At 43.1% G+C, this 72,089-nt stretch overlaps 2 protein-coding genes across 2 annotated transcripts in view; both read left to right on the plus strand.

Moving 5' to 3' along the window:
- Positions 1 to 10,179, plus strand: part of LOC134059914 (complement factor I-like) — a 13,112-nt gene extending 2,933 nt beyond the window's left edge. The window contains exons 4-12 of the mRNA XM_062516466.1: positions 656 to 797; positions 1,567 to 1,769; positions 4,994 to 5,110; positions 5,537 to 5,637; positions 6,018 to 6,366; positions 6,647 to 6,791; positions 7,577 to 7,779; positions 8,355 to 8,471; positions 9,937 to 10,179. Of these exons, the coding sequence (XP_062372450.1) occupies positions 656 to 797; positions 1,567 to 1,769; positions 4,994 to 5,110; positions 5,537 to 5,637; positions 6,018 to 6,366; positions 6,647 to 6,791; positions 7,577 to 7,779; positions 8,355 to 8,471; positions 9,937 to 10,079 (1,520 nt within the window). The 3' untranslated portion in view covers positions 10,080 to 10,179. The remainder of the gene's footprint in view (positions 1 to 655; positions 798 to 1,566; positions 1,770 to 4,993; positions 5,111 to 5,536; positions 5,638 to 6,017; positions 6,367 to 6,646; positions 6,792 to 7,576; positions 7,780 to 8,354; positions 8,472 to 9,936) is intronic.
- Positions 10,180 to 15,769: 5,590 nt separating this feature from the next.
- LOC134059911 (complement factor I-like) lies at positions 15,770 to 35,588 on the plus strand. Its single transcript, XM_062516461.1, has 17 exons — positions 15,770 to 15,985; positions 18,175 to 18,526; positions 18,656 to 18,797; positions 19,423 to 19,625; positions 19,948 to 20,064; positions 21,199 to 21,299; positions 24,138 to 24,528; positions 29,621 to 29,759; positions 30,204 to 30,403; positions 30,550 to 30,666; positions 30,780 to 30,923; positions 31,011 to 31,040; positions 32,055 to 32,191; positions 32,615 to 32,718; positions 33,207 to 33,487; positions 33,661 to 33,762; positions 34,927 to 35,588. Exons 1-17 carry the CDS (start codon positions 15,908 to 15,910, stop codon positions 35,139 to 35,141), a joined length of 2,853 nt encoding a protein of 950 aa, XP_062372445.1. The 5' UTR covers positions 15,770 to 15,907; the 3' UTR covers positions 35,142 to 35,588.
- The last annotated feature ends 36,501 nt before the right edge of the window (positions 35,589 to 72,089 follow it).

The following is a 72,089-nucleotide window of genomic DNA, read 5'->3' on the forward strand; positions in this document are numbered from 1 at the left end:
GACTCTGCATGTGTTTGCAAGTGTGTGTTGGGCAGGCTTGTGCAAAATTCAGAATTGAATTGAAAATGACTCCTAAACTCCAATTCAATTCTTGAATTTGAATTGAACTTGAAATTGAGGTCAAAAACAGGATGTAGAATTACAATTCATGAATCGAATGGAGGCCAATTCTAAAATTCGGAATTGTGCACAAGCCTGGTGTTGGGGGTGCAAGATGGTCTACTCGATAATTAAAACACTGGCAATGTGTCTTCAACATTTCGTGTCCATTCAGTCCAGATTGGATCTATCTTAATTTTATGACTACTGTATTAAAAACACTGTATATTGACTATATGGTGTAAAGCTATATTATGTATTGAAAGACATAATCAAAATGTAATCAAGTAGTTTTCGACTGCAATCTAATTACACTTTTTATGATTATAGTTACTTGTTTTTTGTAATCTGATTACATTATCCAAATTACTTCTATCAGTTACTATCACTGGCCATACTGTAAACTGGTACACATGGACACACACTCAGACACAGACATACAGACAGACAGACGCACACACAGATGTTCACACAGACACCCATAAATGGCAACACACTTTGAGCAGAGTACTTTGTATGTTTATGTGTGTGTGTTTTTGTGTGTGTATGTGTGCAGCTAACAATGCCTTTGGAGTATCCCTGACTGTAAAAGATGTGATTGAGGTGCAGCTGCCCAAAGATTCAACAAAAGCACTGGTGTGTCAGGAGGGTTGGAATATCGCTGCTGCCCATGTCACGTGTCGTGGAATGTTCCGCACGTACGTGTCTCGCCACCATCCAATCAAATGACACTATAGCCTGCCTCATGACATTCTTGCTTCCTGTATTGCTTACTGTCCTCCTGTATTGCTTACCATCCTAAACTACCACAATCCATTTGCAGATAGATAGATAGATAGATAGATACTTTATTGATCCCCAAGGGGAAATTTGCAGCTGGTGTCAAAGCTCGAAAGGTTTGATGTTTGTGGAGTGTGCCTACCACGAAGTTAAAAAGGGGCTATGTGTAGTTTTTAGAAACATTTAAAACAGAATGTAAAACATTACTGTTTTGATGTAATATAAATAATGCTTACACTCCAGACTGACTCAGAAACGCTGGCTGGGCTACTTCTAATAGACTAACCCAGAGTCTGACTCTGAGGAAGACGCAGTGCGTCGAAACGTCAGTCTTTTGTGCACCACAATAAAAAAAGTTATTTAGTAATCTGAGTGCTCCGGTCATCTCTGGGTTAGTCTATTAGAAGTAGCCCAGCCAGCGTTTCTGATCCTGTGGTCCTGGACTGTGAGCACCGACAAGGCTTGAGCGCAAGTGACACCCCTTCTACAAGATTAACTCCAGACTGACTGTCTTGTAACAGCACTTTGCACCTTATGTGGTGCTGTATCAAATATAATGCAAGTCAATGGAAGTGTTGTCATGATTTTGATTTATTGATGACAAATTATTGTCTATGTTACCAAAGCAGTAAGATTCACGAAACAGAATAGAGGATCCTCTCATTTCTCTTTCTCTCTCTCCCTCAGATTGGCAAAGACTGCAACCAATATGAAGTACTCTGATGTTCCAAGAAAGAACATCATTCTGCCAGATGTGTGTGTTCCTGTCTTCTGTAAAGGACATGAGTACTCTCTGGCTGAGTGTCAAATTGGCAGTCCAGTCAAACTTAGTGATAAAAGTCACATTGCAGTGGCCAACTGTTACAGTATCCGTGATAATCCACGTCCAGGTCAGAATACATTTGTATACTATACACACACAAGAGCGCACACATACACACACACACACACACACACACACACACACACACACACACACACACACACACATACAAATAAGCACAAAACAGCCTAACCATACAAATACACACTCTCTTTATGTCTCTCTGTTTTAATGGGGAATTCTGGCATTGTTCAACCTGAGCCCTATCAGTAGATGGCTTTAGGTACTTAACTTTATCTCATTAGGGACAAAAACAACAAAGCTCGCTAAGCAAATTAGCAGAATGATATCACAAACATGCTTACACCACACAAAAACACATAGGCCTAGGTCTCTTCTCATTTGTCTTTTTGTCTATCCTCCCTTACTTCCTTTCTTCCTGCGGTCCTAGCCCCTCACCCTACTTAAAGTTGTGAAGGAAATGAGGAAGGAACGATAGGAGGATGGAGGAATGAAGGAGAGACCAATATGAGAGATGATGGCCGTGTTCAATTGTCAAGGGCGCACGCTGGATAGCGCCGTTCTTTCCAGTAGCGTCTCAGTTAGCGGGCTCCTCAGTAGGCATCCCTACATTTTGACAGCACAAACTAGTTGGAGTCACGTGAGTCGGGGAGGGGTGTGTGTTGCTCCACGATTTGCATGATGTGAAATGCTTGACCTGCGCTGCACAATGGATTACGGGATATCTGAGGCCAAAAAAGATGCATCGATGCACGCTTGGAAATCACGCCAAACGAAGTACCCATCTAGTCTATTCTAACGTAACTTCCGGAAAATGTACGCTGCCCAGCATGTGTACTTATGATTCAGACACAGCCGTTATGTCCTGCTCACTCACGTGTTTTAAGAGACGTCAATTACTGATGATGCGGCGCATCACCTCTTAGGCTAGAATAGACACACTAATTGCAGAGAATATGAGCTAATACCAAAGCCTAAAAATGTCATATGAACATGGACTCTTTCCACTTATTGACACTGATAATGAGGTAATGTTATAGTGAATAACACAATGCGTGAACAAAACAAATATTTTTGTTGGTCTATAAACAATTTTTTGATGCAAATAAATCCCTACGAACTTGTTTGAAACCCAAAGTTTTTTTTTTTTTTTAAAGATATTTTTTTGGGCTTTTATGCCTTTAATCAGACAGGACAGTGTAGGGTGACAGGAAACGAGTGGGAGAGAGAGTAGGGTGGGATCCGGAAAGGACCACGGGGCGGGAATCGAACCCGGGTCACCGGCGTGCACGTGCAGGTGCCCCAGACAGTTGCGCCACGACTGGGGGCCTTGAAACCCAAAGTTGACGGACCTGGGAGGAAACTTTTTATCTTGGTGTCTTGGACCAATGATTGCACTACTCGAACTGAAAATGCCTCCACATAGGATACTCTTGTGTTTCCTTGCGTATCGGGCCTTCCACCTCCTTCCTCTCTCCTCGGTCTCGCCTCCTCTGGTTCAGAGAACGTCTAATAAGGGGAGAACGACCACTCGCTGAATACTTCCGCATGGTACTGCAACTAGAGGGCGGTCACGAGCAAGTGGAGAATGAATGGAGGTGAATGGAGTTTCTCCTAAAATCCACTTTTCACTGGATATAATTTTTTTTGTGTAGAAATCGGAATATTGCATGTGAAAGGGGGGTCGAGGAAAATACACATGGCTGAGTATTAGATTTTTTAAGTCCCTTAATTGCTCTAAAAAGCCTTTCAAACGTGTCAATGACGTCATTCATTAGCAGGGTGCTAGTGTGTTATGGGCAACAACGACCAAGCCTGTGAGAAACCAAAGGGCCATGAGTAATTGTTCTTTCAACTTTCGACCCATAACCCATATTGAGCTTGCAGAAACTAAAATCCAATCTTCGATTTTTTAATGATAATCAGGTGAAACAGACCAATTTAGCTGTCTAGCCCTATAGACCCCCATTGTTTGATCACTTGCTCGTGATCGCCCCTAGTGGAACTGCAACAGGAACTGCGGGTACAATGCAGGTACAATGGAGTTAATAGCGAGTGGACCGGCTCTCCATAAATGGGCTCTGTCTGGTTGCAATTAAATAAACCTCTTGAAGTTCGCCTACAAAAAAACTACCATCTTTGCCCATATAAGGAGATCCGGTATCTTGAGATTTTCACTATGGGAAAATAACACGCCTGTTAAACTCTCGCAGGGATGATGAAATCAGAAATGCAGGCTCTGCCTTCGAGTGGATACTGTGATCTCCGATATGTGAAGGTGGCACACTTTAATGTTTGCTACCTCAGAGTTAACTTGTGATAGCCTGGATGCCAGACTCTCTGACTTTGCAGAGAGTCTGGCCTAGATCCAATGACAAATGTTTATCTCCTGGTTGGTGGACGCTTGTCTGAAGTTTGAAATCATCGGAGTTCCTTTAAACCATCACTAACATTTGGCAATGACATATGTTTACCAGGGGGGACACAACGATAACGATAGGCTTGCAACTTAAACATAAACGCTCTCAGGAATGCCCTCTGTTCGCTGGTTGGTTGGCTTTCTGGAAGCCAAAGTAAATGAGGGCGGATCAAACTATTCCAGATGGAGTACTGTAGGGAAAAGAAATTGAACGGAAGTACGTAGACAGGCAGAGCCAGGCTAAACTTGCGATGCAACTTGCCATTAAGTTAGTTAGCAAGTTAGCTCTGGGGTAGCAAAAGTCAAAGTGTGCCAGAGGCAGACATTCCTGGTTCCAGAGAGTAAAAGTCTTGCCATATATTCTTTCTACCTGTGCACTTAACACAGGTGATATCACTAATTATCTGATCTACCTGGCAGCTAATTAGGATGAGCTGGTTCACTAAATGGTTGGATCAAATACTCAAAGGACTTTTACTCTCTGAACCCGGGATGTCCACCTCCTTCACTTACTGGAGATCACAATATCCACTGGAAGGCAGAGGACAAGCGTGTGTTCAGGAATCGCTCTGAGGCATGTCTGCATTTCACACTTTTTTGTCTGAGTTGAACAGGTGCGATAATTCAAAATCTGCATGTTATTTTCCAATAGGACAAAATAGCCAGATACCGGATCTCAAAGATGGCAGCTTTTTCGTAGGCGAGCTTTGAACGATCTCCAGAACACGAGTTGGAGGAGGGAGAAGAGAGGCCGTATGCAAATAGAGCTTTGAGAAGAGGCCATACTCTCCCTTTGTCTCTCTCTCTCTCTTTTCAGTCTCATTCATATCTGCACACTGTTTATGTTCCAGATAATAAATGTGACAAAAGTAAGTTCCAGTGTGCAAATGGAAAGTGTGTGCTACCTAGCAAAACATGTGATGGAATCAACGACTGTGGAGACGGCAGTGATGAGATGTGCTGCAAAGGTATGTGTGTGTGTGTGTGTGTGTGTGTGTGTGTGTGTGTGTGTGTGTGTGTGTGTATGCACGTAAATGTGTGTGTATATTTATATGTGTACACTGGATACACACCAATATATACATGCTTCCTTGTTGTTATTCGAAAAACAGTCAAAACAACAGTACTTTTTGAAAGGCACTGTCAATAAGAGTAATATTTCTTGCCTTTAAAAATGAACATACATGAACATGAACCTACAATTGATATGTACTGTAATATACTAGATACATCAATGTTAATTAACCAAATGAATAAACCGTTGACAATGTGTTTGTGTGTGTGTGTGTGTGTGCGTGTGTGCGTGTGTGTGTTTGTGTGTGTGGCTGTGTGCTTACGTGCGCGCGTGCGTGTGTGTGTGCATGTGCGTGTGAGTGTGTTTTTACTACCACTAGAATGTCGTAATGTTAACGCTTTCCACTGCAAGTCAAATGTGTGCATCGCTCAGCGCGCTCATAATGACGGAGTCCCCGACTGTCTGGATGGAGATGATGAGGTTATGACTTCTACATTACCACTAAACATTTCTATTTAACACTTAACTTGCCCCCCCCCCCCCCCCCGAGATAGAGAGAGAGAGAGAGAGAGAGAGAGAGAGAGAGACTGTTGACAAATTGTTTCTTTTGTCAGCATTAATATAACTATTATATATCCATTTAGTGGAGGAGATGCTGTCAGTATATCCATAATGTGCATTTATATCCAGAATGGCTCAAAACAACATTGTATTTGGATTTTGTCATGTTTATTTCATCATCTGTGAATCCAAAGTACTCTGTGTTTGAGAAATGTATGTGTGTGTGTGTGTGTGTGTGTGTGTGTGTGTGTGTAGGGATATATAGAGGAAAGAATTTGAAGTCTCCTCTGTCCAAACAGCTCCCCGCAGTCGACTCAGCAGGAGTGGTGAAGAGCAAGCCAACCGAACGACCCATATCTGGCTCACATTCTCAGACCCACACCGACAGCTACCTTGGCCCAGAGGATTGTCTCAAGCAGCAGTACACACAACTGTCGTGTGCAAAGGTCTCCTGTCCGCTGGGGCATCGCTGCTCAGAGGGTGATGCAATGTGCACATGTGACCCTAAGCCAGATGAGTGCTACTCTAAGGAGAAAGTGTGCACCCGTGATGGGAAGGAGTACAAGACCCGATGTCACGCCGTAGCAGAGACCTGCAAGGACATTAATACCACTCTGGTCTTCTCTCACCAAGGAACCAATTGCCGTTGTGAGACCTACACACACAGACACACACACACACACACACACACACACAAAGAAGAATTTTACAAAGTTTTCCGCCGACTGTAATGCTGCCACACACAAAACCATATACTGGTAGAGTCGACAGATACATGATCACACAAACTCAGACGCACACATATGGACGCACACACACAGATGTTCACGTAGATACACAGATGCAAACACACATGAACGCCAAAACACTCTGAGTAGAGTACCTTGTATGTTTATGTTTGTGTGTTTTTGTGTGTGTGTGTGTGTAGCTAACAATATCTTTGGAGAATCCCTAAAGACTGAGAAAGATGTGATTGAGGTACAGCTGCCCAAAGATTCGACAAAAGCACTGGTGTGTCACGAGGGTTGGAATATCGCTGCTGCCCATGTCATGTGTCGTGGAATGTTCCACACGTACGTGTCTTGCCACCATCCAATCAAATGACAGTATACCTCATGAAATATTTGCTTCCTGGATCCTAAACTGCCACAACCAGTTACAGCTGGTGACAAAGCTTGAATGGTTTGATGGCAGCAGAGCCCATTTAGGGAGAGCCGGTTCACTCCCTATTAACTCCACTGTAACAGCATCTTACCTGCAATCTGTTGCAGTTCCGTTAGGGGCGATCGCGAGTAAGTGCAAAAACAATGGGGCTAGACAGCTAAATTGGTCTGTTTCACCTGATTGTCATTGAAAAATCAAAGATTGGAATTTAGTTTCTGCAAGCTCAATATGGGTTATAGGTCGAAAGTTGAATGAACAATTAATTATGGCCCTTTGGTTTCTTACAGGCTTGGTCGTTGTTGCCCATAACACACTAGCATCCTGCTAATGAATGACGTCATTGACACGTTTGAAAGGCTTTTTAGAGCAATTACGTGACTTTAAAAATATAATACTCAGCCGTGTGTATTTTCTTTGACCCCCCTTTCGCATGCAATATTCCGAATTTTACACAAAAAAATTATATCCAGAGAAAAGTGGATTTTAGGAGTACAACTCCATTCACCTCCATTAATTCGCCACTTATTTGCAATCGCCCTCTTGTTGCAGTACCATCCATTAGTCTTTTGAGAGTGGCGGTTCTCTCCTTATTAGACATTCTCGTATGTCAGGCAGTCAGTTGTCTCCTCCTCCTATATTTTTTAATAATTTCTCTCTCTCTCTCTCTCTCTCTCTCTCACTCTCTCTCCCTCAGATTGGCAAAGACTGCAGCCAATATGAAGTACTCTGATGTTCCAAGAAAGAACATCATTCTGCCAGATGTGTGTGTTCCTGTCTTCTGTAAAGGACATGAGTACTCTCTGGCTGAGTGTCAAATTGGCAGTCCAGTCAAACTTATTGATAAAAGTCACATTGCAGTGGCCAACTGTTACAGTCTCAGTGGTAATCCACGTCCAGGTCAGAATACAAATGTGCACGTACAGAAATACACACTCTCTTTATGTCTCCCTCTCTTAATGGAGCATTCTAGCAGTTTTGAACCTGAGCCCTATTGTAGATGTCTCTCATAATGGACAAAAACAATGAATATCCATTCAGAGTTGAGCTAACTTGCTTTTATCACACACATCACAAACACTCTCCCTGTCTCACTCTCTCTTTTAAGTCTTATTCATACATGGTGTTTTTAGAATAGAATAGAATAGAATATATACTTTTTTGATCCTGTGAGGGAAATTCGTTTCTCTGCATTTAACCGAATTAGTGAACACACACAGCACACAGTGAACACACAGTGAGGTGAATCACACATTAACCCGGAGCAGTGAGCTGCCTGCCCAACCAGCGGCGTTCGGGGAGCAGTGAGGGGTTAGGTGCCTTGCTCAAGGGCACTTCAGCCGTGGACTGGTCGGGGATCGAACCGGCAACCCTCCGGTTCCAAGTCCGAAGCCCTAACCAGTAGGCCACGGCTGCCCCGTTGTACAGACAAGCACACACACTCAAGGTAAATCTGCTCACTGTTTATGTTTCAGATAATATATGTGACATAAGTAAGTTCCAGTGTGCAAATGGAAAGTGTGTGCTACCTAGCAAAACATGTGATGGAATCAACGACTGTGGAGACGGCAGTGATGAGATGTGCTGCAAAGGTATGTGTGTGTGTGTGTGTGTGCGTGTGTGTGAGAGTGTGTCTGTATCTGTGTGTGTGTGTGTGTGTGTGTGTGTGTGTGTGTGTGTGTCTGTGTCTGTGTCTGTGTGTGTGGGTGTATGCATGTGAATGTTTGTGTGTATGTGTGTGTATAGCAGGTACATATTGGCGAAAGAATAAAGCAAAGCAACAATACTTCCTGAAGTGCACTCAGGAAGAGTAGTATTTTAGAACTATGCAAATACATGAATTTCTCACCATTCAAAATGAACATACAGTGGGGAGCATATTAAAAAGAGGATTATAAAATCATCTTTTGACAATAATGATCTTAATGCCTCAGTAAAAATTAAAAATAGCAAAAATTACTTTCTCTTTTCTCTTAATTTTCTTTGTGATTGAAGAATGTATCATAAATAAATCAATGTTCTTCCTGGGGCATAAGTATTTTGACCCCTATGTTAAATTTCCATAGGAAACCTTTCTTATATGTTTTTATTTTTAACAAGACCCTATGCAACATTTTCATAGTCATAACATCGCTTAGAAATGTTGTTTTGCTTGACTGACCAGTTTTATCGAAAACAGTAATATTTCTTCCCGCCCCCAGTGTCCCTATCCGCTATATTGCAGCCTTGCAGTTTGTCCGGGGAGCGATCGCTCCTTGTTTACATCTGCAAGTCTGAGACACGTGAGGAACGAGAAGAACCACACTTGCCATTTATAAATATATAACCTATATACAGTATACTATATATAAATATACACGCTAAAGCTGTAGGGAAAGCTCTGCAGAGAAATATGCAAGCATAAAACGAGCTAAAACGAAAAGTGAAAGCGAAACCGGAGATGAAATCGGCAATCCTGCATAGTTTCTCTTTAAAGGCCAGCTATTTCATGGATCCAGGATATTATGCATCCTGATAAAGTTCCCTTGGCCTTTGGAATTAAAATAGCCCCACATCATCACATACCCTTCACCATAGAGATTGGCATGGTGTTTTTTCCAGTTAGCCTATTAGCCTGTTTGATGCTCATTGAGCTCAATGCAAATCAACTGGAAAAAAACACCATGCCAATATCTAGCTATGGCGAAGGGTATGCGATGATGTGGGGCTATTTGAATGTTGTTTTGTTTTGTAAGGAAGAACATTTATTTATTTACATTCTTCAATCACAAAGCAAATTGGTGTCCTTAGCGGTCTGATTTTTACTCATTTTTTTAATTAAGGCATTAAGATCAATTGTCAAATCATGATTTTATATTCCTCTTTTTAGTCAACTTTAGCATGGGTTCAAATACATATGCTCCCCACTGTACATGAACATACGTAGCTGTACCTGACTGAATACTGGAATACACTTACAATTAATATGTACTGTAATATAACATGAGAAAATACATCAGTTTTAATTAATTAACCTTTTTCAATGTGTGTGTGTGTGTGTATTTTTCCCACCCCAAGAATGTCGTAATGATAAGGCTTTTCACTGCAAGTCCAATGTGTGCATTGCTCAGCGCGCTCGTAATGACGGAGTCCCGGACTGTGTGGATGGAGATGATGAGGTTATGACTTCCACACCATCACCACTAAGAATTTCTGTTTAACACCCCCCCCCCCCCCCCCAAAAAAAAACAAATGTTAATCGTTCAGTAGTAATGATCTAACAATATTATGTTACCATTTTCATTAAATGTTATTACAGCTCTCTTATATGCTATTAATATATTATATTATATATTAGATGCCATAGCAACATTGTATGCATGTTGAGACTGCTGTCAGACAATGTATAATAAAATATAGTAATCTTGCTTATCTGACAATTTGATTAGCAGAGAAATTCACACCCAATAACATTATTTCCTCTAAAAAGAAAACATGTAATGTATTGGAATCAAATCACCCTAACTCAACAGAAGCTTGAATGCTATTTGTGCCTTAGGCTAATCACCAAGCTTTGACAAAAGGACAATTGTGTTAATAAATATAGCCCACCCGTATGACATCTAGATCATGTCCAGATTCCTGTCTTTGTCTGAAAGGAGAGAGAGAGAGAGTGAGTGTGTGTGAGAGAGAGTATCAGTCAGCATTATAAGATAGCATAAATTGCATTATCTGCTCTGTGTGTGTGTGCGTGTGTGTATGTACAGCACGCACACATCCAGTCTGGTATGTACGTTTTTCTGTTTTGTGTATATGTGTGCCTGCTCTATATTCATTCATTGAATCTTTATGTATTCTCGAAGGTTCATTGAGGGTAGTCCTCATTTTCAATGAAGCCGAGATTACAGAAACACTTCGCTCACTTCGTGCCTAACAACACCCCTCTGCTGTGCTATATTCATGATATAGAACGGCCTCTCAGGGCAATTAGCAGTGTCTCTCTATCTCTCTCTCTCTCTCTCTCTCTCTCTCTCTCTCTCTCTCTCTCTCTCTGTGTGTGTGTGTGTGTGTGTGTGTGTGTGTGTGTGTGTGTGTGTGTGTTGACCTCACAGAACCTTCTAATTCAGCTAGCCAGCAAGCTAACTGATTCTTGAGAATTTGCCAAAAACAGGTTTTAATTTTGAAAAAAAAAAGTTAGAACATGAGGACATTACATTTAGGCTCTGCTTTACCTTGTGCTTACTTTTTCTGAATAAAAACCTGTTGTCCTCATATGTGGACACTTCATTTTACCCTCTAGTGTTATCAGACACACAATACAATGTTTTGGGAAAAAGCAATATGGCGTCGATATCCACCTCCACGCTTTACCGGCATACGCGTGAGAACTATCATCATGGTAACCTGCCAGTGAACGTTATGACATTTTTTTTTTTTGTATATGTTTGTGAACAGTTGTAGTATGATATGGCATCAAGTTACCCCCATTTCGATCATTGCAAACAGACCAGGACGTGTTTAACTTTCATGTCCTCATACGAGGACATCGGGACTGAAATGTACGCATAATTTCATTTTTAGGCTACATATTACATTGAAAATTGTCGTTCATTGGCCATATCAAACTACTGTAAAGCAATAATGGAAGTCAAAGTGTGGACATAGATATAATAGAGTAGCCTGAATAAATAAATCCATTGAAGGAATTACAAAAATAAATAAATAAACAAATAAGAAACAAATAGAGCAGAACTGTTTCGCTTCAATTGATTGTGGATAGACTTCTCTCCACATGGGTGTGACCCATACGCACAACTAACATTTACAAATAAACACTAAACTTAACCAAATTAATAACAGGACATTTCTGTTTAATAAAAACAAACTGTTTTCTTAATAGTTGAATCTTAGGCACTTGGAGTACACACATGAATATTCACACTCTTTCTGGATTGGCAATCTCATTGTATTTTATGGTAATAGAGACCCAATGTCCTCATACGAGGACATCGTTTTTCTCAAAAACTACTTGATGTACAGAGGTGAAATTTTTTTTGTATGTTTATGAATCCCTACTAAGCCAAAATAATTGAGTGAAATGAAAATTGCATTCAAATTTACATCCAGGGTCTCAGGAGGTTAAATTACAAAATCTGAAGGTATGTCATTATAGACCAAGGTCTTAGCTGTTCAGCAATGTACCGGTGCAACCTCCCCTTTTTGTATTTTTTTTTATAAAATGGGCATTTTTCCAGTACTTATACAACGTTTACTTTAAGCCTAAATAGAAAAAGTATACTTTTTTAATTCAACAAATTTTTTTGTATTAAAACAGGCTATAACTTTAATAACTACACCACTGAAGAAACATATTGTAAGCATGTTTATTTAAAACAAGTGTACTTCAGTGTTATGGTCATCGTGCAGCAGCAGTGGCACATGGATTCACAGTCTTGCACAGACACTGTTCTGGCCTCGCCAGCTGTCTTACTAGGGACTTTGGTTTTGATAAACGTATTGTTAATACAGCAGGGAAATAATCTGACGGTGGTGACACTAATCTGATGGTGTTGACAGTGGTTTCATTACAACATAAAATTCCAAAATGAATATCACTCAAGTCTGGCTTGACAACTTTATTTAACTATTTGGTCCAAAAAGCCTCCGTTGAGGACCATTTGGAGCCTTTTTTCACCGCCGTTAAGCAGAAAACCTGACGGTGGTGACAAAAATCCACTCTTTCACATGATATGCATGAATTGTTAACATTATCCACCCTGTTTCCATCCTATTGCTGGCTACTTCAAACTTCTTCTTAAAAAGTATACATTTATTTTATAATCTAATCTAATATTTTGTACACAAAAGAGACGGTGTTGACATGTTATGGTTGTGACAGTCGCAGTGTCCAAAAATATGAACAACTTTAAGAGAAAATAGCAAACTAATGGGAGTTTGAGTGATCTTAAAGCATGCAGTACGGCTGCCGGTTTGAAAATGGGGTCCTCAAGAATGTAGTTGACCTTGTAGTTGCCTGATTTTATTGCCTTTTGTAAATATCTGACGGTGGTGACGAATATGTGGGACACATTTAGATTTTTATTGCTTTTAGTGTTTTTAATCAAGTCAAAATGATTTTCTGCTATTCAAGGACAACTGATTTTGTAGGGTATGGGCCAGCATATAATCATTAAATTAATACAAAAATCTAATAAACCTTTAAAAGAACCTCAAATGTGTGCAAAGGACTCCCTGATATTAACCTTGATTCTTTTTGTTCATGGAAATGGTATTAATTTCCAACAGAATGGGCACTTTTCTTAGTGAGACATGTTTTAGGCAAATTCTCAAGAATCAGTGGCATCCACATAAGTCCCGGACACCAAGGGTGAAGTTGACCGTTTATGGGAAACTGAAATACAGATGCATACACCAGTAAGTACACAGTAATATGAATCTCATAAAAATAAATGAAACCAGTAACACATTCTTTACATACAGGGAATGCCTTCAAAGTGCTGAGATACAGTAGAAGAGGAACACACAAACAAATTTCCCTGCTGTATTAACAATACGTTTATCAAAACCAAAGTCCCTAGTAAGACAGCTGGCGAGGCCAGAACAGTGTCTGTGCAAGACTGTGAATCCATGTGCCACTGCTGCTGCACGATGACCATAACACTGAAGTACACTCCCTACATTAAAATGACTCCTCACTACTTTGTATGTTATTATCTATGTTGTTTTGTCCCTGTAAGGATGTGTGTATCAGAAATGCTTACCCTGGTTTCACCATCTGGTCTTGCTTTCACCATCAAGCAATAAAAACAAAAAGGGCACATATCTCACAACATGGGCCCCAGCCCCATGTTGTGAGATGTTGGGCTCTAGGGCACTGACATGAAAAGGGCCCAGCCAACCTCAGAAAAAGAAAATTATGATTTCCGGCTTTCTGGCAAGTTTTGTGGAAAGAATTGGACAGATTGAGAGTTACAGTACAAATATGACATAACATCAAATAGAAAGTGACAGTAGGAATAAGTGCATCAATGAGTGCAATTGTCCGGAGGGGGAATGCAACTGGGAAAGATGTCACTTTCTTATCTGTCTTCACAAAGGTGCTAAAGACATCAGCAACTACACACACATTTTAATACTTTTATTTGGATCTCAACACAAGGGAGGAATTACAGATCCAAACAGTAATGGAAATATGCTGTAGGTTTGTGCAAAATGTGATCAAACATGGTACGTACTACTATCTATGGGTAGATATGACATCTTCGTCTCCAAATGGACAAACTACCTAATATAGCAGAGATTGAACAGTACTTTAAAGAGACCCTATGCAACTTTTTCATAGTCATAAAATCGCTTAGAAATCGTGGTTTTGCTTGACTGACCAGTTTTATCGAAAACAGTAATATTTCATTCCGCCCCCAGTGTCCCTATCCGCTATTGCAACCTTGCAGTTTGTTCAGGAGGCGATCGCTCCTTGTTTACATCTGGAAGGCTGAGACGCGTAAGGAACAAGAAGAACCACGCTTGCAATTTAAATATTTTTATATAGCCTAAGTATGTATAAATATACACGCTAAAGCTGTCGGGGAAGCTCTGCAGAGAAATATGCAAGCATAAAACGAGCGAAAACGAAAACTGGAGATGAAATCGCCAATCCTGCATAGTTTCTCTTTAAAAGTCTCTTTGCACTTGGTTTGCATAACCCACCCAGTTGTAACCCCCGTTGAGCAAGTTTATGCACATGACCCAGGCTTCCAAATGCAAGCACAATAGAAAGTGACAGTAGGAATAAGTGCATCAATGAGTGCAATTGTCCGGAGGGGGAATGCAACTGGGAAAGATGTCAATCACTTTCTTATCTGTCTTCACAAAGGTGCTAAAGACATCAGCAACTACACACACACACACACACACACACACACACACACACACTGTTGTTCATGGATGCTTATGCCGAGTCCAGCTCTCATGTGTTGCTCCAGTCTAGAATACTGTACTCTGCACCAGAGATCATTCTCTTTGAAGACTGTGGGGTGGTCAAGCTAAAAGAAATCTCTCTCTGTGATATAGAATGCATATTTCCATAACAAGGTTTCACAGAGTCTGTAAATTACATGTTGTTCTAAAATTTGTTTGTTTCAAATATGTTTGTTTAACATAGAGTTCTTTATTATATTTTGCTAAAGAAATGTGATGAAGCCCTGATCTGTTTGGTGATCTCATTGTGTGTGTAAGCAGCTGACTCACTGTTTGTGTGTGTGTGTGTGTGTGTGTGTGTGTGTGTGTGTGTGTGTGTAGGCTACACACAACTGAGATAAGAGTTGCATAAAGAAAGAAATGCCAGGTCTGTATGTGTGTGCTCCCAAAGACTAACATGTAGACATGCAGAGCACTGAGACCAGATACAGTGGTGGCTTGTGTTTGTTCTGCTTTTCAAGATGGAACAGTCAACACACAGACACACATAGACACACACACACACACACACACACACACACACTTCCAGTAAGGGCATTGTCCCTCTGTTGACTTCTGACCTTGCTGAGGCCTGTACTACTCCATATCAGTTTGGCCACAGCAGACAATCCCAATCACAAACACACACATGCATGTGTAAACTTTGGTACTCTGTAAGACTGTGGCGTTTCAGAGTTTATGATGTTTATGATTTTTTTTATGAGTTTATGATGTTTATGATGTTAGTATGCCAATACAGACACATAAAGACATTGCAAAAACACCCTCCTTTTCCTCATTTGTGTTCATCCCCCTCCCCTTCCTACATTCTCTCTCACTCACTTGTGCAATAGTGTTTCCTCACAGGCAATGACAATCATTAATCAGACTGAGAGTTCGTTGTCTTTCCGAATCTCTATCACCAACAAATAGTAAGTACAGGGTGATGCACCTCTGTAGGGGAGTTTGTCTCAGTATCTTTGTTTAATACACCAAAGGTGTGTATGTCTGAGTGTTTATTCAGAGATTCAGTGCTTTTCCTTTAGTTCACATGTCTGTGTGTTAGTGGGTGATGAGCATAAGGACAAGAATGAAGCCTCAGATTGAAGCTATACCACTGCTGCTCCTACTCATCCAAAATGCACACTTGGTAAGTTATATGCACATATACACACACACAATTGTGTTGCTAGCCCTATTTGGTGGATATAGTAATGTTTGATGCAAAGGGGGCAGAGAGTATAACCATTGCATGGTTACACATTTTAAGACTCACACTCTCTCTTTCAAATGTTATGTCTTCATTTGACGAGATTCAAATTAATTACACTGTAACATGAAAAACAACCTCATATGTTTAAGGACAGGTTTGAGGTTATCATCTTCTAAAACCATAAATGTAATTTTGCTTGTACTGTAACCATTACGTAGACATGGAGAGAGAGTGAGAGTAGGGAGCGCAGGAGGTGTTGCAGCAGGGTATTTTGATACATTTTATTGTGGTCTCATTTTACTAGATTGGTCAGTTTAGTGCATGTGCATGCATTTCACTCAATTGTACACTCATTTTACAAAGATTAAAATGAGAGCACGATTTACTAAATTGAGAGCACAATTTAATAAAATGAGTGTACGTTTTCTAGATATTCACAAAAAATATCTTGCCATGACACCTCTAGGGTTTTATATTAGTGTCAGAGTATTAGTGTGTCAATTAACAGCAATATATATCCATTTGGAGGAGATGTTGTCATTATATCGATGATGTCCAAATGACTGCAGAATGAAATGCCTTAATGAAGTATTCACTGTTATTAAAGTGTGTGCGTATGTGTATGTGTGTTGTTCTATGTAAACCCTTCTCTTCAAATGGGACATGTATTGCTTTGTTGGAGGGTTAGTTCGGAATGTTGGACATTACATTTCCAAGTTAGCCAGTGTGATAATAATCGGTGGAGACGGTTTTCAGCACCCGAGGCAAATTAATTATAAAGTCAGACTAGCAATGTGCATGTCTGTGTTCATAGAATAATGCTAGAAATAAAACTAACCTTGCATCGCATTGCAGTAGTTATACTTTGTTCTCTGTAGTTGCTTGCAATGGCAGTGGCGGACTGATAGCCTATTAGTGTCCCAACTGGAGAATGCTTCTCTGTTTACTTTTCAGGCAGTACTACTGATAGGCCTTTTCCACCGTTCGCGAACCAACATTTGAACCGTCCGGAGCTTTTCCACCAAGCAAAAGCCGGTTTGGAACGTGGCACCTTGGTTCGGAAGTCGAACCAAAAAAATAGTTTTTCCTGCGAATCCGTGCGAACCGGAGTGGGAGTGTCATTGCACCTTCAGAGGAGAGAACGCTAAAAGTATGAGTTTTCCCATAAGAAAACGATTCAACTATATTACACTGCAGACGTTGACTAGCATTTTAAACAGCTAGTTTCTGCCGTTTTTATGAGACAACTGGTCATATAATTCTCCCGTTTATGCATCTCATTAACTTTTGTTTTTGCATGCAACACCCATTGTTGATGACGCATCTTTGGTTCGATTCAAAACTGGTGGAAATACGGGTTGGTACATAATTTGGATAGCACCATCGCTCAAATAATTCTGAATGGCACCAGTTCAACACCGGATTCGCTGTCGGTGGAAAACCGCCTAACCCCGCGTACACACTGTCTCCGTCCATCAACGGGTCACGGAGGTTGGATCTGCCGTATGTGTATTTGCATACACGTGATCTGATTGGCTGACGGATCCGTCGCTGCCTGAAAAGTTGAACATTTCTCAACTTTCTTGACGGAGGCAACGGAGCTGAAGCGACGGACGGACCCACAATGCATTTCGAGTCCGCCCCATGCAAAGTGAATGAGATCCGTTGACGGACGGAGACAGTGTGAATGCGGGGTTAACAGGAGCAAAGTAAAATCACACCGCTGCTGAGAAACAGGGCAAGTTTTAGTTCTAACATTATTCTATCAGCACAGATGTTTACATTGATATTCTGGCATTATAACTTATTTGCTTCGGGTATACTGTGAAGTGGGTAAGACTGTTTTTAGTTGCAGGCTAGCACATACCATTGACTTGCGCTAGCTTAGCACCAGTGAACTCTGCAACTGGAAGGACTGGATGAAAAGAGCTGAAAACGGTCTCCACTGATAAATATAACACTGGAACTTGGAAATGAGGTCCTATGTCCAAAATGTCGAACTACTCCTTTAACTAATAATAGTTTATTATTAACTGAGTGTGTGTGAGCATGTGGAGAGTATGTTTGTGTGCACAGAGAGAGAGGGAGGGGGAGGAAATAATCTGAAGTCTCATCTGTCCAAACAGCTCCCCTCAGACCATTCTGCAGCCGGGGCGGTGAGGAGTAAGCCAGAAGAAGCCACAATATCTGGCTCACATTCTCAGACCCACACCGACAGATACCTTGGCCCAGAGGATTGTCTCAAACAGCAGTACACACAACTGTCGTGTGCAAAGGTCTCCTGTCCGCTGGGGCATCGCTGCTCAGAGGGTGATGCAATGTGCACATGTGACCCTAAGCCAGATGAGTGCTACTCTAAGGAGAAAGTGTGCACCCGTAATGGGAAGGAGTACAATACCCGATGCCACGCCGTGGCAGAGACCTGCAAGGACATTAATAAAGCTCCGGTCTTCTCTCATCAAGGAACCAATTGCAGTTGTGAGACCTGCACACACACACACACATACACACACACACACACACACACACACACACACACACACACACACTTACTAATACAACACACTTTGAGTATGTTTGTGTGTTTTTGTGTGTGTATGTGTGTAGCTGACAATACCTTTGAAGACATCCTGACTGTAAAAGATGTGATTGAGGTGCAGCTGCCCAAAGATTCAACAAAAGCACTGGTGTGTCAGCAGGGATGGAATATTGCTGCTGCCCATGTTGCATGTCATGAAACGTCCCGCAGGTATGTCTCGCCACCATCCAATCAATGACACTATAGCCTGCCTCATGACATGTTTGCTTCCTGTCCTCCTGTATGGCTTACTGTCATAAGCTGACGCAATCCATTAGCAGATGGCGACAAAGCTTGAAAAGTTTCAGGCAGTCAATTGTGGAGTGTCTCTACCACCTGCTTTCATTTATCAGGTTTAAAAGGGGCTACGTGTATGTGTAGATTTTTAAGTTTGAAACATTTGAAATAGATTGTAAAAAAAAATAACTGTGATGTAATGTAAAGAATACCTACAGTGTACTGTGTGTTGCTCAGATATCCACTAAAGTCATCAGACTCCAGTCTCTCTTGTAACATGCTGTTGTATCAAATATAATGCAAGTAAATTGAGGTACTGGTAAATCATAATTGTACATTTATTTTGAAACCTATAGGATTCAACTAGGCTATCCTACAGTTCTGGCTAGATAACCAGGCTATATCCTCAATGAATTCTATAGATTCAAAATGCAGTAGCTCCTTTACATTTAAATGGCATTGGTATGACTTTATTGGCTTTATTGATATGACAAATGATGGTCTATATTACCAACGCAGTAAGGCTATCCTCTCATTTCTCTTTCTCTCTCTCCCTCAGATTGGCAAAGACTGCAACCAATATGAAATACTCTGATGTTCCAAGACAGAACATCAATCTGCCAGATGTGTGTGTTCCTATCTTCTGTAAAGGACATGAGTACTCTCTGGCTGAGTGTCAAATTGGCAGTCCAGTCAAACTTAATGATAAAAGTCACATTGCAGTGGCCGACTGTTACAGTGTCCGTGATAATCCAAGTCCAGGTCAGAATATGTGCATACAGTACAGTACACACACACACACACACACACACACACACACACACACATACACACACTTCAACCTGAGCCCTATAGATGTCTTCATTTCAACGTTCATTTGGCACAAAAACAAATATCCATTCAGAATTGTGCTAGCTAAATAAATTAGCAGTGTGATCTAAATAGCTTTTATCACACACTAATGCACAGACACAGACAGACAAACACTTTCAAAAACATAAATTCTCCCTTCATCTTTCTCTTTTAAATCTCATTTATACTGTACACACACTCAACTTAAATCTGCACACTGTTCATATTTCAGGTAAAAAATGTGACAAAGGTATGTTCCAGTGTGCAAATGGAAAGTGTGTGCAACATAAGAAAACATGTGATGGAATCAACAACTGTGGAGATGGCAGTGATGAGATGTGCTGCAAAGGTGTGTATGTATGTTTATGTGTGCACTGTACACACATACATAGGGATGCATACCAACATGCTACACATCATGTAAATATTGGTGTGCATCCTTTGTTATTACATTTGAAAAAAATAAGGCAAATAAGGTATTATGTATTTGGGTTCACTTCAGATACCGTACTTAAGTTAGAGACAACACAGAAATGTCTTGAGCTACTCTTTTACTAACATACTTCTTTTAACTCATTACATACTGTACATATCACAATGACAGTGGCGGCACAGCGCCAACTAGTGGACCAGATACTCATACCCAATGGCACATACATTGCATAAGGCCAGTAAAAACCAGCAATGTAGACCAGCAAAACCAACTACATTGAGGTGGTACGACAAGCAAAACCAGCTGAATTGCCATCGTAAACAGGGTAAACCAGCTGAAGGTATGTTTTCGCAAGCATTTTGATGGTCTACTACCTGGTCAGTAGGGATATCTACTATCTAATATCCCTACTGAAAAAAACAGCAAAACAGCAAAACAGCAAAAAAAACCCAGCTTATGCTGGTAGCTGGTTTTAGCTGGTTTTCTTTCAGCTATTGCCGGTCTTTGCTGGTGCAGCTGGTTAGGCTTGTAAACCTTGTCATCATCACCTCGGTCACCTTTACAAAGCCAATTTAATGGTAAACGAAGCAAATTTGTAATAGGCGAATCGTTCACCTAGCATAGCTACATCATGGATTAGCGAGTTGCTACCAAGAAAACCAGCAATGTAACTTCAAGAATGACGGCTGTCAAATCTCGCAAGAATAGTGACACATTGCCTTGTCAGTGTATAGCCCTTTGGAGATTTTTGCCGGTTGTTAATCCTTCACCTCCACAACAACAGAGTAAAATACAAATATATCGCGACTGGCAAAAATGCCTAAACCTGCATAGTGTACCTTTATTTAATTAACTAAATGAATTAACCTTTGTCAATGTCTGTTTGTGTGTGTGTATTTACTACCACTAGAATGTCGTGATGGTAACGCTTTCCACTGTGTCCACGTTAATATGTACTATATAACATGAGAAAATACATCAGTTTTAATTAATTAACCTTTTTCAATGTGTGTGTGTGTGTGTGTGTGTGTGTATTTTTTCCACCCCAAGAATGTCGTAATGATAAGGCATTCCACTGCAAGTCCAATGTGTGCATCGCTCAGCGTGCTCGTAATGACGGAGTCCCGGACTGTCTGGATGGAGATGATGAGGTTATGACTTCTACATTACCACTAGACATTTCTATTTAACACTCTCAACTTGACTGGCCAATTTATCTGACACAATTTGATTAGCCAGCATATAATATAATAATGACTTCTTGAGTGAACAATGATTTGATTTAACAATTTAGTATAGCCAATTAATAATAAAACACAGTAGGCCTAGTACACCTGCTAATCTGACATAATTTGATTAGCATAAAATATCACACCAAATAACATTATTTCCGCCAAAAAGAAAATATGTTACATATTGGAATCAAATCATCAAAACCCAAGACAAGCTTGAATGCTATTTGTGCCTTAATCACCAAGCTTTCAAAGGCCTTTTCATGTCCAGACTCAATGAGCACAACTTGGCAATATAATATGATAGGCAATAACAGACCTGGGGTGCGTTTCCCGAAAGCATCGTAAGCGTAAGATGATCGTAAAGTCCCTCTTACGAACGTCTTAAGGTTTTCTGACTGTTTCCCGAAACCATCGTAGCTTAAGAGCATCGTGAAAACACTCGTAGATCTATGAGTGCTCCAGGGTTCTCGTTACGCGTTTCTGTGTGCCCATGTGTGTGTTTGCATGTGTGTATGTGTGTATGTGCATGTTCTGTGTGTATTCTGTGTGTGTTCTCTTTCTTTCTCTGTGTCTGTGTGTGTTCTGTGTTATGTGTGTATTCTGTGTGTGTACTCTCTTTCTCTCTCTCTCTCTCTGGGTGTATCTGTGTGTGTGTGTGTGTGTGTGTGTGTGTGTGTGTGTGTGTGTGTGTGTGTGTGTGTGTGTGTGTGTGTGTGTGTGTGTGTGTGTGTGTGTGTGTGTGTGTGTGTGTGTGTGTGTGTGTGTGTGTGTGGGTGGGTGGGTGGTTGCGTTTCTGTGTGCCCATGTGTGTGTTTGTATGTGTGTATGTGTGTATGTGCATGTTCTGTGTGTATTCTGTGTGTGTTCTCTTTCTTTCTCAATTCAATTCAATTCAATATAGCTTTATTGGCATGAAAGTTTCAGAAACATTATTGCCAAAGCTCAATGTATATATAAGAGGAAAATAAGGACATTTACATATAATGTTTGGAATACACATGGCAAATATAAATGCATCCAAAATGAACAAACAAACATGTGTGTGTGTGTGTGTGTGTATGTGTGTGTACGTGTGTGTGCATGCGTGCATGCGTGTGCGTGCGTGCGTGTGTGTCTGTGTGTAGTTTTACAGATAGGTAAGTAAAAAGAAAAAAATATATTATTTAATCACTGTCCCTTGCATTATGGCATTCGTTGACATATTTGGCAGCACGACCTCTCTTTTTCTCTCTCTTTCTCTGTGTCTGTGTGTGTTCTGTGTTATCTGTGTGTATTCTGTGTGTGTTCTCTCTTTCTCTCTCTCTCTCTCTCTGTGGGTGTATCTGTGTGTGTGCCTGTGTGTGTGTTTGTGAATGTGCAGGACTGAGCGGCGATCATATTGTGTATCGCTTTGCGGTACATCTAGTTATTCAACTTACGTTACCATTCTTTATTGTATTCACTTGTGATGATCCAGATTTTAGCGTGCAAAATAGCATTCATTCAATGGACATACGAATATGATTAAAAGGTGACAAAAACAGCCTAACAAGTTATGAAACGAGACGTTGCCAGAAAAGTTTGTCATTATCTTTGTGCCTTTGTGTAGGCTATCTTTTATCAGGCCTATGAGATAAAAACAGAGCAAGGAACATTGTGGTTTTAGTCTGTGCTGCGTCAAAATCTAAGACTAGGCTATGTTACAGTAGCCTATTCAAGCCTACACATTTCCTCATTTTCTTACTCGACCTCTTTCTTCAAACGTCTGCGTGACACCTTGAAACGTTATTGCATAGGCAGCACACCGTGTTCTCACAAGTGGGTTAGCAAAGAACTGGCCTGATTTAGAGCTAGCCGAAGCCTAATAGGCTGTTACATATCTTCCAACAAACATAAAAATGGGGCAACAATCTAATGTTAAATAATAACAATGATGTATGCCTGTGTGTGGTATATAGCCTACTTGGGATGCTTACATGCAGATGTCAATGGTTTTCTATTTTCGTATTGATGTTAATTAATGTATAGATCCGAAGTTCAGACGGTAAGCCTAGCTGTGACGAACAGTCACCTGACATCACCATCAAATTAGGGGATATTTCAGAACTTTTAACGTGGACAGCTCATTTAAGAGCATCTTAAGAGCGGTGCACGTGCGTTCACGCTACGAGCATGTTCGGAAAACAGTCGGGAAAAGCAAACGATCAATCTTAAGATGAATCCTAGAATACCCTCGTAAGTGCGTCTGTCCATCGTTATCGGGAAACGCACCCCTGGGTACCTTGAGAGGCCAGGTTATGCCCTCACTGCAAGTGCAGTTAGAACAGAGCAGCTTAATCTCACTGTGAAGAGTAAAGTCATTTTACGGACCTCAGTTGTCAATTTAGGACAAAAGCCAGCAATATTTCTTCCGAGATAACCAGAGAAACCAATGGAAGGAGTTATATGAAGCAAAATGTGTTTCATTGTGTCCTAAAAGAAGAGATTCAACCTCTCAACCTTTTTTCAGCATTTTTTTTTTGTCTGTTTTTTCATCTGTTTGTCTGTCTTGGCTAATTTATTTAAATATTTATCAGTATTTTCTTTTTAATCATGTCATTATTTAATTATCATTAATTTATCATGTATTCCATTTAAGATTGTTTCTATTTTATCATTACCATTGCTATTTCTTTTTTCAAATGCTTTGACAGTGTTGTAAACTTATCAGACATTTCAAGAACGTTGAATAGAAATTCAATGCATGTTTAACTCTAATGTGTAATTCTCAAACAGGATTCTAAAGCCACTGTTGAGCCGAGACCTTCCCAAGCACCTGTACCTGAACCCACTACCCCCCCAGCTCCAGCTCCGACAACCCCCCAGGCCCCTACCAGCACCACCCCAGTCCCCACCACTAAGCCCATCCTCACGGATGACTACCTGGGCCCTGAGGGGTGCCTGAAGCACAAGTTCATTCAGCCGTCGTGTGTGAAGGCGTTCTGCCCGCCCTGGATGCGCTGCGTGGATGATGTGTGCGTGTGCAAGCTGCCCTACATGTGCCTGCGCCTCGGGCCGCCCGCCTGTGGCCATGACGGCAGGAGGTACCTCACCCACTGCCAGGCCATGGCCTCCAGCTGCCGCATGAACAGGAAGGTCTTCTCCCACTTTGGCAGCCAGTGCAGTGGTGAGTCTCTCTCTCTCTCTCTCTTTCTATCTCACTCTCTCAATCTCTCTATCTTTCTCCCACTCACACACACACACATGCAAAATACATACAGTTGCACACAAAGTACAAACATGTGCCCTTTGGTATATTGATTATATGGATGAGGACCTTTATTTTTCCCATCACGGTACACAAACTTGCCTGTTCTTGTTGACAAAAACCTCGAGGGCCCATACATTCTTGGGTTGTCTAACATGAACTGCACATTTTGAGATCTCCTCAAAGTGACTCAAAGTTATCGAGGTCAGGAGATTGTGATGGTTAGTCCAGTCCAAGTGTGTCCCATGTCCAACTTTCAGTGCAGTAATGGAATTTTTCTGACAACATGGCAGTGCAGCCCATTTTTGTCCGTGTCTCCTTATAGTGGATCGCAGCACTTTCATGCAGTGAAGTTTACACTACATTGCCTAAAGTATTCGCTCATCTGCCTTGACTCACATATGAACTTCAGTCATCCCATCCTTAATCCATAGGGTTTATTATGGCGTCAGCCCACGCATTGCAGCTATAACCAGTGATGGGCAAGTTACTTCAAAAACGTAATATATTATGTAGGCTATTACTTGTTACTGTCATTTCATATAAACTTTAATATATATATATATATATATATATATATATATATTATGTAGCTTATTATGCTCAATACAGCTCAATCATAGGCAGAATTTTTTGAAATCGACAAAGGGTTTAAGTCTGATAAATTGCACTAGAGATACGATAACTTTAGGCCTAGCCTAAATCAGTGCCCACTACATTATAACCTAAAGCCAAAGACCTGACAAGATACACTTTTTTTGCATTTCTATTCCACTTGAACCTCAGGAAGTAAGGAGACTTGTGGCAGCTAATATTTATTGCTAATGTTTATTGTGTTTAACAGACGTTTTTGTCTGGATCACAGATTGACATGATGTTGCTGTTCTAATAGTTATTTACAACAGTGACAACCTGTTGAGGCAACAACACCTTACCTTGTCATTTCTAGTCTGGACGGGGGTCTTGCTAAAAGCTGGAGACTCCACTGCTGACAGCGGATACCACAAGTTTCCTTACTGTACTTCTTGAGGTTCAAGTGGCATCGCGGAACGGGATAATCTAGCTGCTTTATATAGTCTCCTCTCGTCCTCAGTTTGTTCTTTTTTACTCACTTTTTTACTCACTTTTACTCACTTTACTCAATATTTGCACGGATTGTTTCTCCTCTACTGATCTCGCGTGGCGGTAGTATAAAAACAAAACGCCACTTAATTGCAATGTAACTTGCGTTACTGACCTTTGTACCGAGTAAAATATTACCCATTTCGTTTTTGGAATGCCTTACATTACCGCGTTACAGCAAAAAGCAATACATTACAGTAATTACATTACTTTTGTAATTCGTTTCTCCCAACACTGGCTATAACAGCTTCAACACTTGGACTGGACTGACCATGACTGACAGACTGGCTGAATTAGAGTGCAGACTGAGAGCCAGTCTCCTCGTCCAACATCAGCGTGTGACCTCACAAATGCGCTTCTTGAAGAATGGTCAAAAATCCCCATAAACACACTCCTAAACCTTGTGGAACGCCTTCCTAGAAGAATTGAAGCTGTTATACATTAGCTACAGTACAGACAGTGGACCGACGGCATGTTAAACCCTATGGATTAAGAATAGGATGTGACTGAAGTTCATATGGGGATCAAGACAGGTGACCCAATACTTTTGGAAATATATAGTGGGGAGAACATGTATTTGATACCATGCTAAAGTTGCCTAAAAAGAGGAATATATAATCATAATTTTTGACCATTCTTCAAGAAGCGCATTTGTGAGGTCAGACGCTGATGTTGGACGAGGAGACTGGCTCTCAGTCTGCACTCTAATTCAGCCAGTCTCCTCATCCAATATCAGTGTGTGACATCACAAATGTGCTTCTGAAAGAACGGTCAAAAATGCCCATAAACACATTCCTAAACCTTGTGGAAAGCCTTCCCAGAAGTTGAAGCTGTTATGGCTGCAAAGGGTGGACCAATGTCATATTAAGCCCTGTGGATTGAGAATAGGATGTGACTGAAGTTCATACTGTATGTGACCCTGCAAAGCAAAATCAGTCGCTTGTCGCACAATACTATTTTGAGAAAATCCACAATAAACTTCTGGGTTAAAATGTTGAATTTCACGTTTTTGCATACTGTAATTCGTCAGTTTACAGTCTACAATTTCATATTGTGAACTAATTTCACGGAAAAACATACGTTTTGACTGTTCAACCTGGTGAAGATTCAACACATTAGCAGTCATTCCCGTTGTCCACGCCGCTTAAAAAGTCGATTTCTCCTCTTCTGGCATATCGTAACCAGTGTTGGGTAACGCGTTACAAAGTAAGGAGGTGTTCACACTAGAAGGTTTTTATTTTCAGAAAACACTTGACCTGGGTGGTTTTTTGAAAGATAGAAAGCCGACAGGGTTTTTTTTATTCCCCCAAAACAGCACAGAACGTTAATTTGAATTTCCATGACAACTGCCGTTCTAGAGCACAAGTACCGTTACGTTCATTGCTACTAGTTAGCTTAGCTTGCCAGGTGAGCGGATGAAAACTGAAAATTAATTCTTACAATTATGGCCCAAAATCCCACCATCGACCTCCTGATGGTCTCCTTATGATAAATGTTTCAATTTCAATTTAAATTTAATTTCACTTATAGAGCGCCAAAACATTACACATGTCTCATGGCGCTTTACAGAGTGTTAAACATTCAAAGAGAGCCCATGAGTAACAGGGGCAAGGAAAAACTCCCTAGAATTGGAGATACATATAGGAAGAAACCTCAGACAGATCCACGACTCAAGGGCCCAACCCATCTGCCTGGGGTCAGTTACGGTAAAGTCATTTGTAGTTTGAAAGTTACAATGACAATGAAAGTTAAAATAGTCCAGTGTAGGGAATAAATTGTCCATTAGTAATCCATTAGTTATTTCGGAAAGTGATGGGTCGCTAGGATGCGTGGGCCAAGGATTCGGGCAGGGAACCACAGCAGGCGATGGTAGGGCAGTCATAGGGATGGCGATGGCAATGGCGATGGTAGGGCAGTCAGAGGGATGTGACTTCAGGTGTGATGAGGGACAGGCACAGAGATGGTTGATGGCTGGTAATGGTTTACCTCACAGGTGAGGTATAGGGGAAAGGGAAGAGAAATTAAGTGTGTTAGTGTTACTGTAAGTCATGATGGTTGGTATTAATAAGTATATCAATGGTGATATAAATGATTATACTATAGAGGGTTTACAAAACGCTTTTACACACCTCTTTTGTGGGGACAGGTGCGTCGGAATAGGTTACCCAGTTAAACCCAAAAAGAGAATCCCGCACAAATGTTGGTCATGTCGTATAGCTCTACGTGTTCAAGGACAACTAGTTGTTCAGCTGGCATCTTTTTTTCCAAAAACCACTTGACGCGGGGTGTTTTTTCTTGGAGAGTAGAAATTTCTCAACTTGAAAACCACCCAGGGTAGGTGGAAAAAAACGCCGGTGGCGGTGGTTTAAAAAGCGCCCAGGTCCTTTTTCTAAAAAACCTCTCTGTATCATAGGAATATAATGTAAAACATCCACCCGCAACTGGAGAAAACACCTCCTCGTCTGAACACGCCCTAACGCATTACTGTAATTCCACTACTTTTAGCGGTAACGAGCAAGCAAGTAACTAAGTATTTTTTAAATCAGGTAATGCAATTACAATGACTGAAATTTAAATGAGTTCGTTACTCGCGTTACTCTCTTTTGTGAAGAACGAACATTTGCAGACAAGAAGACTAGAGGCTCACTTCTGACCTGACGTCGCAGGGTGGCACATACACCAATCGAATCAATCAGTGAGCATTAAACCACATCATGGCCGACAGTGCGGATATGATGAGCTTTCTCTCCTGGAAGTATGGACATTAATTTTCGCTCGTCGAAATCAAAGACAGAAACGTAGTGGTGAGTTGTAAAATAGCCTATGTGCAGGTGCAAAGACCCTATCCACATCTAAGAGTTCAACCTACCTAAATCATAGAAGTTAACATTGCAAGACACTTATCTTTTCTATGACGCCAGAAATATCCTCTTTACCTTGTTCGTTTTTTTTAACATTAAATTTATTTAATGAAAACATGTCCTTGATATATGCGTGACTTTCCCCCTTAAAACTGAATGAAACCTAATTACGTTCACGTACTTCTTAAAGTGACAGGCACTCAATGAGACCTACACACCACCCCTGTAGGCTAATGTCATTAAAGACAAGTGTAATCAACATGAAGTAGCCTATTCAAATTACTGATTATTTTTAGCTATAAGTAATTATGCAGATGCTAAAGTACTATACGTTGTTAACAAAATATATATAGTTTATGATTATGAATTCAAAATATGAAATAGAAACAAGATGAGCCATTTTCTGTGAGGGTTGAGCAGACTAGGATTGCCACTGCTGTGAATGATCTGTGATCATTTTAGTCACTATAACCGTGGGGTTAAATGTCCATACCGTTATGATGTTATCAATGACATGCATCATCTGTCAACTGTTAAGTCAGTGACCCACTAGGTCTAAAAAAAATATGTTTATTGTGTTTGACTGTTTGTATTTACATTTAAAGCGCAGACATAAAAGTAACTTAAAAGTTACTTTTCTTAGTAACTTATTACTTTTGATATACAGTAATTGGTCAAGTAATTAAATTACTTTTAAAAGAAGTAACTAGTAACTGTAACTGAATACTAATTTTCAGTAACTTGCCCCACACTGACGGGAGAAGCATGTCAACTTTGGATGCGGTTATCTTAGCGATAGATTATTTTAGCGATATAATTTAGTTGATTTTATCAAAGCGACTGGTTTTGCTTTGCAGGGTCACATATGGGGGTCAAGGTGACCCAATACTTTTGGCAATATAGTGTATGTGCACAACATGAGGCCAGTGTGGATTTCAGTTTACTGTCATGTCACTACAATGAAGATTGACTGATTACTTATCTATCTCTCTCTGTGTGTGTGTGTGTGTGTGTGTGTGTGTGTGCAGTTACCAATGTCTTTAGCACCTTTGTGAAGACAGATAAGGAGGTGATTGAGGTGAAGCTGCCTAACATCTCCAGGAATGCCCTGGTGTGTGCTGAGGATTGGAACATGGCTGCTGCCAATGTGGTGTGTCGTGACCAGAGGTATTCTGCCACAAGTGGCCAATCAAATAATAGGACTCGTCTATCATCATCCTCATCATTATCATCAATCCGTCAATTAGATAACACTATAAATTATCACTGCTGGGTTTATAATCTAGTCATTATCTAATTAAGTGTTTTTATCACACATTAGCTCTCCACCAATCAAATAACCTCATTACATTTTTTCATTCATTTATTTAATAAGGACAACACACATTTATTAACATTTCTGTAAAATATGCCAGTGTTATAGCCTGGCAAGCCAAACTATACAGAAATGCCTGGGCCTGGAGCCTAGCGCAGGCTTGGCCTCAACGGTGCGACCCTAGACCATCCCGCTAGGCAAAAATATTTTTGCCCGCTAGGGTGCGTCTAGATTTCTAGGCTGCCAGTGTTAGCCAGCCAGCTAATTCTTCATCATAACGATGCTGTGTGTATCAGCTCTGGGAAAGCAGGAGGTGCTGGCAGCGTGATGTTCTCCGAGGTCCAGAGAGAGGACCCTGGTCTGCCTGGTGTGTGTGTGAGGGTGCAGTGCACAGGGCACGAGTACTCACTGGCCGAGTGCAACATCTATGGGGATATGAGACCACTCACTTCCACAGACAGTGTTGCAACGGTCCACTGTGCAACAGAAGATGCAGGTCAATACACACACACACACACACACACACACACGCACACATTCACAAACAAATGCTTACAGTTACCCTTGCACACAGGATTATACATCATACGCACACAGACACACACACACATACTGAGAGTAACTGGTCCATTGTCTTTTCAGATGATAGGCCTGCAGAATGTGAATTCTCATGTGCAAACAGCCAGTGTGTCAAACTCAATGACACATGCGATGGAGTCAATCATTGTGGAGACGGAAGCGACGAGATGTGCTGTAAAGGTGTGTGTATGTGTGTATGCATGTGTCCCAATTGGGGATTAATTATTGATCTATACAGTATATCTGAATGTAGCCTACAATGTGTGTCTGTGTGCGTTGGCTGACTCCCCCAGCTTGCCGTCGTGGTGCGTTCCACTGCCAGTCCAACGTGTGTATCCCTCCTCACGCTATTGGAGATGGAATCAGGGACTGTCTCGGGGGAGATGATGAGGCTGTAGAGAAGACAGACTTTTTGCCCAGAAAAGATCCTCCCCCAAGTGAGCTCACTTCCATACACACACACACTCAAATGTAGGATCAGCAATGTGTCCCTGTGTCTCTAATTTGCCCTCTCTTGTTCACAGAACCAGTTGTCATCTCTGACCCTAAACAAGGTAACTGCCGTCCACTGAACCTGCTAATCATTCTCCTCAATAGAGAGTTGTGTTTTAGACTACAAGGGTTGTTTCTTTCAAATGTATAAAGCTGATAGTTCCAGTCCTTGATTATAATCGGTTGAATCACGTTCGATGTCGTTATATATTTTCCCGATATAGCACAGCTGAGACCGCATTTCATAGCACAACTGAGGGTCGTTTAATGGCACTCAGCTTCGCTTTGCTCGCTTCGTGCCTAACAACACCCCTCAGCTGTGCTATAATATAGAACGGGCTTATTGCTTGTAGCTAGGGAAATGCACCTTTTCACAGTTCACAATTTTTACGTACTCATCTCATACATGATTTCTATGCCATGTTTTCCAGCAGAGAGTAGGCCTTATCCTTCTGATTTTTCCACACTGGTTCCTTTAAGTATTCTCCTTGGCTCATAAAGGTCCACTACATTAATGCTTTAATTGAACCTTGGCAGGAAGACTGACTGGATGGTACAGTACTTAGAGCACAGTGAAGAGCACACACCTTTCGTGTACATGAGCAGCCTATTTGCTGTAATGTAGCATATTATATTGACAGGATAGCCATATAGGAGATGATTACTTTCTCTTTGGCAAATGCAACATTCACAAATTATATATTTTAAATGATTTTCAAAGGGCAAATTTCAGTGTCGTATGGTTTCGTAATGAATGTATTTATAGTATGATGCGTTCTCTCTGCGAAAATCGCTTAAATGCGCTTAAATCGCTCTAGTTTCTTGCCTTCCTTGATGACAGCTTTTAGCTGTCATCAATTCATTGTTACGTTGGAATTGGAGTGATACGAAAGTTTGATGAATATCACGTGAGCCTCGTCGTAAGATGATTTCTGCGCTCAGATGTACGCTGGTTTCTACGCTCGGTTGATAAATGAGGGCCATTAAGTGCATATGGAGTGTTATGAAATGAATGCATGTAAACTGAAATAAACAATCACCATAATACACCTTTATCCTAATTAATGTATCTGCAGAGATAAAGCGCCAGCGGGCCTCTCTGGAGGTGTTACAGTGCGGCGTTCCCAACATGGACTACGTCCCGCCGGTCACTGACTACGGCCGTGGTAGCAGGAGGAGGAAGAGAGTTGTGGGAGGGCAGGAGACTACGCCGGTGAGCTATCACATAACCACTCTGGAACTAGCATGAACGAGTTTGTTACTACATGCATGTATAGGAGTAGGAATCACCTGATACATCTATTGTACATGAATCAGTATACTGATGTGAGCGTATACAGCTGACAACACAAGGTCACACACATGTTGAAAAGCCTGCTCAGTGTCCCCTATTGGAAACACATTAAATAGCACTTGACATGCTTGCATCACATCCCAAAATATTGGACAACACATTTTACAATGCATGTACTGTAAGTGTCCAACCCTTGTGTAGTTCGATGAGATGGCATTTGCCTAGTTTGTGTAGACTATGAGTCAGCCCTTTAATGGTTTACTTTGCAGGGGACCCTAAAACTCACACCACACCCAGCATAGGAGTGGGTGGCACTGATATCTTGTGATCTTTGACCCCTAGACGCAGATCCAGTGGCAGGTGGCCATTCAGGAGGACGGGAAGGTCAACTGTGGGGGGGCGTACCTGGGGGGCTGCTGGGTGCTGACCGCCGCTCACTGTGTGAGGTAACAGCCCGACGCCTCACACAAACTGTGATTAACTCATGACACAACACGCAAACACACTAGTCATAATGTACACTCCCATTAACACATATAGAGATAGAACCATACAGTACATAATAATGCTAATAACAATTATAATTAAATAACTAATACAAATTTATAAACTTTAGTGCAATAAATACAGTAAGTTAGGAATTGTCTGTTTAGGAATCTATGGTGGCCGAGAAGTGCAAAACAAATTTACATTTGCGGACCCTGCAAATTTTGTGTTTGGACATGGTAAATTTGCACTCACAAATGTAAATTTGTTTTGCACTTCGTGGCCACCGTAGTAATCACATCAATGATTAGAATTAAGTAAAAAAAAAAGGACAATTTGATGTCTTGGAGTCTCATGTCTGCAGTCTGGTGGTAATTTCAAGTATATGGATAATCTGGGTCGTTTATGCAGATCATGTTTGTGTGTGTGCCTCCTAACTTCCCTACAGAGCCAAGCCTGAATCGTTCCGTGTGATGTTTTCCCTATGGATGAAGAGGTCCATTATCGACACCACAGACATCGCCTTTGTCAAGAAAGTACACATCCACTACGGCTACAACGCCAAGACCTATGAGAATGACATCGCCCTGCTGGAGCTTAAAGTGCTGGGTGGCAGTGACCAGTGCCTGCATGAGAACCCTGCCATCCGGGCCGTCTGTGTGCCCTGGTCCATCCAGCAGTTCCAGCCGGGACACAACTGCACCATCTCCGGATGGGGGAGGGACAGAGGTCAGTCATCACCTGAGCCTTTTACAAAGCCACTTTTGTAACTATGAAGAGATAATGCATGAAATGTCTAAACAAAAATCCACATAAATACATAAGGATGTGGACGTCTGTATGTATTATTTTAATCTAAATGTTTTAGTTACTAACTTATAATTATTCTTGTGCTTCTACAGAGGGTGTGGCCCAGAACAAGCTGCTGTGGGCTAGTGTGGCACTGATCGAAAACTGCCATGCGCATTATCCAGGCCGCTTCCGTCCAGGAATGATGTGTGCAGGTGAGGCTACCAAGCTGCTTGTCTGGCTGGCTGTAAGAGGCTGACCTGTCAGAGTCCCTGGAGCCTTGTTGTCATCCTGTGTGTCATTTAGTCTGTGTCTCACCTGTGTCCTCTTCTGATAGCATGTGTTGGCATTATTACAAATAGATCACTGTAAGGCATCATGAGGTCGACCGGACAAGAGAGGTAGTCTCAGATAGCTTTCACTACAACGAGTTAAAGGAAAGCCCTGCATCAGCACCTACAGTAGTGCTGCCCAACTTGTATGCCTAGTCTGGAGCAGGCATGAATCCGTATCCATGCCAAGGACTTTGCTAATTGTGCTGAAATGTGGCTTAGCGTAATAGTGTTCTTTTGTCAACAATGACAAAGACACAGCCTTTCAATGCAATTTCAATTCACAATGGCTACATGGATTATTAACGCTGTTAGGCGACTACTTGCCATGTAAGCTATACCATTGGTCAGTTAGTTTTGTTTACCCCTGACAAAGGACTGCAATGGATATGTATCATCATGACCAGGCTTAAGTGTCTTCCTGCATTAATTTGTCCTACCACAATGTCACACCCATCTTCACAATGTTAATTCAGGGCACTTTCACACCACTAGTTTGATTATTTAGTCTGCACCAGGCAATGAAATTGTTATTATGTAACATAGACTCCAGTGTGGTCTGCTTTCACACCAGTGAACCAAAATTGGCCCAATTGATATTTCATCAATGTTTATCTTCTGGTAGAAATAAGTGCCAATGTTGGCTCACTATTCTGAACTACAGTCTATGGTTTGGACCCAAGTTCGCATTCTCACCAGAGGGACCGCACCAATCTTTAATTTGGTGCATAGTCAAGTGGCCCGAGACCACCTCTTTTTGGTAGTCTCGGTCTGCTTGATTTAGTGCAGACCCAAGTGCAGCTGAAAACAAACCAAACTAAGAGCTTTTAGTTCGAATGGATCGTTTGGTGCGCACCAACCGATGTTGACAGTATTACACGCAAAATCTGAAGGTTCATGTCACGTGGACTCCTGAGTTCTCCTATTTGGCTCCATATGTAGTCTGTAGTCAGTCCAGTGCCATGTCTACTGAGGGTGCCATGTTTGATGGAGACTATGTCAGCTGTGTTCTGTCTCACCTGTGTGTGTGTGTGTGTGTGTGTGCAGGTGATGTGGAGGGCAGTGTGGACTCCTGCCAAGGGGACTCCGGGGGCCCTCTAGTGTGTCAGGACCCCAGCGGCATGTCGTACGTGTGGGGCGTGGTGAGCTGGGGGGAGAAGTGTGGCCAAAAGGGCTACCCCGGAGTCTACAACCAGGTGGCGCACTACTATGACTGGATCCGTGTCACCACCGAAAAATACATCACCAAGTACAACAACTGAGTCAGGGCTGACCCAAGGGGTCAGAATTTGGACAGTTGGCTTCAGATAGTTAGGATTATGGTTGGCTGCCACCGTCTTTGAAAATGGCTCACTTCTGGCCACATTTTATTTTCATAAAATAATGGCAATTTGCTGCCATATTACTGGTGGACGGAAGAGTATGTTTCCTATGTGGGTGGGCAGTTTCCAAGCTGGGAGGATCAGCCAATCCACATGAATTGCATCATTGGTGGGGGCGGTGTCATAATTTGTAACGTTGCGCCTAATTGGCTTGTTTGTGAAAATGTGGCTGTAAGTGAGCACGTCAGGTCAGATGCCATTTTACAGTAAGAATGATGGCAGTCTGCAGTAACTGAATTCACACCCAATGGTGTTGAATAATTGTTTCTCATTTTGTGTTGTGAACCTTGCCTTGGGACATAATAAACTCCATGTTTTAGGATATTACATGGTCTGGGGTATGGATTTGTGTTGTGCTGAGTGTGTGTGTGTAATTCTCAGAGTTGAACAAAGGACATCATTTCAATTCTTGAGATATAGATAAATGATCAAATAAAGTATGTCATGATCAAATATTACACCAATACAATGTTGCACAGTCAAATTCAAGCTAATGTCAACACATTTAAGTACTTGGTTTTAAAAATACCAATGTAATATAATGTACTTCTTTTGCTTTAATAATGACTTTAAACTCATTTTACCGGCCCTGATAGTGCCAAGCCTTGGGCATTGTTAATGTGCACTCTGAGAGTGCTTTTATTACACTATGTAACATTGTCCTTTCATCGATTAAAGTAGGAGCATGAAACCCTATGTGGAGTTTCTCGGGAATACTGAAGGGACGGATGAGCTACCTCTGGTGTGTTTGGTCCGTCGTTAAAATATAATGTATATTGATAGGGGGACAAATCTGCTAATACATTTAGATATGAACATAAACAAACAGTTTATGTGCAATCGCTAAGTGCTCCTCTAATGTGTTACATCAACTCATTGCTGGAAATATAAATGCAAACAGAAATCATCCCCTAAGAATTCTAAAGTTCTATATACTGTACATTGTGAGTAGATATGTAAGGGATAATGTATAGAACGCTGGTCAATATTGGGAAAATAAGTACCGACAGGGCAAACCGGTCTTGTTTCGCCCTGAAGGTACTTATTTTCCCAGATATTAAATGAGCTTTAAAGTCTTAGAATTCCATAGAATTAATGCTGAGCGGACCAAACCTACAGAGGACATAATGAAAATAAAAATATGTATGTACCTAGGGACACACACCAGATCAGTGTGTACAGTATGTGTGTGCTGGCGTCTGTCCTCAGATCAATGTGTTTGCTGGAGTCTGTCCTCAGATCTGGTGTGTGTGTGTGTGTGTGTGTGTGTGTGTGTGTGTGTGTGTGTATAAAGTGTTAAGATGTGTTTGTGAGTGCTGGAGAGTGGATGTGTGTAATTTCAGTATAGTGTGAGTTCATGATTCGGATGGCCTGAGGATAGAAGCTTCTCCTGAGTCCCTCAGTAGGCGTCTTCTTGATCTCAGTGGTTTTAACAGTCCGTTATTTGGATGAGAAGAGTCCTTCAGAATCTTTTGGGCCCTTAGAAGTACTCTTCTGGAGTAGATATCTTGCAGGGCAGGGAGTTCTGATAATAATATTGGGAGAACTTAGACTCTGCGCAGTAATATCCTCACTCTAAAGTGAAACTGAAAGTGCAAGAGTGAAGATATTACTGCGCCACACAATATAGTTATCCCTCTTACCTGCTTAGAAATGCACCACGTTTTATTTTGTCTCACCATACTTGGTCGTGTGACTACTCGTGTAACTGTATTTTAATAGGGAAAACATGGAGGTGTTTGGTCACTTCTAACTTCATCTCTGTTTGGATCCTAATGAATGCATTGGGCTAGCTAAGTGCTATCAAAGTTGCGCCGCACGCCAGAGCCAGTGAGTGCACGCATTGAAACGTGACAGGTATGTATCAACTCGTCTTAATTAAGCGAATAACATATTTTAATATGAAAAAACGGTGAAGTGTTCCTTTAAAACTTGTAACTCTCTACAGGTTGCCCGCTGATCTTTAGTGGAGAGTAACTGCAACTTTGCTGCTTCCTGTAAGATATAATCTTTTACTATGAACAAGCCATTAATTTGTGCAGGATTAATGCAGGAACAATGTTGCTGTTCCTCAATTGAGAAAGGTTTTAAATGTAGTTTCAATTCCAAAGAAAATGCTTGTCCATATCTGTTTAACCATGTCGCCATCAGCACAGCCGTTAGTTGTGTTGAATGCACAGCTCTATCTGTCATCATAGAAAATTCAAATTTAACAGGTTTGTCTGAGTTCAGCCAGGCTAAATATTTGCCATTTTCTCCATATCCCCCCCCCCACACACACACACACACACACACACATCTACGAAGAAACCCAGGCACAGACACACACTTAGATCTGAAGACAAACACCAGCAGACACACAAACATCTGAGGACAGACCCCAACACACACACACACACACACACACACACTGATCTGAGGACAGACACCAGCACACACTGAGCAGAGGACAGACACCAGCACACACACACATATACTTATATATTTCTTATAACAAAACGTGAAGCAAAAATACGAGGACTGACTATCTCGTTTCCCCCAATACCATGGCGACAAAGAGAAATAAATATGATTTGACATTTAAGCTGATTGTTGACAAATTTGCCAATTCGGCACAATTCGGGAGAAGCAGCGGACAGGAGCGCCACCACAAGCAAGCACTTCTAGCCCAAATTAACATGGCAACGTTGCCTATGACTAAAGTGTCTAAGTAGGCTAGTCCTACTAATATTACATTTGATTGGTAGCATGTTTGTAGCGCGCCAGTTTACCCATCCCTTCATCAAAACAGCTTAGAATCAATCAAAGAATCAGCTGTGTCGGCGTAAGGCTGTAGGCGATTTTCTATAACCATTTTCATTCATTTCAACAATGGTTTATTGAAACGTCGTTTGATTAATTTCGCCAGTCATCACCTTCATTTTAATGATTAAATGAGATTAAGGAGTCGACTATTGACGAATATGCGGTCTTCATCATTAAATGCATGTGGGTTTAAACTTTCTGCCACCTGGTGGTTGTTTGGGTACATTGCCTTAGGCTCGAAAAAAATCGGCTTGACAGCCTGCGGGATCTCTTCGGGAGTCCCGCGGGAGAAGGTGCATTCTCAACCCATACCCACTGTAGCCTATAGGCTAGGCCTACCTATTAAATGAATAGAAGTGAATTTGGGGAGTGAATTAGAACTAGCCACCCATTCATTGTAGAGCTTAGATTATCTGCCCAAACCCGAACTGCGGGTTACGGATCTCGAGATCCAACACAGCGGTGTTGGGTCGACATTTTTCATCCTTCCCCTCCCGTCGGGTCAGGCTCCTAATCACAGAAAGCGTATGCCTCCGTTTTGCTTAAGGTTTGTTCAAGAACTCTTCCAGAGTTTTTACCTCAAACAACACAAATCAACACAAATAAATTAACAGATAACACAAACGTGCTGTATGTCATAATAGGCGTGTTCAAGTTCAACTCCAAATGACCTCTTGCAGCAGCGAGAGCTGCCGGTGGCAGCAGGGGAGGGGATACAAACGCTGCTATGAAGTTGTACACTCTACTTCCCGTAGTCTAGACTTGACCATGTGACGAATCACGAGGCACGGACCGGCACGGACCCTTGTGGATATGAGGAGGCATCTAAACACCTGCACATACGTCAGGGATGTAAAAGTCAATTAGGGCAAAGACCTGACGTCATGAAGGCAGGGTCTAGGCTCCGCAGCGCTCTGCAGTACCTCTAAAGCTGCTGCTCCGCTGCGAAGCAGCTGCCTGGCCACGCCTTGCTCCCGCGATAAGTTCTGTCAGGTCCATACGTCAAGAACAACACAGACTATAAATATCTTAGGCAATTTAAATGAATACACTACGAATTAAATTTGGCGGTATGGCTCTGTTCAGAGGAGTACCCAGACCTTTCATGAGCACCATGAAAGAGCAGAGAGTCTGGGGACAGCAGCAGTATTAGGGGGCGCTCACACAGTTTAAGACTGAGCGAGCTAACTATTCCCCCATATGAACAGAGCGGCAACTATGACATAAATCCTATGCCATGTTATACACGACAGGGTGGAGCAGGGGAGGAGGTGGGTTGCATAAAGCGAGCAGCAAGCAGTTAGGAACAACTAAGCGGCTTTAAATGAGGCGCCCTGTTTGGATGTAGCCATTTAGAAGCGAGGGGAGTTGACCAGCTGATGTGCTGACGCCCACAGTGGTTAGCAGCGTCATGACTACTTGCCTGCCAGAACTGACGCTGACGCTCAATTTCTGTCAGGTCCATACGTCAAGAACAACACAGACTATAAATATCTTAGGCAATTTAAATGAATACACTACGAATTAAATTTGGCGGTATGGCTCTGTTCAGAGGAGTACCCAGACCTTTCATGAGCACCATGAAAGAGCAGAGAGTCTGGGGACAGCAGCAGTATTAGGGGGCGCTCACACAGTTTAAGACTGAGCGAGCTAACTATTCCCCCCAAACAGACCATACCTGGTAATCCTCTTGTGACCAATACAAGAGGATGGAATAATGTAGCCTTTAAGCACAGGGGACCACAGCACATGGTCAGGTAGCAGAGCAGGGACCACAGCACATGGTCAGGAAGCAGAGCAGAGACCACAGCACATGGTCAGGTAGCAGAGCAGGGACCACAGCACATGGTCAGGAAGCAGAGCAGAGACCACAGCACATGGTCAGGTAGCAGAGCAGGGACCACAGCACATGGTCAGGAAGCAGAGCAGGGACCACAGCACATGGTCAGGTAGCAGAGCAGGGACCACAGCACGTGGTCAGGAAGCAGAGCAGGGACCACAGCATGTGGTCAGGAAGCAGAGCAGGGACCACAGCACATTGTCAGGAAGCAGAGCAGGGACCACAGCACATTGTCAGGAAGCAGAGCAGGGACCACAGCACATGGTCGGGAAGCAGAGCACATAGGTCAAGGAGCAAGCAGGGACAATAGCTCTATGCTAAAAATCCTTTAGGACATATGAATATATTACAAATTAAATTTGGTGGTATGGCTGTGTTCAGCAGCAGCATTAGGGGGCGCTCACAGTTTAACTAGGCGAGCTAAACTATTCCCCCCAAACAGACCATACCTGGCAAGCCTCTTGTACCAGTCAATACAAGAGGATGGAATTGATAGCCTAAAGCACAGGGGAGCAGCATGTGGGTCAGGAAGCAGAGCAGGGGCAAGGAGTATGCATGCATTCATTCATTCATTTTCCCTCCTGAGTGCCAAACAGCGGCTCCTTGAGGTGATTCCTTTTCAGGCTGTTCAGCAAGAGACGTGTGGATGGGTTTCCAGAACTGGTAGCGGATGGATCCAGGCAGCATAGATGGAATTAGATTCCAGCGGCATTACGTTTGATGGAAGGAGGCTGCATTTCCGAGATTCAAGCAGTGGCCTATAAGCACTCCACACATCTACTGCGCAGCAGCACGCAAATCACATGCAGTGGATCATCCAGCTAGAATGGTTGGGCTGAAGGAGGGGCATCCCAGGCTTGAATGGGCTGCTTCTGGACACAAGAGAATCATTTTTTTTTTATTATTATTAATTAATTAATTTATTTTTTCAATGACGAGGCATCCACTATTCAGCTCATTTGACGCATACAATAGGTTTTTACAATGATGCTGCAAGCAAATGCAACGGACCAGCAAAGAAACCTTGAACGGACCAGTCAATGATCCATGAAACAGCGGTTTGAAGATCTGGCTCCTCAGCTGATGAGTTATGCAGCGCTTAATGTAAGTGGGAGATGCTGGAACGCAGAGGGGTGGATCCGGCGACCCAACCAGGGTCGGAGGCAATGGAACAAATATATTTAACAAAATTTACAGACAGCCAATCGTTGGTCCGCAGGTGCTCACGTTATGGAACGCAATAGGATAGCCCAGCTGACTTTGTGCATATAGCTCTCTGCCCGCGTTTCAATCGATGATGCGCTTTGTGCCGCCGTCTGGAATAGATAGGCCGTCTTGAAGGTGCCGCTCCGTCTGGTAGACTATGGTGCCGTCTGATATTCTTTTCAAACAACGAGACAGTTGCAAATCAACATCAAGCATGTCAGGTACACAAGCTTTGCATTTGTGAACCGAGTAGCCTAAGGTGAACGCCGGGTTTCCTTCCTTCTTAAGACTTTTTGACCCAATTTCTCCCAATGAACTCCTCGCTCACCTATTTCTTGTAGACAAATAATAAACATGTCAGTGTTAGACATTGGTCGATAAGTATTAAGAATAAAGTAGAATTTAATCCAAGAAATAATAGAATTGGCAAGTTATGTTATGGCCGGTCTGACAAGGGATTACAGTGGGTTCCATTTAGAAGTGGCCACTTCATAGCGCTTCAGTGATTGCACAGCTGCGTAAATACAACTTTTCGCCACGAGATGGCAGCTTAATCCGCTGTAGCATTCTTTTAGGTCTATGGCTGTAGCATTGCCAGAAAAGAGGGCAGCGGGCTGCAAGCGGCAGTGTGATTGATAGGCTATTGTAAGCCATGTTTACGATTTAATGAACATGTTATGGCAGCTGTAGGATGGCAGCAGACGGTGGAAGAAGGACAAGCCCGTGGTTAGGTACAGCCAAAGCCCTGAGATATCGATGGCTTTGAGTACAGCGGTCGCCAGGAGCGAACTCTGTGATGACGTAATCACGCTGAGACGGGTGCTGGAGGTGACGCAGTTCAGGTACGGTGGAGACTCCTGATGCGGAAATGAAGGTTGACGAAGACGAGGCCTAATGGAGTCGTTTTCCAGCGATAAAATCTGGCAGTCGTATCATATCATGGGAGAAGATTGGATGGTAGACAGCTCGCAAGCACTGAGTCATTGGCTGGAAGTGCGCTTAATAATTGGGACGGACAAACTCCGTTTGTGCAGTAGCCTAGCCTACCGGCTAGCTCAAAATGTTGGGAGGAGAAGGCACGCAGAACGTCGGGAGCCGGTGGAATATCCAGGGAGTCGCGGAGGAGGACAAAATAAAAGCCGATCGGAGCTGGATGTTGTTTTTGAACAGTCTCCAGTGTCTTGTACACGGCCAATCGCCAAGCTGAGGGGACTCAGGGTTTTACTCGCCAACCAGGAGTTCAACGGACGGCGTCGGTGTTGTCATCTCATCCTGACCCGGTTAAAGCTCTGATGGCTGGGTGTTCGATGCATCTTGTAGATCCTCCTTGAAAGTGGTGGAAGTTTTGAACATCAGCAATGTGAGTAAGACCAGACGGGTGCTGGACAAAAGCATGAGCTTGGTGTGCTTGATCGTAGTGAGTTGCATAAAGCGAGCAGCAAGCAGTTAGGAACAACTAAGCGGCTTTAAATGAGGCGCCCTGTTTGGATGTAGCCATTTAGAAGTGAGGGGAGTTGACCAGCTGATGTGCTGACGCCCACAGTGGTTAGCAGCGTCATGACTACTTGCCTGCCAGAACTGACGCTGACGCTCAATTTGAGGCCATGTGATACCGACTGCTGAGTCGAAAACACACCCATCTAGACCATCGTGGACAGATTTTTAACCACGTGCATCTTGTGCTGCGCAGTTTTTGTGCTGCGCAGCCATCTTGAACGCGCCTAATGAAACAACCACAGACTATCAACAACTCGGTCTGACAAATGTATGACCCAAAGATCGTATAGTAAGGAAGATGAATCATAAAGAGGGTTTTCAATGGAATGAAATGGTGCCCACTTCCGCCTCCTATCTGGGCGTGATCAGTGACGAGTAATCGGTTTAGACCAGTGTAGAAGCAGCAGAAGCAGTGTGCCGTTGATAACAGGTGACCTGCGCAATTAGCGGAGACAGGTCAGGTCAGGAGGGACAGGTCGTGAACAAAGTTACTTTGCTATGTATTTATCACGCTGGAAAATACGATTTCAATGTGGGAATGTTAGAAAGACGTGTGCCTTGTAGAATATGGGTTCGTTACTTGCATTGCTGAATGTAGGGCTAAGGGAATGGTCCTAATCCGAGATAAGGTTTATTTCTCCCGTTTGCCTCCCGTTTGCCTCCTAAATGGGAGTGGCACTACGTCACAGGGTAACCGGAATTGACCCTCATATGACTTGTCTCGCTTTATAAACCGTCTCTGGTATGACCAAACGATTTGATTCGTGCACGAAGCGCCATCTAGCTATCATTATGTGTAAGTAACAGCCTCCCAGTCTAAGCGGTCGCTTCTAGCACGGCGCCTCTAGTACAGGCATCCCAACCTGCAAAAAGTCATTTCAGGGAGCTGTGCGCGGTTTTGAGCACAGTCTGTGTCGTGTGTGCGCGATCTTGCCCGCTCGCTCTAGATTCCGGGAGATTTTAAGTAATTTGCAGACATCAGTGAGTCGCTATTAAAGGGATAGTTCGGATTTTAAGACACGAAGTTGTATGGGTTCCCTGTCAGCAACGTAGTGCATCAGCACTGACTTACCCCCGACAGCGTCCTGTGAGCCGAGATCCAGCCGGTTTTTGATCGTTTTTGATGCCGGACTATTTTCTTCAGCAAGTTTCTGGGGTCACGAAAGTAAAGTGTTTTTCTTCTCAAAACCATATGCGTTCAACAGAGTGATATATTTGCACCACAAAAACGTTGTCCAGCTGTCAGTAGCGCGCAGTGATAGGAATCGCGAAAAATAAGTAAGTGATAACGAGGTTTGAATTTTTCCTGGACAACGTTTTTGTGGTGCAAATATATCACTCTGTTGAACGCATATGGTTTTGAGAAGAAAAACACTTTACTTTCGTGACCCCAGAAACTTGCCGGACTACTTTCTTCAGCATCAAAAACGATCTAAAACCGGCTGGATCTCGGCTCACAGGACGCTGTCGGGGGTAAGTCAGTGCTGATGCACTACGTTGCTGACAGGGAACCCATACAACTTCGTGTCTTAAAATCCGAACTATCCCTTTAATATGCGGGAGACTCCGAACTTCCGGGAGACTTGGGATGTCTGCTAGTAGGTCGTCAAAGCGGTCAAATGACCGGGGCGCGGCGCTTCTAGGTATAAGTGGGTCAGAACGGCACGGCGCTTCTAGTGTTAAAACATATAATCTCCACCACCAATCTATTGAATGACTTAACTTGACCACCACTAGTCCAACTTTCAACACACGAACGTGCAGACGCGATTTGCTCATTCTTCCCAGAAGGCATTGCTTTATTTTCATTTTCTAAAACAATAAAATACAAAATACCAGTAGATTTGTTTTATTTCAAACCATGTTTTTTTTTTTTTAAATCGTAACAAGACATTTCCCTACAAAATTAAAATAGGCTGATGTAAAACTTGAAATACACCATGACTGTAAAGTATATAGGTATATGTCGTATTTAAATACCAATCGGGTTTCATACCTGCTAAATTGCAATAGGCACGATTTTAAGAGCATCGAATCTCATAAGTGAAAATGGGGGGCCTGCATGCGATGATCATTCAGTTTTCAAACGATTGTGAATGGGTCTCGTCAGTGCTATTATGGGCCGCAACAAATTGGCGTACTCGGCCGGCGCATAAATTTGAACGGCCCTTCTGGCATCTTCCCAAATGCCAGACCGTCCAGTCCGTCCCTGTACAGTAGCCTAGTATGCGTGTTGTCATGCATGTTGAGAAAACTTAGATCAGGGGACGGGATCTAATACTGACAGTACCTTCCACAAGGTTGTTGGTCCTGTTATAGGAACCACGGCCAAAAACGTTCCAGATGACAGGGGGGAAGAGGGTGTTTCCCGCCACATATGTGCGTTCCATGTACTTAATGAAATCGTTCAGTTCAGGGTACACACGTAGAAGCCTGGTGGTGTGTTGGGAGGTAATCATGAGGTGGAAATTCTGCCTCAGTACTGGTAGTGGGATGTAGCCCACTGGCTTTCCTTACCCACCTTTTGAGCCGCCTGTCTGAAAATAACATCCAGAGGTCTGAACTGTTGGCAACTCCATCCGCAGTGCCCCCATCATAGCCATCTCAAAATCGCTCACAACTCGAGTTGGAATCCATCTAGACACAGGCAGTTAAAGACAAAAACGCTACTGTTAACACTCGGAGGTCCAGGGCCTTTTCAGGCACTTTGAGGCAGTCAGCTATACCTTGAGATTTTTACGTTTTTCATCTAACTAAAAACATCTATGCAAAAGTGGCACATACGGTTATATTATAGAGGTCCTCCACAATAATTATGTGAGAGTAAAGTGGATGTAATGAAATCACTTTTTATTATAATTCTGTATAAACACAACTATTTAAAAAAATATTTTCAAAGGTCAGAGGTCAAAGGTAAAAAACACACTATAAATATATCGAGCTAAGACTTTTGAAGTTTGAACCTGGAAAACAACAGTGTTGGCTCCATATAAGTAAAAAGAACATTCAAAAGTGTTAAGTAGTTTTACTACAAATTGTGGAATGAGTGGAACTCTCGTAAATTCACTTGGCCATCATACTTCATTCGAAAATCACTGATTAATTTTCTGACAACAGGTTGCCATACACCCGACACATAGCCCACGCAATCACTTAGCCTACTTTCAATTTATTTCAACCGTTTTGTCATAGACTAACACCTGGCATGTAAACCCAAATAAGGAAACCGGTGCAGTTCACAGCCGAGTCTCGCAAGCAAGCGGGCTAGGTCTTAGCCTAGGCTACTCCAGCTGTTGTGAAATGGTTGGAAATTGAATTGATTAACACATCACAAACTGTTCTTGAGTGTTGGTTGCCTAACTTGTGTCCTCGGAACAAAATCTGACAGCATCTTTGGAGTTTTGGAAGTAAGCTGCAGGCAGCAGCTGGATAGGCTGCATATAGGCTCTAGGTAAGGTAAAAACAACTTACGAAATGCAGTAACGTTATCCCGTTATTTTGAAAGCTAAATGTTGACAGGTATGGGCTAGGGCAGGGCTATTCAATTAGTTTGTAATAGGGGCCAGTTCATGAAAAGTATCACCACTGAGGGGCCGGAGAAATACCGCTTGACATATGAGTAATCACGTACAAATGTAGATACAATAAACTACAACAGCACCAATATGGGTGTTCAAATGTTGCATTCCATTTTGTAAATGCATAATATCATTTTTGTTGGTGGTTATTTGTGTTTTGGGAATATTTCTGCCACAGGCCTAGACTACCACAGTGGTAGGCATTGGGAAGGTGACACTGGATCTACATTGCTAATATGGCTGATATGAAATCTGTGATAATATTAACAGCAATGGAATCTGAGCTTTGCGCAGTAACTGCTAGGTCCACACAATTTCCAATGGGTAAACAGGTTTCAAACAGTGTTCAAATTAAATAAATATGCATAATCGGTCGAAGGCTATTTAACTCTTCTCAACATACTTGCACATGTAACGTTCCCACCATTTAAATTGGATGAACGTGTTCACAAGTTAATGTTACTTACAGTGGACTTGACATCAAGGCGATGGATGTGTATTAGTTTCACACTGAAATAGGGATGCAACGGTACAGTTTTGCCACGGTTCGGTTTGTATCACGGTTTTTGGGCCACGGTAACGGTTCGGTTTCAATATATCAATATTATCTTGGCTCTAGCATACAGGAGGCTATATTTGCCTTTTCTATTTCAAATCAACAATGTGCTTCTACTTACACTTGCAGAGAAAATATTAAATGCATAGCCTGACACAGATGAAGCAGAATCACAAAAATGTATTAAAAGAAAAGAACACCATCATTGCCTTCTGTCATAAACAGGCAATGTTATCCATAGTGCAGTGCAGCATAAAGTAATGTGTAGTTATTTATTTAATAAACTCACTGTTCTTCACACATTTAAAGAAAATACTTAACTGTTATACACCCTCAAAAAAGTAGTGAACAATTCTGAAAATCTTCTCAAAATAATTGGTGAGGTAGTATTATGTGTAGTTTCAAATGGATATTTGATTTGGGAGTGCCTGCCCTGTCCTCTTTTATGAACGTAAAAAATGTAAACATAGACAAAAGTGCAGTGCAGCATTAAAAATATTAGAACAATGAAATGAACATTATTGCAACCTGTTGTCAGGGGGGGGCAATATTCCGAGAAGAAAGTGGCAAATTTGCCACTTCACAAAGTGTCTGTTTCCCCTGTGTCTCCTGTCGTGTGTGTGTGTGTGTGTGCGTGTGTGTGCGAGAGAGTTGTGTGATTGACGAGTGGACGAGCGATTGACTGATTTAGCAGTGAGTTTATTGTTTTTCGAGTGGACACCTCCCGCTGCCCGTAGCCTAGCATGTACAACGTCAGGAAAATAAATGACCCGAGTTTGGAATGACATGTCAGCCTCCCCATCTCCTATAACCTCCCATCCCTACAATATTTTCCAGTAAACTATCAAAAAGAGAATACACTCAGCTGTGTCGGCGTCACGCTTTCTTAGGCTACTCTAGCGAGCAATCAACGCAGGGCAGAAACCACCGGTTACACTGTTACACACAGACTTTATAATGTGGCAAATTTTCGACCTTTTAAAGTGGCAAATTTGCGTCTTTACAAAGTATATATACGTGGCCCCAATACGCCGTCGTATTCGTTATGTCTTTGGGAATTATAGGAATATTGTTGTCGAAAGGCTGCAGCAATGGATGGTTGGGTTTTCGGTGGCAAACTAACTCTCCGTGCTGCTCCACTTAAGGTTACAGCCGGGTGATGAAGGCGCAAGTGGGCCGACATGTTGGATGTGTTACCTTTATTAGGTGATCGTTGTGAAGCAGTGCTTGCAATGCACACTGTGCTTTGTTTACTGACGGTCTTTTTGCCTTGTTCGTGGGCTACTTCAAATGTCGCCATGATCATGCAGCCGCCGGTAAAGTTTGTTTCTTCTCACATGACTCCTTCATTTGCATTTCAACGCGCTTATTGGCTCTTGGGAAATTCAGTAAAATTCTGATTGGTTGTTGCAAGGTTGACGAGAGGCAAGCTGAACAGTCAGAGAAAACGCATCCCCCGGGTCCTAAGCACTCCTTTCTATCGCTCCCAGGCTACGCGCGCGCAATAACCTTGTATTAAATAAAAAGTTTAATGTCGCGTATACCGAAATATTGCGGTTTAGGTGAGTCTATTGAACCGAACAGGCCAAACCGAACGGTTCAATAAATTATTGAAAACCGTTGCATCCCTACACTGAAACTATTTGCGTGGTGAGACCCAATAAAATGTTAGTAGCTTATATAGGCCTACTCCAACGTAGTGGCAATTTACGTTGGAACTAAGCTAAGATGGAACTTATGTTCAACTCGTTCTAAACGTTACGTGCAATTGGCTGAGATGCACTGGCTGCAGGACTTCAGAGCGAGTGAGAGCATGCAACAGAACTGATGCCACCAAAGTTAAACTTTTAAACCGACTCCTATTTGCTCCAATAGCTACATTACGAGTGGCGAATGTTTTCGCGAGGATCTGCTTGGACTGGAGAGGCACACTACCGGTGAGATTTCATGCACCAAAAATGCTTCATGCTTTGACTAAAACAACTTGGATTTGGCGCACGTCAACATGTTGGTGACGCTGCATAAAAACGAAGCAAGGCACTTAAACGTCTTTGAATAATACCCAGTAACACAGTAGCCTACAACGGCAACGCACACACATTATTTATAGGCGCTACTCGCAGTGTAGCATATCGCTGTACCTCCATTATCGTGTTTTCCACCAGCTACTTCCGTCTCTACCGAATATAAGGATTTGCTATATACTGTAACATCAGCCTACACTTCAAGGGCCACTACAAAGTATCTCGGGGGCCGGATCCGGCCCGCGGGCCGCTAATTGAAGAGCCCTGCCCTAAGGGTTAAATGGGCCCAATTGGCTCACCTGTCACCTGTCTTGATTAGCAAGCCTGTGTTTAGACAAAGGACTGTGATCAGAGTAGAGTTGGAAAATGTTGGAGATGCCAGCAGGCGAATGGTTTTTCAATTGATATGGAAATGGATTTGATCTTGACATGGAAGTTGATTTGATATTGACATCGTTTGATTTGATTTGTTATCGTGGATTTAGAACTTGATACGTTTGATTTATTTTGTAAAGTTTAAGTAAAAACGGACTTTAATTTACTGAGTTTTTGACGAGTATTTTAGTACACGTTAACGAATAAAATCCTCTTTGTAAACCTTGGAATCTGGAATCTATTTAAAACCCCTGAGGCGTCAAGATGAAGTGACTTAATGGAAGGCACTACAGATAATGTCTAATAAGGGACGGGCTCTGATATTATGCATTTACAAAATGCAACATTTGAACACCCATATTGGTGCTGTTGTAGTTTATTGTATCCACATTTGTACGTAATTACTCATATTTCAAGCGGTATTTCTCCGGCCCCTCAGTTGTGAAACTTTTCATGAACTGGCCCTTATTACAAACTAATTGAATAGCCCTGTTCTATAGACATCCACGATGGTGGGGATGAAGAAGAAAACGATGATCAAGATGACTACCCTCAAGTGGAGGTTTATTCTCCCCATACCCCAAGATGGAAAACCTCTCATACCAATGTCCCCTCAGTATCCTGAATGGACAGATAGCCCTCAACCACCAAGTGACATTCAGTCACCTTATCAGTACTTCAAAAGGTTTCTGTCGTATGATCTTCTTGAACACATTGTCAATGAAACAAACCTGTACAGTGTTCAGGACAATCCTGGCAAACCCCTTAATATGAATGTGGAGGAACTCAAGCAGTTCTTTGGCACAGCAATGCATATGTCACTTTTCGGCCTCCCAGCAACTCGGATGTTCTGGAGCCACAGTAGCCGTGTTTCTCATGTTGCAGATGTGATGCCCCTGGCACGATGGGAAGCCATCAAAAGGTGTCTCCACTTTAGTGATAATACTCAACAGCCCACAAGAGACATGGCCAATTATGATGAGCTGTACAAAATTTGCCCACTCCTGGATCACATCCTGCCTAAAGGCTGGCTTACATTGCACGATTTTGGTCTGTTTTAACAGTCGGCGACTAAATTTCCACAATCGGGCGGAAATCTTGGGAGTTGTACTGAAATCGCAGCGCGCTCCCGTCATCTAAATCGTTTAGTGTAAGGTGCCAATCTTAGCTGTTTTAAGTCCGTCGGAGTCAGTCTTTTTCTAGTTTTGCCGTTACGACAATATCAAACATGTTTGATATTATCGGAAGTCTTTTCAGTCGTGGCTCATGCAAATAGTGACGTGAACATTAAAAACCAATAGTAACCTTGCGCGAACATGAAACAGGAAGGGGCAAAATAGGCGACAGCTGTAGCCTTTATGATTATTTGTTATTTCATTTCTTATAATTTATTAGTCGGCTGTTCTACGTGACAGAACAACTCTATATCTGTTAGTGATGTCACACATCAAACAATGCTGCAGAAACGCGAAAAAATTACTTTGATATGAGTAGGCTATCATGTGATTTCCTGTGAATGATGACGTGTAGCCTATTGCACGATGGAAATAATTTGAAGGAATCTAGCAGCAGTCTTGTAAATAGTGACCCACAGTCTTTGCAAAATCCTAATCTGAGACTGGCCTGTGACTAAAAACTCAATGAATTGTCTCTAGATGTGAGAGGGTCTGAGACTGTAGTTTTTCAAAAATCTTTTCCAAATCTTTGCAAAGTCTGGCAATGTAAGGTAGGCTTAAGCTGAAAGAGCTTCCAATGAAGGAAACCCTGTGCGTGGATGAACAAATGGTGCCCTTCAAAGGCAAAAGCAGAATAAAGCAGTACCTTCCCAAGAAACCGAAGAAGTGGGGTTATAAAGTGCTCGTCCTTTGTGGGTCAGATGGCATTCCACACAACTTCGAAGTTTACATCTGAAAAGCAGTCCATCCACCTGGTTTGCCTGATGTAGGGGCAAGTGGGAACGTGGTGTTACGCCTGGCAGAGCCAATTCCCCGGGATAGGAATTTCAAGGTGTTTTTCGACAATTGGTTCACATCTAGCACAGCAAGGCATCCACACTGTGTTGGTACAGTACGCTTGAATCGCTTACCAGGCAGTTCCATGGTACAGGATGAGGATTTGAAAGCATCTGGCCGTGGCTCCTTCCAGGAGAAAACTGCACTCGTCGGTGATGCCACACTCCTTGCCATCAAATGGTATGACCAGTGGTGGTTGCTGCTCATTGGAATAGGGGAAGCTCTGATAAAAATGGTCAACTATTAAATTAATATTATTGCTGCTATATTGTTATTTGGGGGGGGGGGGGGGATATATCCTAAAACAGAATAGACCAAACAGTAGCCTATAGACGAATCCGGCGCTGGATTCGTCAGATACGTAGGGTAGACATTGCAGCTGGCTTGGTTAGATTAGAACTAAGCTTACATTTTACCAGTTCACTTTGGGGGGTTAAATATGCTATTTGGTAGTGTAGCGCCCCCTAGCGTGTCTAGCTATAGTGTGGAGTGCGCTCCCCGAATTCCTATACTGGCGAGAGATCTCTCTCTCTAAGGTTAACTAATGCTGTAATAGTAATTAACTAAATGTATTCAAATGTCTTAAACTTTTACACTAGCATCACTATTTAATCTTTTTAAATAGCTACCCACATTACCAGTGTAATAAACAACAAATGAAATATCAATCAATAGGCTATCACTGTAAATGTTAAATGAGGCTACAGTTAACTTTTTAACCATTACTCTCTATCAAACATCAATATCAAAATACCCAATGACATGCACAAACATGCAAGAGAAATACGTTTGAACTATTTACTGAAAATTAGTCAAACATATACACATCCATTCTTTTCAGTTTCTTTACAATTTCAGTTTCGTTGCATTTGCTAAACAGTTCAGTCCAAAACACAACAGTTTCAGTTTCTGTACTAAACCTAAGCCGGCATTTAACTAAATAAATGAAACGGAATGGGTACCCAACCATTTGTCGTGTGTAGAGACGTTTAGGAAATGATGCAGGCCTGTAGCGTTGCTTGGGAGCGGAGAGACCTCAAAACTAAAATGGTCGTTTCGCGCCGTGGCGCAGCAAACAAAGAAAATGACTACCGTAATGCTGGTCGCTGTCGTCCTCGCCGTTGCACACTGTTCTGGCGGCTGGTGAAGTCGTCAGGCAAAGCAGAAGATCCACACGATCCAACCTCCTTCCAGACGATGCACACAGGGCGGCCGAGCAGGCTACTCGCTGGCAAAGTCTTTTGAAACTCCTCTTGGCTAAGTCGAGCTGACTAGCTTTCCGTTTTCTCCTCGTTGGAAACTCTAACCGAGTTATCCACACTAGTTGCATAAAACACGCACACTTACTGCAAAATGTCTCTATAAGACTCACTGTTTGTGCAGTCCACAAGCACATTTGCTACCATAAGCTTAAACTTTGTTTTTATCAACTTCTAAATGTAACATGCACTCCGCAATTCTCACTCGTGTCTCTCATGTCGTTCTCTCCTCCATGCTCTCTTCCTGCTTCCTCACGACCTCTCACCCCGACTCCTGATTGGACTTCTCTTCCAGGTAAGTCAATTTTAACTAACTTATTTTTTTATACATGTAAATATTATTTAAACATTCTTAACATTATGAAATGCACATTTTAATGAAAAATAACAAAATAAAAATACAATGGAATTCCCATAAATTCCCATAGGGCTACATCCTCCCCTTACTAAATGTCTAAATGTCCTCATAAGACATAAAACATATGCTCCACATTAAACTCTGTAGAAAAATAAACTTTTTAATTCAGAACTATGAGTTCCTAGTTATGAACTAAGTGCAAACTAGTACTTCCCTAGTTTAATAATTACTCCTCGTTGAACTATGGTAAGTGGTTGCTCACTTGCCTTTCCAGGTTCGTCATAGGTAAGTCTTAATACTGGTTTTATGTGTCTTTTCTCAGTTAGTCTAGGTCTAAGTACTCTACTAACGTTTTGTTTAGAGCTCAGTTTTTCTCTAGGTGCGTGGACAGAATTTCTTCCAGCATCCAGGTCTGTTCCGGAATCATAAGGATCCGAATCTGTCACGGCTTGTCCTTCGTCGTCATCTTCTATGTCGGACTCCAGTTCTTCAGCTAACTGCACAGGACTGGGTTCCATAGCATCTTCATCCTGTGAACTCACTGAGACTCTATCTGACAATTCTCTCCTCTTCAGTAGATGTTCCAGATACTCCCGGTATGGTCTATGGGAATAGCCACACTCCACATCAGATGAGGAATCAGACATCTCTGGAACTTCTTCTCTTTGACTCACGATCGGTTGTCTTTGTCTTGTTCGGGTTGAACGTGTTCTTGGTCTCACAGGGATTTCTTCACAGGCTTGTTCTACTGGAATCCTCACAGATTGCCCAATAGGTAAGATGTGGTCACGATGGATGGTTCTTACTCTGCCTCTTCCCCCTTCAGGTCTGACGCGGAATACAGGTAAGTTCGGCATCTTTCCTAGCACTACATGAGGTACAGAACTCCATCTGCTTTCCAGCTTGTGTTTCCCTTTGAGTCCTAGATTCTTCAGAAGCACACGGTCTCCTTCCTGTATGTTTTGAAAACTGACCTTCTGATCATAGGCTCTCTTGTTCCTCAAGTGAGTCTTGTCAGCAGCTTGACTTGCAAGCTGGTAGGCTCTCTTCAAGTCACGCTTCAGACTTTCCACATACTGGAAATGACTTCTCTCCTCAGTCCCGTCTTTGGATGTCTGGAAGCACAGGTCTACAGGTAATGCAGCTTCCCTACCGAACATTAAGTAGTAAGGAGAGTATCCCGTCGCATCGCTTTTTGTGCTGTTGTATGCATGCACTAATGAAGCAACATGCTGACTCCAGGATCTCTTCTTCTCCTGTCCTAGGGTAGCCAACATAGAGAGCAGCGTACGGTTGAACCGCTCCGGCTGGGGGTCCCCTTGAGGATGGTACGGAGTCGTTCTGGATTTCCGTATCCCCAAGGTTGTCAGCAGCTCTCGTATCAGTCTCGACTCAAAGTCTCTTCCCTGATCAGAATGAATCCTAACAGGTAAGCCATAGTGAACGAAATACTTTTCGACTAGGATCTTAGCTACTGTCAGGGCTTTCTGATTCTTCGCAGGAAAGGCTTGTGCATATCTTGTATAGTGATCGGTCACGACCAGGACGTTACTGATGCCTCTGGAATCCGGTTCCATTGACAGAAAGTCAATGCAAACCAGGTCCATAGGACCACTGCTGGTGATTTGGTGCAAGGAAGCGGCTTTCTTGGCTGGTGTCTTACGAGTGATGCACAGCCCACAATTACGCACATATTCCTCTGTCTCATGAGCCATTTTGGGCCAATAGAATCTTGCTCTTAGGAGTTGAGTTACTCTCTCCACACCTAAGTGGCCCATGTCGTCATGAAGAGCGTGCAACACCACTTCTCTGAACTCAGCAGGCAGCACAAGCTGTAGTGCCTCCTCTGCAGCTGTCTTGCTTGCTCTGTACAGAAGTCCGTCTCTCATCACAAGTCTACCAACTTCCCTCTTCATCAGTAGCATCTCTGGGGGTACATCCTTGTTGCTAGGCCAGACTCCCTGTTTCACTGCCTCAATCACACGTCTGATCACAACATCCCTCTTCTGAGCAGCCATCAAGTCAGCTTTCGATAGTTGCTCCAGTGAACTGAGGTGTAACTGAGACGGAAAGGCATACACTTCTGGAATACAGGCTGGCGAAGCTCCTAATTGTTCCACATATCTTGGGGAAGACTTTGGGGATACATCCACTTCCACCCGGCGACATATGGACTTAACCACATTCTGAGACATCTCATCCCACTCACCGTCTTCAGGTAGGTTGCGAGACAGCAAGTCAGCGTCAATGTTTGCGTTTCCAGGCCTATACTTCACGTCAAAGTCGTAGGTGGCAAGGGCTGCAAGCCAACGATGACCTGTCGCGTTGAGTTTGGCCGTGGTAAGTACATACGTCAACGGGTTATTGTCGGTGCGTACTGTGAACTTGGCTCCATATAGGTAGTCGTGAAATTTATCAACGACCGCCCATTTCAGCGCAAGGAACTCTAATTGATGTACAGGGTATCGCTGTTCAGGAGAGCTCAACTTTCTGCTGGCGAACGCCACGGGTCTCAACCCTTCTGGATGTTCCTGATAAAGTACGGCACCGAGCCCCTTGAAACTTGCATCTGTGTGTAGGACGTACGGCTTGTTGACATCAGCAAATGCCAACACCGGTGCGTTCATCAGACATTGAATGATTCGATTGAATGCGTCCGTGCAGGACTGGTCCCATCGGTCATAGAATGGTTCTGAGTCTTTGAAGTATGTCTTGTTCTTGTCTGGGGCTTGCTTCCTTCCACGCTGCGTGGGAGCATAGCCCTTCGTCAATTCTGTAAGGGGCCTAACGATTGCAGAGTAGTTTTCTATAAAGCGCCGATAATACCCACAGAAACCTAGAAACGACCGCAGCGACTTAAGGTCTGTGGGCTTAGGCCACCTAGCAACTGCCTCCACCTTCTCAGGGTCAGTAGCAACACCATCAGCGGACACAATGTGACCTACATACTTAACCCTGGGTTGACAAAATTGACACTTGTCGAGGGAGAGTTTCAGCCCTACCTCTTCAAGCCTATCCAACACTCGCAGGAGGCGCTGTTCATGTTCCTCTAATGAACGTCCAAAGACTATGAGATCGTCCAAATAAACTAACACCTGCAGGAGGTTCATATCACCGACCGCCTTCTCCATAAGTCTTTGGAACGTTGCAGGCGCTCCTGTTATGCCTTGCGGCATCCTTTCGAACTGAAAGAATCCAAGGGGGCAAATGAAGGCGGTTTTTTCTTTGTCCTCCTCCGCCATGGCGATCTGGTAGTAGCCACTACGCAAGTCAAGGACAGAAAACCATTTGCTCCCCGTTAAGCAATCTAACGCATCGTCGATGCGAGGAGTCGTGTACTGGTCTGGGATTGTACGCCTATTAAGGGTCCTATAGTCAATGCACATTCTGATACGCCCAGTCTTCTTTCTAGCGATCACAATTGGCGATGCATACTGGCTACGTGACTCCTTAATTATACCAGCCTTTAACAACTCTTGTAAGTGCTGACGCACATCGTCGATATCTGCTGGAGCCAAGCGTCGTGAACGTTCTCTGAATGGCTTTTGTTCGGTCATCCTGATATGATGTTCCACATCCTTTGCCAGGCCAACATCCCACTCATGCAATGAGAATACGCTTGCTCGATCACATAACTTCTGACGGAGTCGCACTTTCCATTGGTGTGGAATGGGCGAGTCGCCAAACTGGATCAGCTGAGGGTCTAACTTTGTCGGAACAGTCACTGCCTCCGCTGCAACTTTCAGAGATGGAACGACTGGATCCGCGCGACACAGCAGGCCTAAGACAGTTCCAACTGGGATGACTGTGTCTTTCTTGGACTCATTCTGGATAACGACAGTGAGGTGATCATCCACTGCTGTACTCGGCACGACCATAGGCTGCAGCAGCACTCCTGATGGTAATGGAAAGGTGGGTGATGCCTCAACCATCAACATGTCTTTACCCAGAGGCCTCTTCAACTCCACTTCACAGATGGCGCAGCATTCACTACCAGACGGCAAGGTTAGTGAGCCGGGACCCATCCATTCCACACAAGCCACTTCATCCTCTTCACTCACAGTGGTGGGTTGGTCTGTGTGAGCAATGGAGTTCTTTGTCTTTATGCCCAGAGTCTGGGCAAGGTCCACTCCTGTGGTCTCTCGGCAGAGCATGGACAATCTCTGGAACAGGTTTGCATTTGTGCCTAAGATCACAGGGGTCTTTTCAGGGCTTTTGGGACTTGGGCAGATCAGAGCAAGGACAGAAAGAGTCTCCTTTGCACCTGTGACCTTCTCCGGAAATTCCATCTCCACTACGACGTACCCCAGGTAAGGGTAACTGGTGTCGCTTAAACCCCATATCGCCAATCCTGATACAGGCTGGATCGGGACATCAGGTAGGTGGTCCTTGTACCAGGTCTCGAAGATAATTGTGATCTGAGAGCCGCTGTCCAGAAGCACATCGCAGTGCTGACCATTTATCTTCACTGGAATGATTGAACAGGGCCCGATCAGTCCTTGAGGAATGCCTCTTTCCAGGGTGGCTACCTCACTTTTCTTAGCTGAGCACACTGTGTGGCGACCGCCTGCTGCTTGAGAAGACTGGTCACCTTGCTTGGCTTTCTTTAACGAGTGTATCAGCTTTTGAATCACTTTGGCCTGATTCTCTGCATTTTGGCATTTAGCAGAGTAATGGCCGTTTTCACCACAGCGATAACAAAAGTTCCCATCAGAGTCGTTAGATGGTTGCTTTCTATTATCACTATGGGCTTGTCTTGACTGTTCTACTCTAAGAACTGCAGCAGGGGATTCAGAGACTTTAAGCTTTTGGCCTGCCACTTGCTTTTGCAGGTTCTTCACTTGTTTTCTTAAGACAGCTACTTCGTTCTCACCACCTGTCTCTGGGGTGGGCTTCTTTGTCATTGACACAGGTTCTTTGCTATCTGCTACAACTTGGCTAGGCAAAGCACTCATGGCAGTGAACATTGACTTGAGCTCTTGAATTTCTGTTCTCAAACGCTCAACATCATCCTGTCTATTGTCTGTAGCAGGATTTGTGTGAATTCTCTGGGCGGACGTGTTAAGCTTCATCCTTGAAGACTCGTACTCCTCCTCACTCCGGATCTCGCTCAGCAGCTCCAAGAACGATGGAGGGTTTTCCTTCCTTTCTCTGAGTTTGAGCTGGACAAGCATCATATCAGAGTGGACGGCACCTCTCAGAAGCTGCTCCACTCGAGCACGGTTGGCACGGCCTGTAGGGAGACCTTCACGGCGAACAACCTTAGTCAACGACAACTCTACACGTCTAAGAAAGTCAGACAACTTTTCCTTTGGCTGCTGCTGTAACAACCTAAAGGCAAAATACAGGTCCTCACCTGTCTCAGCAGACCCAAAAGCACTCTCAATGGCTTCCAAGCACTGAGCAGGACTAACCTCTGAATCAGCAGTCCGCACAGCCTTCACAACAGCTAACGCAGGACCTTTCAGACTTTCCATGATACGCCGTCGTTTCTCCTTAGTTGAACACTCGCTTTCCTCAACCATCAGACGCGCATGCTCTAACCAATGCTCAAGAGACTCTTCTCCAACTGGGGTCGGCAATGCACCAGAAAACACTCTCAAACGACGGTAGCTGCTGTTCTCGCTTGATGGCTTCCCCATCTTAGTCAACAAATCACCTACCGCGCGAATAATGGACTCTGCTGAGCCACCCTCTGGTGGTTCATTAAACAAACCCTTTAATGGACTGGAAGGAGCATGATCTCCAGAAGCAATAACAATCATCCACTTTTCCGTCTTGCCATCCGGCAACAGTTCAGGAGGGACTTTGGTGGGGTCCACCACCTCTTTGCACTCGCATAGCACTCTGTGACTATCCAGCTTTCGACTAAATGTTCGTCCTCTCACTCGCACTCGGCCTAAAGCTTTGATAGATCCTAAAGCTTCTTCAATCTGGGCATTTGGAATGTCTTCTGGAATCTGTACCATAAGGGAATGGGCATCATCCAACTCTTCTCTTCTGCACCAGTCTTTGAGCTCTTTAACTAATTCTGCAGTGCTACACGTCGGCTCCATTTTCTTTGAGGTTTTTAGCTTTAATAAACTATTTCACTTATTTATCCTTGAGAAGCTAATAAATTCAGGCTAAAGCTAACAGCTATTAACTTAGAGTAACATAGACATTTAGCATAACAATAAACTATTTGAAATACTGTGATTGCTATGAGAAGCTAACAAAATTAGCCGCTAATGCTAACAGCTATTAACATTAATTGCTAATTAATTAATTGCATTAATTAACCATCCCGGACGAGCCCCCATTTTATGTAGCGCCCCCTAGCGTGTCTAGCTATAGTGTGGAGTGCGCTCCCCGAATTCCTATACTGGCGAGAGATCTCTCTCTCTAAGGTTAACTAATGCTGTAATAGTAATTAACTAAATGTATTCAAATGTCTTAAACTTTTACACTAGCATCACTATTTAATCTTTTTAAATAGCTACCCACATTACCAGTGTAATAAACAACAAATGAAATATCAATCAATAGGCTATCACTGTAAATGTTAAATGAGGCTACAGTTAACTTTTTAACCATTACTCTCTATCAAACATCAATATCAAAATACCCAATGACATGCACAAACATGCAAGAGAAATACGTTTGAACTATTTACTGAAAATTAGTCAAACATATACACATCCATTCTTTTCAGTTTCTTTACAATTTCAGTTTCGTTGCATTTGCTAAACAGTTCAGTCCAAAACACAACAGTTTCAGTTTCTGTACTAAACCTAAGCCGGCATTTAACTAAATAAATGAAACGGAATGGGTACCCAACCATTTGTCGTGTGTAGAGACGTTTAGGAAATGATGCAGGCCTGTAGCGTTGCTTGGGAGCGGAGAGACCTCAAAACTAAAATGGTCGTTTCGCGCCGTGGCGCAGCAAACAAAGAAAATGACTACCGTAATGCTGGTCGCTGTCGTCCTCGCCGTTGCACACTGTTCTGGCGGCTGGTGAAGTCGTCAGGCAAAGCAGAAGATCCACACGATCCAACCTCCTTCCAGACGATGCACACAGGGCGGCCGAGCAGGCTACTCGCTGGCAAAGTCTTTTGAAACTCCTCTTGGCTAAGTCGAGCTGACTAGCTTTCCGTTTTCTCCTCGTTGGAAACTCTAACCGAGTTATCCACACTAGTTGCATAAAACACGCACACTTACTGCAAAATGTCTCTATAAGACTCACTGTTTGTGCAGTCCACAAGCACATTTGCTACCATAAGCTTAAACTTTGTTTTTATCAACTTCTAAATGTAACATGCACTCCGCAATTCTCACTCGTGTCTCTCATGTCGTTCTCTCCTCCATGCTCTCTTCCTGCTTCCTCACGACCTCTCACCCCGACTCCTGATTGGACTTCTCTTCCAGGTAAGTCAATTTTAACTAACTTATTTTTTTATACATGTAAATATTATTTAAACATTCTTAACATTATGAAATGCACATTTTAATGAAAAATAACAAAATAAAAATACAATGGAATTCCCATAAATTCCCATAGGGCTACAGTAGCCTACTAGAGTTATAGTACGTGACTATTCTACGTTCATATGCCTTGCTGTTTTATTTGGAATCTCCCATGGTGGGGAATGCTATCAAATAGCTTATCAAATTCAAGTAAACATTAGCAATTTAGCCAAGCAACACAGTTATTATAGCGAGCTATGTGGCTAGCCTACAACTTAGCCTAAATACACAACTGAAACAAATGCAAATCACGAACTCTGTAACTCCACATTACGGTTTTATTGATAGGATATGTTGTGTACAACATGCAATAGAATTAAAAATTCGAGCCTTGCCTCTCGAGTTCACCTGCCAACCCTGTAAGGTTCCGTAACTTTCACGCATCCCTGAAACCAGAGCCCGTCTCTGTTGAAACTTCCTGTGCAATCGCGAAATATGCTTGTCAATAAAAAAAAATGACGGTTCCTCCAATCATCATACAGAAGCTCGGCATCCGAGCCATCCCACTGTCCCATTCACCCCCAGAGAGGCCGGGCTTCCCTGGATATGACGATTTTGCGGCGTTTATCCAATATTAATCTAGCTTTTCCTGCACCAAGACCAGCCCACTCCGTAGTGCCATCGAAGTCCAGTGAGGCCGAGCCTCTATGGGGATTTTAATGGATCGTGTCGTCACAGCAATGCATTAGACGTGCGAAATCGCGATAGATGACAGGCAAAACCTTGTTGCAAAACGAAACTATAACGATATAGCCATGAAGTTGAACACGTTTTTAGCATGTTCTAGTTGGAATATTAGGCTTGCTAATGTAGCTCATAATAGGCATTATTTCATGCAATTTTCCGTGATATTTTAGAGGAGGCTGAGCCTCCCCTGCACTCAATGAGCAATCGCCTCTGGGTATGACAACAGGTCAGTTGCCCTCCTGAGCACATACGTTGGGGCTTATCTCATATCTGAGGTTGACAGATGGGACAAACGCCAGAAGAAAGTCCTAAGAGTCCCGCGTCCTGCAATTGTGTCAACATATAACAAACACATGGGAGGTGTTGACCTACTGGACTCTCTGATCGCCTTGTACCGAACAACCATAAGGTCCAAGAAGTGGTATCATCGGCTTGTCTTTCACATGATCGACATGGTGGTGGTGACATGCTGGCTCATCTACAGGAGGGATTGCATCGACAATGGGATGACACAGAAAGAGCACATGCGGCTTTATGCCTTCAAGTCACAGATTGCCCACAGTCTGTGCAGATACCAGAAAGAGGGCAGAAAAATAGGGCGACCCAGTGTTGGAACTTCCCAACTGTCTGAAGAGAGAGGAAGGAAGCAGCGACCCACCGCTCCAATCCCCAACCAAGACATCCGCTTGGACAAAACCTCCCACTGGCCCATGATGTCTGAGAGAAAGGGAAGGTGTAGGGTTCCTGAGTGTGCAGGCACACCAAAAGTTATGTGCCATAAGTGTAATGTGCACCTCTGCTTTACTGCACAAAGCAATTGCTTTGTCAAGTTTCATATCGAATAGCAGAGTTTGAAGTACTAGAACTAGTACCTGTAGTACTAGTGAAGTGATAGAAGGTGACTGGTGATACCTCTATGTGAGAGAAGTCATTGAGTGTTGTATTTCATCTGTTGCATTTCATCTGACTTGCAGGTTCAGGTTGTTTGCCTTTGTTCAGGTTTACTGAGTGTGCATACTTTAAAGGTATACTATGCAACGTTTTTTAGTTAATCAATTCGTTCCATGCTGTTATATGTGATTAAATGAGTCATTACCGGTCGAACAGTGGTTTTATTGGCCGCTCTAGTGGTCTGTAGTGGTAAAACCACACTTGCAACTTCAGGAGACCTCGGGCACGCACCCATGCTCTACTCCAGGAAGTGTCATGTAAAGTCTCATGAAAAGGCACGGCAGACTGACCGATTGAGGAGATGTGAATGGGAAATTTCCTATGCGAATTTGTACCATTGTGGCTAGGGTTGGGTATCGTTTGAATTTGAACGATTCCGATTCCGATTTGTTGTTTCGATTCCGGTTCCTAACGATTCTCGATTCCGATTCTTTTAAGATGCAGGGTCAAAAAGTTTAGGACACCAGTATTTTAATAAGCTAGCTAACGGTCTTTCTGAATGAAATAGTCTGACCTTCTCCATCAATTTTAACTTTACTATGACTTTCTCACAGGACTGTTTTGAACTACAATATAAATAGCAAATCTATGAACTTGAATATAAATATTATAATGTAATGAAACCTCATGAAAACACATTTAGGCTACACATGTGTGTATGATGCCGCAGATACTTAAACATGTTGTCTTGCTCCCACTCGGCTAACCTGGTGCAGAATAGCAAATAAACAATAAAAAGCAACTTATGAGGGTAAGGCCTATTGTCACAAGTTTTGGGCAAGGTCCATTGGCTATATAGTTACAGTTGCGAACACTTCCGGTGGATGCTTCTTTGTTGGTGTTCAGCGGTTTCATCTTCCGGTCAGCGTACTGAGAATCGATGCTAGGTATTGAAATTTCAACTTTTGAACGATTCCGGGTATATTGGAAAGCCGGTTCCGGTTCCGATCGATTCTCGATTCTCGATACCCAACCCTAATTGTGGCACAACGTTGCCTTAAGGCAACAAAAACATATTTTGAAGGGGGGGTCCAAAAAAAAAAAGAACGTTTTTTATCAATAAAATATCCTAAAATAAGCCAAAAATTGATGTGGAATATTTTTTTTCATGCAACATAATAATTTGTGCAGTAGAGGGTTAACATTTTTTTGGGGAAAATATATATAGCCTAAGCTATAATGCTTCGCATTGCTTCAAGGTGACGGATGAATTAGTCTACTGATATTTAGCTGCGGGTAAGGAGGACATTAGGCTACAACGTTTATCTCAAGGTGTTGTTGGCATTAAATTGACTTGGAAAAAAATAGGATTTGTAAACTGTTAGTCTAGTCGTAATTTCTTGAACCCAGAAATGTTGAGTACCCTAAAGTTTTATTGCAGAAATGTCATCTATAGGCCTAATAGATGGAATTTAACTTGGTTGCCTAAAGTTGCACTTTGGGCAATTTGCATAATTAGCATAAATATATAGGCAATTAAGGTGAATAGGGTGCAGGTGAATAGGGTAAAAAAAATAAAATAATAGATATCACTATGAAACTTTCTTAATTGGTTACTTGTGCTAAGATGAGAAAAAAATGTATTGCATGTTTTTTATATTTTAATGTTTACATATGCAAATGAGGCCATGTCTCATTAAACATGCGCTTATTTGCATACTGACAAAATCAGATTGTTTAATAATAAAGTCATGCTCAAAATATTTTTTTCCAAGGGTAACATGTGTACTTGGGGTCTGAGTTGGTGAAAACCTTTAAGGAACCTGTCAGGAGGCAGTGTTGACCTATGGACAGACGGATTAAGAAATTAGGTGCTCCATGCAAAATAACTATAACAGCATGCACACACACGCAAACCTACAAGAACTGTACATAATATGCAAAATAACTATATCCAGCATGCACACGTACACAAATACACATTAACTATATACAAGAACTATACAACATATAAAATAACTATGACATTTTAAAGGCACAGGAGCAAGATGTTTTTGTACGGTCACAATTATGACAATTGGGATTAAATGGGTCAATGGGTTAACACTGCCTCCTTACCAGGTTACTTTAAAGGTTTTCACCAACTCAGCCCTCCAAGTATACATGTTTACTTTGGAAAAAATAAACATTTTGAGCCTGGCTTTATCACACTATCTGATTTTGTGCGTATGCAAATTAGAGCCTTTTTTATGAGATATGGACTAATTTGCATATGTAAACATTAAAATATAAAAAACATGCAATAAATTTTTTTCTCATCTTAACACAAGTAACCAACTGAGAAAGTTTCATAGTGATATCTATTATTTATTTTTTTTACCCTATTCACCTGCACCCTATTCACCTTAATTGGCTATATATTTATGCTAATTATGCAAATTGCCCAAAGTGCAACTTTAGGCAACCAAGTTGAATTTCATCCACTAGGCCTATAGATTACATTTATGCAATAAAACTTTAGGGTACTCAACATTTCTGGGTTTACTATTGGGCCTATGGGGATTACGACTAGACTATGTCGGAATGGGGGTACTAAAATGTGTCGAAATAGAGGCATGTCTAAATGGACGCATGTCGTAGTGGTGGCATGTCTGAGTGGCAGCATGTAACCGCTGTCACGTAAAGAAGCGTTGAAAGCAAAGCACGCCCTTGAGCAAGAGAGACTGATTTTAGATTCAAGGATCAAACATACAGAACTAGAAGCAGATATAGCACTATCTGATGCGAAAATAAGTCCTAGAAAGTTTTAATGGTTTACTTTCCCAATCAGAAGATGGCATGAACTCCTATTTGGAAAGCCAAAGACCACTTTTACCCTCAGTCAGACCACAAAAGTCTTCTGTTGAGTTTGCAAGGATATCTACAGTCCCCAAAACACCACTCCAAACAATCCTTCAACAGTCCCAACCGCTCAAATATGTTGATACTAACCAACCAGTTACAATCCCCAAGTACACAGACTACAAAGCTCTCTGTCAGAATAGCAAAGTCACCATTGGCAACAAGGCCAAAGCAAGAGAGGCTATCTTAAAATATTAGTAAGCAAAATCCCAAGACTATTAGCCCAGACTATGATGGTCTGTCTACAGTTATGCGAAGACAGAATGAAATTGTTGATCTCCTTGTACTGCAGCATAAACATGCTTTACTGCCAGTCAGAGAAATTCCTGTCTTCCATGGGGACCCATTAAGTTTTAAGACCTTCATGCGTGCATTTGAATACAGTATTGAAGATAAAACAGAAAGCAATCAGGATCGCCTGTACTATCTTGAACAGTTTACAGCAGGCCAGCCCAGAGAACTAATCCACAGCTGCTTTCATGAGTCCCTCAACAGGATATTCTGAAGCTAAAAGACTGCTCAAAGAAAACTTTGGAGATGATGTCGTGGAAAAATGTTCCACTATGCAAATCCACTAATTAATACTTAACACTTAACTATATACTAAATAGCACTCCGGAACAAAGCGTCCGTAGGAGACAATACAGACAGGAGACTTCTGTAGACTGTTGATCTTTATTCCCCATATTGCAATGATAGTACAGCGAAAACAAAGTTTCAGGCTGACAGTCAAGACAATAGGGAGAAGGTGAGGTGTCACCAAAGCTACGCATTGTATCTACGGGGCTGCTGTAATGCGATGCAGGATCTAGAGATCATGGAGGAGTTGGACCTGCCCTCTAATATGAAGCTGATTATATCGAAACTGCCCTATAAGAAGTTTAGATCCATGGCACGCAACATCCTGGAAAGAACAAGCCACAGGGCAAGATTCCACGACCTGGTCGCATTCATGGAAAAGCAGGCAAAGATTATGCAAGATCCTTTATTTGGAGACATACAAGATGTCGCTAAAGCCTACCTTACATTGACAGACTTTGCAAATGTGGCAAAGTGGATGATTTGCTAAATTGACACATGTCGACTACGCCACCTGAGGCTCTTCCCCTCAGAATATAAACTCTTTTAGACTGGTTAAGCTACCAGGCAACACAGGTTCGGGGTCACAGAAAACCAGAGAGAAGTGTGTCCAAAAATAAACTCTTTTTTATTATCATCATTTAAAACGGGAATGAGTTCTCTCCAGTGTGGGTTCGCTCAAGTCAGTATTATTCTCCAGTGTGGATTCGCTAAACAGCAGTAGTACTCTCCAGAGTGAGTTCGCTAAAGTCAGTATGGTGGCTATTCAGGGAATGAGACACTCGTGAATACACAGCACTACAATGCACAGCACTCAGTTGTCACAGCAAACAGTGTAAATCACAATCACTTCACGCTGGCTTATGGTGACAAATTATGACACGCAGTGCAACAAGGTAAGGATAGCCTCCACAACCGAACTGAATTCGTAGTCACTCGGTAAGCAAACAGCACACACCTGTCGTCACTTCAGTTAGGGCCCGTCCCATTTCAGCCCCTAGCCCTAGATTTGAACCCTTTCCCTAGATTTTGCGCGTTCCCGCGGGGGGGTAGGGTGTCCCAATACGTTAGGGAGAATGGGAAAGTGTCTATCCACCCCTAAAAAGAGAAGGGTCTGTCTGCAGAGCCGCAGAGCCGCAGAGCCACTACGCCACGCCACTACGTCACGCCAGCGCATGCGCAGTGGGTAGCAGATGAGTGACGCCACTACGTCACGCCACCACGTCACGCCACCACGTCACTATGCGCAGTGGATATAGCAGGTGAACCATGCCATTTTGTCATTAAAAGCAAGATGCATGTCACGGTACAGATCGGAGAACAATTACCACATATTCCTCAATGTGATTCCTGCTGTTTCAATTTTCATTGCCCTTTTTGTTCACCAATTTTTTTTAAACCTAGCGCCAAGACTGATACGAAGAGGCATTTAAGTCTTCATTTTCGCTGGGCCGTGAAACATGAAGGTAACGTTGACGCTAACGTGATAGCTGCTAGTTATAATGATAGCGTTAGCTAAAACATTTAACTATCTTAATATTTAATAGCAGTACATAACGTTGTGTTTATATTGGCTTAAAGCTGTTTATATTAGCTTAAAGCTGCAATACCTCTGTGTTGATGCTGAGCTTTTCACGTTCATATATGAATTAGCTAGTATATTCTCTGTGCGCTTTTTTTGCGCGCTTTTTTTGGGGGGAGGGGGGAGGAATATGTCTGTCGTTGGAGGGTCTGATTATAATTTCATCAAAGACAATTATGTATGGAAATTACAGAATAAGTAAATGTACGGTCTATGAGGTCTATGGTCTATGGTCTATGGTCTAGTGTAGACAGTATGAGAAATCTGTGCACGCAAAGTCAACAGAGCAGCCGCGCACCATAGCCTAGGGCTAGGCTACTGCGTAGGCCTACTGTATTGCATTCGCACTTAAAGGGATAACTTACACACGCCTTATGTCCACCGCTTGGCATATGGATACGTTTAGTTCATCATGCACACCTTTTTATGGCTTATAGAAGCTGGCTCTACTGACATCATCAATAAAATCAAGTTTAAAGTCAGATCAATCGGCTCGTTATGTCTCCCGTTATGCCACATGTCCGAAAATATACTCTTTGTCGGAAAGAGTGCACGTCTGTCTGCTGTGTGGAGCATAACAGAAGTTAGCCTACTTTGCCCATTATGGCAAGACAATTACGTGAGTAATTGGGGCCTACAACAACGCCCAGTCGTCCTCAAATATTATTTTAAAACTATCAGCACTCTGCCGGCAAGTTGGTATCGGATCATCAGCGGAGCGAACGGGGGGCAGGGGGGCGGTCGCTCCGGGCCCACGGGTGCAGGGCAGGGGGCCTACCTTTGGCCAAATCTATCTCGCTGATGCTTGTAGGCTACTGATTGCTGGATGCTACCAAAGATGCCGCTGGTCCGTAGAGTGCCCTCACAATGGCCAGTCTGTCAGGCCCTTACACTGCATACACTGCATATTAAATAACCCGCAACAGGCATTTCCCCTCTCACGCTACACTGTCGTGTTTTAAAAGCGAAACTGATGTACTACCGGTCTAGGGTTTCTGAGGTAGCCAAGGCTGCATAGTCAGGAACATACGCTTACCGTGACAACAGCTGTCAGTTCGCATTGTAGTAGGCATACGTGCGTTTTATTGTGATCATTTGGAGCGGCATGTCATCAAAAGCAGCACATTTTCTGTTAGTTTTGGGGTCTAATTTACTCTTAGACTGTTTGATTATATTGCTATATGTTTGGACTGATGGCCAACTGCATATTTGATGGTTAACTAAAATTGTTGTTGAAACACTGTCGGGATTTCCACCCGCTGTTTACGCACCGGGCATTCAATGTGCGTTGTGTTGGTTAAGTTATTGCGCAGCCAATAAATACAAATCAGCGGAGTTCCTGCCTCGGTGTATTGCCTAATTTTGTAAAAAAAAAAAATCAAACAAACAATAAGCCTAAATGGGCAAGCATAGTGAAATTAAACGGTGAGGTCTATAGCCTACATGCACATAACTTGTTTGAGCAGCAGAGACAATAGGTTACGCACGCAAGCAGGGGCCCGTTGCACAAAAGCAGAATTAAGACATCCGGGATAAGTTACTGAGCCGCGATCACTGAATCCTAAACAAGAGCATACCGGCTGAATTGGTTGCACAAAGACCAATCCAGGATGAGCAGACACGGATTCATCAAGCCAGGTGTAAGTTATCCGGTGTATGTGCGCGTTCTCGTTTCTCCCCCAATAACTCGCGGTTGGAATAAAAAAGACGCGAAAAATAGCGTCTTGCACACAAAGTAAACAACCGCTTTTGATATAGACTAACAACGAGGTAAAGTTTTACTTTTTTGGATGGGGGATCATGATTATTTCTGTTACATAGCGGGAGTAAGTGTGGCAGATCAACTGAATGCAAATTTACGTATGCACCCACGTGTGTGAGAGCTTCCTTGTCTCGGCACGCAACGTCATTAGAAAGCGCTTTGCCACCGCAAAGATGCACAAAGTATCTTGATTTGTCTTAAAAGCCGAATTAGTTCAAAACACCTTCGAAAAATGTCCCCTCCACTTCCAATCAACTACTACAGCAGCCTATTCATCAAACATCTGTCAAAAAAGAAGCAAACAACGAGTAGGCTATGTTATTAATTATAAGGCCACCATAATTTAAATGACATCCATATGGTATTAGGCAGACATTCTGCTGTGTTTTGCGAGTAAATGCATGTTGCAAATAATATATAAATGGAATCTACAGCTCTTTAAAAAAAATCACATGGAGGTCTCATTTGAATGACAGCTAGCTGAACCAATCAGATCATGTAATTACCATTAGAATCAACTTATCTTGGCTGTGAGCCTGGTCAGGAGCAGGCTAGCTCCACAGAATAAATCGCCATGGTAACTTATACCATAACATATCCTGCTGCCCCCTATCCCGCTTTTGTGCAACTGGATCACGGATAAATTGAGCCAGGATAACCAAGATATCCCGGGTTAATCCCTTATCCTAGTTTTGTGCAATAGGCCCCAGGCTTGCAATTAGACCATTTGTTGTTGCTTTTTACGCGGCGATAGGCACTGTTAAGTTAATGCACTAACTCAAGACTCAGCATGGATGTAAAACAACGAAAACAGAAATGGAGGCAGCAAAGTTGGAGGCGTTAATTCAGATGGGCTAGAACAAGGTAGGGAATGGGTGTGCATGTCAGGACGTTCATACAGCCGTTTAAAGCTATAGGCTACGTTAGTATAGCTTAGTAGCCTACTATGAAGGCTACTTTTTAGCGGACCATGCACGAACCTAACCGTAGAAAGGACAAATATTGTCAGCGCTTTGACAGTCTCGTTGCACGCACGCACGCGGGTGGGGGGAGGGGGACCCACTATAGGCCTTCGCACCGTCTAGAGTGAACCATTAGCTCCGCCCTTGTATTGGATTCATATTCAAGACAAGGCACGGTGTGTAGAGGTAGGAGAATTTTAGTTGGAGGGGGGTTAAGCATCTAATGGATAGGCCTACACCAGAATATTGACTTACCTCGGAATTCTCTTTTTTTTCTGAAATATTCCAGGGTATACCATTCACCGGTGTGGCTTGGGGTGCAGGGAGGCGCTCCACTACCACTGCCTCTGGTGTGAGTCAACAATCTTGCGTAAACGCGATTTTCTGGATCATCTGAGCGTATGCAAGCTGCGCCCACCATCCACCACCACCCCCTCAAATGTAAGTGGAGCTACGCCCACACCAGTCCTGAGCCCTGCTGGAGCTGTGCCCACACTAGTCCTGTGCTCTTCTGGAGCTGTGCCCACACCAGTCCTGAGCCCTGCTGGAGCTGTGCCCACACCAGTCCTGAGCTCTTCTGGAGCTGTGCCCACACCAGTCCTGAGTGCTCCTGTAGCTGTGCCCACACCAGTCCTGAGCTCTTCTGTGCACGATTTTCTGGATCATCTGAGCGTATGCAAGCTGCGCCCACCATCCACCACCACCCCCTCAAATGTAAGTGGAGCTACGCCCACACCAGTCCTGAGCCCTGCTGGAGCTGCTGGACCTGTGCCCACACCAGTCCTGTGCTCTTCTGGAGCTGTGCCCACACTAGTCCTGAGCTCTTCTGGAGCTGTGCCCACACCAGTCCTGAGCGCTCCTGTAGCTGTGCCCACACTAGTCCTGAGCTCTTCTGGAGCTGTGCCCACACCAGTCCTGAGCGCTCCTGTAGCTGTGCCCACACTAGTCCTGAGCTCTTCTGGAGCTGTGCCCACACCAGTCCTCCTGAGCTCTTCTGGAGCTGTGCCCACACCAGTTCTGAGCTCTGCTGGAGCTGTGCCCACACCAGTCCTGAGCGCTCCTGTAGCTGTGCCCACACCAGTCCTGAGTCGTGCTGTGCCCACACCAGTCCTGAGCCCTGCTGGAGCTGCTGGAGCTGTGCCCACACTCGTCCTGAGCCGTGCTGGAGCTGTGCCCACACCAGTCCTGAGCCGTGCTGGAGCTGTGCCCACACCAGTCCTGAGCCGTGCTGGAGCTGTGCCCACACCAGTCCTGAGCGCTTCTGGAGCTGTGCCCACACCAGTCCTGAGCCCTGCTGGAGCTGTGCCCACACCAGTCCTGAGCTCTTCTGGAGCTGTGCCCACACCAGTCCTGAGTGCTCCTGTAGCTGTGCCCACACCAGTCCTGAGCTCTTCTGTGCACGATTTTCTGGATCATCTGAGCGTATGCAAGCTGCGCCCACCATCCACCACCACCCCCTCAAATGTAAGTGGAGCTACGCCCACACCAGTCCTGAGCCCTGCTGGAGCTGCTGGACCTGTGCCCACACCAGTCCTGTGCTCTTCTGGAGCTGTGCCCACACTAGTCCTGAGCTCTTCTGGAGCTGTGCCCACACCAGTCCTGAGCGCTCCTGTAGCTGTGCCCACACTAGTCCTGAGCTCTTCTGGAGCTGTGCCCACACCAGTCCTGAGCGCTCCTGTAGCTGTGCCCACACCAGTCCTCCTGAGCTCTTCTGGAGCTGTGCCCACACCAGTTCTGAGCTCTGCTGGAGCTGTGCCCACACCAGTCCTGAGCGCTCCTGTAGCTGTGCCCACACCAGTCCTGAGTCGTGCTGTGCCCACACCAGTCCTGAGCCCTGCTGGAGCTGCTGGAGCTGTGCCCACACTCGTCCTGAGCCGTGCTGGAGCTGTGCCCACACCAGTCCTGAGCCGTGCTGGAGCTGTGCCCACACCAGTCCTGAGCCGTGCTGGAGCTGTGCCCACACCAGTCCTGAGCGCTTCTGTAGCTGTGCCCACACCAGTCCTGAGCGCTCCTGTAGCTGTGCCCACACTAGTCCTGAGCTCTTCTGGAGCTGAGCCCACACCAGTCCTCCTGAGCTCTTCTGGAGCTGTGCCCACACTAGTCCTGAGCGCTCCTGTAGCTGTGCCCACACCAGTCCTGAGCCGTGCTGGAGCTGAGCCCACACCAGTCCTGAGCCGTGCTGTGCCCACACCAGTCCTGAGCCCTGCTGGAGCTGCTGGAGCTGTGCCCACACTCGTCCTGAGCCGTGCTGGAGCTGAGCCCACACCAGTCCTGAGCCATGCTGGAGCTGTGCCCACACCAGTCCTGAGCTCTTCTGTAGCTGTGCCCACACCAGTCCTGAGCGCTCCTGTAGCTGAGCCCACACCAGTCCTGAGCCATGCTGGAGCTGTGCCCACACCAGTCCTGAGCTCTTCTGGAGCTGTGCCCACACCAGTCCTGATCCCTGCT

Source organism: Sardina pilchardus, chromosome 16 (genome assembly GCF_963854185.1).
Source record: "Sardina pilchardus chromosome 16, fSarPil1.1, whole genome shotgun sequence".
In the NCBI taxonomy this organism is placed as follows: domain Eukaryota; kingdom Metazoa; phylum Chordata; class Actinopteri; order Clupeiformes; family Clupeidae; genus Sardina; species Sardina pilchardus.

What these genes read in the sequence shown, in the direction of transcription:
- LOC134059911 (XM_062516461.1), top strand. Translation starts at nt 15,908, where the DNA reads ATGAGCATAAGGACAAGAATGAAGCCTCAGATTGAAGCTATACCACTG. An exon ending in TGATGAGATGTGCTGCAAAG is followed by an intron (nt 20,065 to 21,198) that starts GTGTGTATGTAT and finishes TTCCACCCCAAG; the next exon opens with AATGTCGTAATGATAAGGCA. An exon ending in CAGAAAAGATCCTCCCCCAA is followed by an intron (nt 30,924 to 31,010) that starts GTGAGCTCACTT and finishes TCTTGTTCACAG; the next exon opens with AACCAGTTGTCATCTCTGAC.